General features: G+C 46.3%; 1 protein-coding gene and 1 non-coding gene across 2 annotated transcripts; one reads left to right on the top strand and one right to left on the bottom strand.

The window, feature by feature from the left end:
• The first annotated feature begins 1023 nt into the window (after window positions 1-1023).
• HHIPL2 (HHIP like 2) lies at window positions 1024-28221 on the top strand. Its single transcript, XM_012187078.4, has 9 exons — window positions 1024-1373; window positions 5552-6204; window positions 7053-7196; window positions 9976-10307; window positions 12757-12883; window positions 17870-18015; window positions 23587-23668; window positions 26583-26665; window positions 27314-28221. The coding sequence occupies exons 1-9, from the start codon at window positions 1053-1055 to the stop codon at window positions 27727-27729; spliced, it is 2304 nt and encodes a 767-aa protein (XP_012042468.3). The 5' UTR covers window positions 1024-1052; the 3' UTR covers window positions 27730-28221.
• Window positions 28222-32747: 4526 nt separating this feature from the next.
• Window positions 32748-32820, bottom strand: TRNAT-UGU (transfer RNA threonine (anticodon UGU)). Its single transcript has one exon. It is a non-coding gene; the product is annotated as a tRNA-Thr (tRNA).
• Between the last annotated feature and the right edge of the window lie 28128 nt (window positions 32821-60948).

Below are 60948 nucleotides of genomic sequence, written 5' to 3'. Positions count from 1 at the left end.
TAGAGAACTATATGTTTAAGGTATACAGCATAATTGGACTTCCATACATCATGAAATGATGCCCATGATAAATTCAGTGATGATCCATCATCTCATATAGATACAAAGTTAAAGAAATGGAAAAAAAATTTTTTTCTTGTGATGAGAACTCTAGGATTGACTCTTTGGACAACTTTCATATAAAACATATAGGTGTTAATGATATGTATCATATTGTACATTACATCCCTAATATTTGTCTTATAAGGAGGAAGTTTGTACCTTTTGACTGTCTTTATCCAATTCCTCATCCCCCTGTAACCATAAATCTGATCTCTTTTTCTGTGAGTTTGTTTTTGAAGTATATTGATTTACATACAACACTGTGTTAGTTCCTTTTACATAACATAATGATTCAATATTTCTATACATTCCAAAATGATCACCATGATAGTTATGACTCACCATCTCCTCTTGATTTGTGAAATGTCCTGTCTTCCTACCCTTCAGAATACACACCTTTCTGGGTCTCAGGAATTGCAGGGCCCCGCTGCCTGCCCCACCCCGCCTCCGTCTTCCCAGATCCACACCCGAGTTCCCCATGTTGCTGTTGGCACAAAAGGCACACTGGAACACCGCCTTCCAATGTGCCGTCCAGGACCGTGTACTGTGTGCTGTTCTCCCTGGAGATCCTGACTGCTCAGCTTGGGAACAGGGCTGTAAACAAAGTGGGAATTTCCCATAGGAATTCTTTGCAGTTTTAATAAACTCACTTCATCTGCCGTGGACATCACTGTACCTTTCTGCTGGCACCCGGATAACTACGCTCCCAGCAGGCTGTACCAGTTTCCTGTTTAGGGGACTGGAAGGCACTGGACGCTGCTCACCGCTTTCACAGAAGACAGCGGTCCAGCTCCCAGAAGGGACATGTTTCAGAAACCACCTCAGTGAACCTTCAGAGGAGAGAAGAGAAGGAAGGAAGAAAAACACAGCGGGGGCGGGAGTGAGGGAACCAGCCCAGAGGAGGAAGCCAGCCTGAGCAACAGTAGTAGCCAGAGCGTCCCTAGGGCAAGATGCTCAGAAGGTCCACTCCCAGAGGTGGTTGGAATCGGTGGACCCCCCGGCTCCTCACCTCTCCTCGAATTTTCTGTCTCAGCCTCATAGTCTTGTTGGGCCAGGTGGGGCTGCTGCAGGGACACCCCCAGTGCCTGGATTACCGGCCCCCCTTCCAGCCCCTCCAGCATCTCGAGTTCTGCTCTGACTATGAGTCCTTCGGCTGCTGTGACCAGGGTAAGGACCACCGCATTGCTGCCCGGTACTGGGACATCATGGACTACTTCGACCTAAAGGGCCATGAGCTGTGTGGCGGTTACATTAAAGACATCCTTTGCCAGGTAGGCCTGAGCAGGAGCCCTGAGGGAAGGTGAGGGAGCCAGCTTTGGAGGCTGCCTTCCAGCCCCAGCCGATAGGATGTTGGGATGGCTGGTGAGGGTCTTGGGGGGAGGGCTCTTTGGGCGCCCAGCCCTTGAGAGAGACTCACCTGTGGCCGCCTTCACCTGGGGCTCTGGGCTCTGGACTGGCACACTGAGGTGGAGTTTGGTTTCCCAAAGCTCTCCCTCCGGGGTCCTGAGGGCCCTGGTGTATTATTCACAGAGCTCGGGACAGCTGCGGTCTGGGACCTCCCTGCAGGGCACTGACCGCTGCAAGCTCCCGTGGGTGTTCACGGAGCGTGTGGACGGAGTGGTGGCATCCGTTCGAATGCAGTCCTCAGCTGGGTCATTTTCACCAGGGGCTCTCTGGTGTGATGAGGGGGGTTTTCCCCACCTTTCCAAACCTGGCCTGGGAGAGCGTCAAGCTGCTCAGTGGCAATTACTCAGAAGTTCTGCTTCTCCCGGCTCTCTAGTGGCCAAAACCCACATCCCTGGCAGACACCACCTCTGTAGGGCTCAGCCTGAACCCGTGTCAGATGCTGGCTGCGGACACTGACTTTGTGGGAAAAGGGGTTCAGGAGTGCCAGGGAGAGTCTAGTTGGAGGGCAGATGAAAGAAGCTGTCATGAGGAGGAGCACTCTACTGATGGGTTGGGGGTGAGACAGCAAATCCTGGCAGACTGGAACACCCCCCCCCACCCCACCCCCCAGGCATGTCAGCGCAATTACTTGGCTCTCCCGCTGTGATCCCAGAGCCAGCTGGCCACCCCACCTCCCTGTGAAGTGAATGGAACAGAAGCCAGCCACCTGGGAGGCATCGCCCTGGGCTGTCCTCTCTCACCTCAGGCTCCACCCTTCAGCTGTTTCCTGGAGAATTAACTCTGGGATAACCATCTGGGCAGAAGCCCAGCTCTTATGAGCAACACTGAGACTCCATTTCTGGATGAAGTCCCCAGATAAAAATGTCTCCTCCCTCCCCCTTCCCTATTGCATGAGGTTTCAGAAAGCCAAATTCAGCAGCTCTCCTGTTTCAGGGATTTGAGGAATAAGAATAACCTATACATGTCCATAAAGGAAACGAATATGAAAAAGAATATACGTATGCATAACTGAATCACTTTGCTACAGAGCAGAAATTAACACAACATTGTAAATCAACTATGCTTCAACAAGATTAAAAACAGAATACCCTAGTGGCTCAGTGGTAAAGAATCCACCTGCTAATTAATGCAGGAGACATGGGTCCAGCCCCTGATCTGGGAAGATCCCACATGCCGCAGAGCAGTCCTTGCACCACAACTATTGAGCTTGTGCTCTAGAGCTGGAGGGTGGAAACTCCTGAGCCCACGCTCCCTAGAGCCTGCTCTGCGAGAAGAGATGCCCACAGCCGTGAGAAGGCTGCACACCACAACTAGAGAGTGGCCCTGCTCTCGGCAGCTAGAGAAAAGCCCATGCAGCAAGGAAGACTCAGCACTGCCAGAAATAAAGAAAGAAAGAATTTAAAAATGGAAAACAGAAAGAATGACCTACATGCATCTATTAATATTTATTAAAATTCACAACTTAAATTTCTTCTCCCTCTTCTCCCCAAATATGGAGTATGTTCCCAGCAATGATTCTGCAGGCAGCTACCAGGACCCCCATTTTACGCATGAAGTTTTTTTTTTTTTAATAACATTTATGTATTTAGTTGCAGCATGTGGGATCTAGTTCCATGACCAGGGATCGAACCCAGGCTCCCTACACTGGGAATGAGGAATCTCAGCCACTGGACCACCAGGGAAGTCCCAGAATTAGGAGGTTTGGTAGCTCAGCTGGTAAAGAATCCACCTGCAATGCAGGAGACCCCAGTTTGATCCCTGGGTTTTGAGGAACCCCTGGAGAAGGGAACGGCTACCCACTCCAGTATTCTGGCCTGGAGATACTCCATGGACTGCTGTCCGTGGGCTTGCAGAGCTGGATGTGACTGAGTGACTTTCACTTCCACTCTCCAAGGTCAAAGAGTGCCATGGCAAATCCACAGGCTCAGGCTCCAAGTCTTGTGCCCTTTCGGTCATACCATGCCAAAGTCGAGTCACAACAGCCCTGGCCGATCCACTCACTGGTTCCCTGACCTAGGGCAAGCATAAGCTCCAGAAGGACAGCAGCTTTGGGCATCTCACTCACTGTTAGCAGCCCCAGTGCAGAGGACAGTGCCTGGCACCTAGGAGAGATTGTTCTGGACCTTTGTTTTCTAAGACAGAAATGATAGTTCCTGAGCTGATTGAGTAGAGGCAACTGTGCAGATTCTAAATGATGCCTAAGAGTGTGCCATGCGGGTGGTTACTTGTCCACAGCCTCCTCTGTTCCTGGGTATTTCATCCTTATTTTTGTCTTCCATCTCACTTCTTTCCATTCCCCAGGAGTGGACAGGTCAGTCAGGTGGGACTCAGAGCAGTCCATCTGGCTTCTTGTCAGCAGCTCTGACAAGTCTCCTAAATGGAAACAGCTCTGGGAGAGATGCTGTGAATCCCCGGGCTCTTTCTTCTGCTCTTCCCGATAAGAGCCTGCTGCTCTGCAAATCTGCAATCAGGGTTGAAATAAGAAAAAATGGGGAACTCAACACATCTGAGAAATGCTGCTGATCCCTCTCTTAGGTGATGAGAGAACAGAAGTGAATGAGACAGCCCTGGGCCAGCAGGTGCCCGGGAGGCATCCATGATCAGAAGCAGCTTCCGGAGTGGACCCTGCCCTACTCCACGGCCCCAACCGCCCCCTTTAAATTGGCCTTTCTGGGCTTCCCTGGTGGTCCAGTGGTTAAGAATCTGCCTGCCAATGCAGGGGACATGAGTTCAATCCTCGGTCCGGGAAGATTGCACGTGCAGCAGGGCAACTAAGCCCATGTGCCACAGCCACTGAGCCCACGCACCTTAGAGCCGGTGATGAGAGAGAGAAGCCAGTGCAGTGAGAAGTCCATGAACCACGACTAGAGAGGAGCCCCTACTCACCGCAGCAAGAGCAAAGCCCACGCAGCAACAAAGACCAGCGCGGCCAAAAATTAACAAAACAAAACAAACAAAAACGGGCCTTTCTTCCTTTCTTGATCGCAGTTGCCTCTGCCTTTCATCGAAGAGAAGAAATCACTACATGCCTAATCTCTGGGAATGATACATTGCATGTTCATTTTGATAATTTTATTTTTAAATTATAAAATATTTTGAATAGAACTTCCCTGGCAGTGGTTAGAACTTGGTGCTTCCACTGCAGGGGGTGCAGGTTCCATCCCTGGTTGGGGAACTAGGGTCCCACACACTGCACATCTGTACAATGTGGCAAAAGAAAAAAAAATTAATATATGGAAAAGCACAGAAAAATTAAATAATTAACATAGATTCTGGTGGCTCAGATGGTAAAGAATCTTCCTGCAGCATGTGAAATGCGAGAGACCCGGCTTCGATCCCAGCATCGGGAAGATCCCCTGGAGAAGGGAATGGCAACCCACTCCAGTGTTCTTCCCTGGAGAATTCCATGGACAGAGGAGCCTAGCTGGCTATAGTTCATAGAGTCACAGAGTCAGACACAACTGAGCGACTCACACAGATCCAATACTGAGATTCAGCAAATGTAAAACTTCTGCCACACTGCTTCAGATGTGCATAAAGAAATTAAATCTTATAGCACTTATAATAAAAAAAGGGAAAGATGAGACATTTAGTACTACCTCTTTTTATAAAAAAATTTTTATCATTTAACAAAACTCTATATGTCAAGAGCAAAGTTATAATAGTAAATCTGAGAGAATTTTTTTTCCCCTTTCTACTTTCCAGGAGCATTAACTGGGTAGAAAATGCGGGTCCCAAAGAAAAGCTTTCTTTTCGGTAGTTGGTAACAGAAGCTCCAGAATCCTGGTTCTTCCCCAGAACTGTTTTCCCTCTTTTTGCTCAAAACATAAAGTTGATTAGAACATCCACACAGGTATGACTTTAAAAAATTAAAATAAGTATATTGCATCAAGAGGGAAATATTTCTGTAATAAAACCAAAGTGAAGTCAAGGTTTAAAAACTCTTGAAAAAAAAAAAGTCCAATTCTTGAAAAGAGAAAAATTTGTTCCAGTCCTACCACGGCCAGTCTGCCTGGGGGCTGAGGTCGCTCTTCTTTTCCAGGAGTGCTCCCCCTACGCAGCCCACCTCTACGACGCTGAGAACCCGCGCACGCCCCTCCGGAACCTTCCTGGCCTCTGCTCTGACTACTGTTCTGCATTCCACTCGAACTGCCACTCCGCCATCGCCCTGCTGACCAATGACCGTCGCCTACAGGAATCCCCTGGAAAGGATGGCGCGCGCTTCTGCCACCTCCTCAACCTTCCCGACAAGGACTACTGCTTCCCCAACATCCTGAGGAGCGACCATCTCAACCGCAACCTAGGGGTGGTGGCCGAGGACCGTCGGGGCTGCCTGCAGCTCTGCTTGGCCGAGGTGGCCAACCGGCTGAGGAACCCGGTCTGCATGGTCCACGCTGGGGACGGCACCCACCGCTTCTTCGTGGCCGAACAGGTGGGGGTGGTGTGGGTCTATCTGCCTGATGGGAGTCGCCTGGAACAACCCTTCTTGGACCTCAAGAGCCTCGTGCTGACCACTCCCTGGATTGGGGACGAGAGAGGCTTTTTGGGGTTGGCTTTTCATCCCCGATTCCGCCGCAACCGAAAGTTCTACATTTATTATTCATGCCTGGGCAAGAAGAGGGCAGAGAAGATCCGGATTAGTGAGATGAAGGTTTCTCGGGCTGATCCCAACAAAGCTGATCCCAAATCAGAGAGGTGAGGCATATGCCTGAGAGTGCAACTGTGTGCTGTGTTCCAAATATTGCCAGCTGGTCCTCTGAGATGAAACAGAGGAGCTTTCCTGGGTTTAGATCCACTAGCCTATAATGAGGACAAAAGTCATTGCTGATTAGTGGGGTAACCCAAGTTAGAATCTTGAGTGGATGGTCTTCATGACTATAACCACCCATCTTTACAGTTACCTAGAACCGTGCTTGCTTGATTTTATAGAAGGTAAGCAAAGGGCAGAGGCCATAAGGGTTTGAGAAATGATTTTAGATAATATCCACGTTAAATATAACAGTAGCCTCTGATTATTGTGTGACCATTAGATCTCAGGCCTTTTATCTTGAACATGGATGGGAATTCCCATCCTCTCCGGAAAGCTTGACACAAGGTAATTAAGCCTGGTCACAGCTCCAACTGACCCCAAGCTCGTGCTCTTTTGCTCCACCCTCCACCCTTTTTTCCTACTCCATTCTGCCTTATCTTGCTTTTCCCATACAGACAGGTTTAGAGATTGAAAAGAGCATGAAGAAGCGGAAGACTAACCTCTGCTAGATTGTCCAAAGGATGGGTGGGGCTGGGAGTTCTTGTAGAGAAGAGAGTAAGGCTGAGCACCAGGAAAGGGTGATGGTTACCCTGCTGTGTCTACAGCTCGTGTAGTCAGGATGTGAAAAAATAAAAAGATCCATGACGGAGTCTTACTAGGAAGCGAGGGGTGTCCCAGAGCTGCTGAGCTACCTGTTTTGTGGTCCTTGGCTGGCTTGGACCAGTCATTTCTGGATGTCTTAAGAGGATGCTATATCAGCTTTCATCAAAGTGTGGTTTCTTTTTCATTCCAGGGTCATTTTGGAGATAGAAGAACCAGCCTCAAATCATAATGGTGGACAACTTCTTTTTGGCCTAGATGGGTATATGTACATATTCACTGGGGATGGAGGACAGGCTGGGGATCCCTTCGGCAAATTTGGAAATGCTCAGAACAAGTAAGCTGGATGCGGGCTTGCCCTGGTGTAATGTTTTTGCTGAGATGGAATCTGCAAAGGGTCAAACCCAACTCATTTACTGCAAGATGTAGTCTCCTCTGTTGACACAATGGGAAGAACATTTGGTTTTCCTTTCTTGTTTTATTTTTCTTAATATTTACTTGGAGTAGTTATTTATTTGGCAACCTTGGGTCTCATGTGGGATTGTTTACTGCCACTTCCTAGTTGGCATGTGGGCCTAGTTGCCCCATGAAATGTGGGATCTTAGTTCCCTGACCAGGGATCAAACCTATGCCCCCTGCATTGGAAGGTGGATTCTTAACCATTGGACCCCCAGAGAAATTCTGTCCTATACTTTTCAGGCATAATGTATTTTTATAGTTAATATTATAGATGTTCAGCATGACTCTCAGAGGGCCATATAAAGATGAATTCAAGATTTTTAATATATGTGAGCAGGACATTACTTACTATGCCATGATCTGACCATATAGTTCTATTCAGCTCAACAATATTATTGACTACTGTGTTCCAGGCCCTGTGTCTCACATGAAGGTACATGAGTAGCTAGTTAATGAGGCTAACAGAAGCAACAGCAATGTATATTTGTTGCTTACTGTGTGTTCAATGCTATTCTAAATACCTTATGTTTATTTGAGCACATAATTCTGACAGCCATGGGGCAAAAATTTTAATCTCTCTTCTTGGTTGATGTATTCCCAGCCCCTAGAATAGTGCCTAGCAATGGTGTCATGCCATAAATACATTTGGAATGAATGGATCCTGTGAAGTATAGGTATTATGATAGCCATTTTACAAACAAGATAATAGAGGCAGAGAGGAGTGAAGTAGTCTATCCAAGGTCACACAGAGAGTAAGTGGCAGAACCAGAATTTAAACTCAGACAATGCAGCGAGGCTGTGCCATCTAGAGGAAGGTCACGTGACCCTTCTGCTTTTGTACCCAGCAAGCCTGTGGCTCTCATTATCCCTAATAATAAAAATATCAGGGTTGATAATAAAGAACTTGCATTTGTTGAGTGCTGACTGTACGTCAGAAACTGCATGACATGCTATATATATGCACACTAACCCATTTAACCCTTGCATCACAGCCACACTGCAAGGTGGTGTTACTCTCCCCTGCTTTATGAAGCAGGAAACGGAGGCTCAGAGACCACAGTCATCAAAAGCCTCTGTTCTTTCTACTGCCCACATTGTTACATGAGGAAGAATAGAACCAGTTCCTTTAAAAAATTCAAAGTATTTGTCACGCGAGTGCATGTTCCTCGATTCTTTGTCTCGTCACAACAAAGATTTGGTGACGGACATTAAAGCCCCCTCGGCGTGTCACAGCTCTCGGGTCTTGGATAGACCGTGTTATAGCTCTCAGGTCTCCAGTGGACCGTGTTATAGCTCTTAGACAAATCAGTGTTACAGCTCTGTGTTACAGCTCTATTTTATTTAGAAGATAGCAGGAAAATCCATCTTTCAGGCGTGAGGGCATGTCAATCTAAAGAGATGAGAAGAGCGCCCCAGCGCGCGGGAGAGAGAGCGAGCGAGCTGGCTCTGGCTCCTCTATTTATATGTGTATCGCTCCCTGGGCCTGTCCTGTGTAAATTGGGCCAGCCAGGAGTGGTGTTTGTTTTACCTGAGGTCCCCACTCCGGTCCTCGGACCTTCTTTTGTTTCATTTTCGCGAGCTTTTCCCTTCCTTGTCTTGTAGCCACCGCCGTTTTGGACTCCTCTTCCCTGTTCTACCTGCCTAACACATTCAACCAAACCTGAGAGAAACCACTCCATTGTGAAAATAGAAAAATTGATGCTGCAACTTGCTCAGTGTCACATGGACCAGGGCTGCATCAAACTTTCGCCTAGTAGTTCTCTTTGAGTCAAAAATTGGAAAGTCTTAACTATATATATATATACACACACGTGTGTGTGTGTGTGTGTGTCTATGTGTGTGCATATTATCTCCCCATGTGATTCTTGGTTGTCAGTTGAGATCCACTCTTAGTAGACTATCTTGGGCCATCTCCTCTAGTTCTGAGATGTTTTATTTTATTTAGAATACATAACTTGAGATCCACTCTCTTAAAAAGTTTAAGTGTGCAGGACAGTATTGTTAATTGAGGGGAAAATATAGAGTGGGTCTGTGGTACTTACTACTCTTGCATACAAACAGCCAACAGGTACGCGAGAAGGTGCTCGGTGTCATTAATCATCAGGAAAATGCAAGTCAAAACCTCAGTGAGATATCACCTCAGACCTGTTAGAATGACTATTATAAAAAGCAAAGGATAAGTATTGGCAGGATGCAGAGAAATTTGAACCTCTGTATACTGTTGGTGCAGAGAAGGCGATGGCACCCCACTCCAGTACTCTTGCCTGGAAAATCCCATAGATGGAGGAGCCTCGTAGGCTGCAGTCCATGGTGTTGCGAAGAGTCAGACACGACTGAACGACTTCACTTCCACTTCTCACTTTCATGCATTGGAGAAGGAAATGGCAACCCACTCCAGTGTTCTTACCTGGAGAATCCCAGGGATGAGGAAGCCTGGTGGGCTGCCGTCTCTGGGGTCGCACAGAGTCGGACACGACTGAGGCGACTTAGCAGCAGCAGCAGCCTACTGTTGGTGGGAATGCAAAATATACAGAGCAGCAGCTATGGCAAACATTATGGAGACTCTTCAAAGAATTTTAAGTAGAACTAGCACGTGACCCAGCAGTCTCACATCTTCATATTTCTCCTGTTCCTGTTTCTGGCCTTCTTCCTTTCAGGAGTTCCCTGCTGGGGAAAGTGTTAAGGATCGATGTGAATGGGGCTGGCTCAGGCGGCAAGCGGTACCGAGTGCCCGTGGACAATCCGTTTGTTTCTGAGCCAGGGGCCCATCCCGCCATCTACGCCTACGGGATCAGAAACATGTGGCGCTGTGCCGTGGACCGAGGGGACCCCGTCACGCGCCAGGGCCGAGGTCGGATGTTCTGTGGGGATGTGGGACAGAACCGGTTTGAAGAAGTTGACATCATTGTTAAAGGTGGAAACTACGGCTGGAGGGCAAAGGAGGGGTTTGAATGTTACGACAAAAAGCTCTGTCAAAATGCCTCTTTGGGTAAGTGAGAAGCCCTCTTATGTCTTGGGTGAACTGAATGAATTGCGGGTGGAGGTGGGAGAATAAAACCTGGGAGTGTCTTGCGCTGCAGGTCCTTACAGTGCCTTTGTTTGTGTCCTGTGGAATCTGTGCGCTTCTTAGTGCTTCTGAAAGGTGGTTGTTGAATCACAACCCCAGGATTCTTGGCCCCCGGAGGAGAAGAATTCAATCCGGGGCCACAGACAAGGCTTGATCGCTCAGAGCTTTTGTGTAATAAAGTTTTATTAAAGTATAAAAGAGATAGAGAGAGCTTCTGACACAGGCATCAGAAGGGGGCAGAAAGAGTACCCCCCTGCTAGTCTTCAGCTGGATGTTATATAGTCACCAGCAGTCTGTTAATGAAAGAAAGGAATGTCTTAAAACCCAGAATGGCACCAGGCCCTCACCCGTAAGATAGCATTTTGGGATAATCTTGGCACCAAATGATTCATCTTGGGCCATAAAATGATTAACTTGAATCTTGAAGAAGGGCAGATCACCATACAAATAGTTTCATTTACATAGATTAGAGGAACAATATCTGAGTATAACATTCTGGTTTATCAAGTAGGTTCTGAGCCAAAAGGCGGAACTGACTTGAAGACAGAGTTTGGGTAAATGTATAGTACATTAGTATAGCTTAAGATAAACATTTCCATAAGAAAAAGGCATTGGTTAACTTCAGGTGAAACCAGGTGTCACTATGGCAACACAGAATTTAAGAGAAACCTCCTTTTAAATTTGTATAGATAAGGAAAAAATATCACTAGTTTGTTTCCTCCTTAAGAGAGATAAAAATGTCTGACACTTGTAAGCTATTTCCACCGTTTGGAGACCCCTGGCCTTCCTGCCTCTTACCCTCTCAGTTCTCTAGCCACTGGCACCTGAAACTCGGGGCATTGCTCGCTAACTAATGAATTGAATCCTGAGTGGATTGGGGGCGTGGTGGGATTGACCTAGGAATCTATATTCCAAATAAGTTACTCACGGGATTTTCAGGCATATAATTTTGAACCATCCTCAAAGGAAAATAAGTGGCTGTATGTTTTTTACTTATTTGAAACTGCCACTGAAATGATATCCCATATGCAGTCCCTAAACATCAGTCATCAAGGTGTGCTTTAGAAACTCCATCTGGCTTAAAATTCTAATTTTCTGACTTTATCACCGTTGCTTGGTCTTTCCGTCCTTCTGTTGCTGAACTTGGGTTGGGTTGCCTGTTACTTAGGAATCCAATACTGAGAGACAAGTGTTGAGTGCAAGGAAAGATAGCTTTCCTGAGGAAGCTGGCAGTCCTGGGGAGAAGGCAGACTTGTGTCCCAAAGAACCAATTTCCCCTTGCTAATCAGGGAAAGAATTATAAATGGGAGTTTCAGGGGCATCTAGGTGGAGGGAGAGAGCTATGTAGGACAGGACAGCCATCTCTGACACTTTTCTTGAAATTGGTCAGGCAGGGTGGTCTGATCAGAGTTATCTTGATTGTTTTAAGTGTAGTTAATCTTTAGTTCCAGGGATGCTTTGTTTCCATTTCCTTGAGGCCAGTTCTTTGGAACTGTGGGAGATGGAGCAGTTTATGTTATGGCTATAGTCTGGCCATCATGTAGTTAACTTCTTCCATCTGGTGGGAGTTTCATTATAATACTGCTCAAAGGATATGGCTCAGTATATATCTATAGACTTTGAGGAGCAACTAAAGGTCCTTGATTTAGTTTAATGACTAAATAAATATTATTTTGTTCTGCTTGACTATTTTCCTTGCTTCTGTATTTTTTCATTCCTCTGATTAAATTTATTCTTTGGCTAAAGTTTTTCTATAGACAAAAGGCAGACAGAGAACAGGGGATGGTCTGTTCTGAGAAAGTCTCAAAGCAGTTATCCAGTCCTTCAGTTAAGTCGCTCAGTCGTGTCCGACTCTTTGCGACCCCCTGAACTGTAGCCCACCAGGCTTCTCCGTCCATGGGATTCTCCAGGCAAGAATACTGGAGTGGGTTGCCATTTCCTTCTCCAGGGGATCTTCCCGATTCAGGGATCGAACCCAGGTCTCCCGCATTGCAGGCAGACACTTTAACCTCTGAACTACCAGGGAAGGTTCCCATCTGGTCCTTACAATGTTCCAAATCCTAAACCTGAGTATCTGCCATATTGACCTGGGGGAAAAATTTAAGGGTGTGGATTTCCAGGTCACTGCCCCACAGACGGGGGAACTTTAGGCTTCCTTTATGCTTTCTGAGGCCAATCAAATGGGAGGCTCACAAATATCATGGCTGGTCTGTTGAGAAGATAAACATGATTTACTTGGCTTTCTGTCCTCCCAAAGACCAAGATATGAAACATTCTCCACTCAGTAAGGCAATTGGTTTTAAAAACTGCCTTCTTCCTCCTTGAAGCTCCCAGGTTTAGCTATAACACTCTTTTTCCTATTCCTGGACAGACGATATTCTTCCAATCTATGCTTATGGCCATGCAGTGGGCGAGTCAGTCACTGGAGGCTACGTCTACCGTGGATGTGAATCCCCGAATCTCAATGGTCTCTACATCTTTGGGGACTTCATGAGTGGGTAAGGAAGGATTGATGTCCCCTCTCTCTTTTTCAACAGTTTATTTTATTATTTTTTTTAACGTCCACATCTGTTTATTTATTTATTTTTTTACTTTACAATACTGTATTGGTTTTGCCATACATCAACATGAATCTGCCACGGGTGTACACGTGTTCCCCATCCTGACCCCCCCTCCCATCTCCCTCCCCATACCATCCTTCTGGGTCACCAGCCCCGAGCATCCTGCATCATGCATCGAACCTGGACTGGTGATTCGTTTCACATATGATGTTATACATGTTTCAATGCCATTCTCCCATTTTAATCGGAGTATAAATTGCATATCACAACATTCAATGTCTTAACAGTGTGGCTGTATAGTTTTACAAATTGTATTAAGTGTAAAATTATACTTTACACTTGTATTAAGACTAATTGTATCAAGATAAAGAACATTTCTATCACTGTAGAAGGTTCCTTCTTGCCCATTGCCTCTCAGTACAGCATCCCTTTCTCCCCACCACCCCCACATTAGCCATGTTAACCACTCTCATCGTAGATGCTTTTTTCATTGAGTAATGTCTGTGAAATTTGTCAGTGCTTTTGCATGGATCAGTGGTTTGTCTCTTTTATTGCTTTGTAACATTCAATTGCATGAATATGCCAGAGTTTATTCATTTATTTTCCTGTTGATGGATGTTTTGGCTGTCCCCAGTTTGGGGAGATTGTGAATAAAACTGCTGCAAAGCCTTGTAGTTTTCAGTGTAAAGGTCTTGGACATCTAAGTATTTCATAGTGTTTGATGCTATGCTGAAGTTGCTATATATGTGTATATATATATATATATATATATATAAAGCAAGTATAATATATATTCAGCATATATATAACATATATTAATTCATAACATGTAACTAATTTCTTATTAGTTCTAGTGATTTTTTTTTGTTTATTCTATTGGATTTTCTATGTAGAAGATAATTTCACTATGAATATGGATACCTTTATTTTTTTTTCCTGAATTGGAAGCCTTTTATTATTTTTTTTTATTGATTTGTTGCTTCATTTTAACCTTTAGTACAATGTTGGATAGAAGTGGGGGAAAGCATTAGATTTTTTACCAATAAGATTGATGTTGTCAGCTGTGTTTTGTGTATGCCCTTTATCAGACTGAGGACATTTCCTTCAGTTCCTAGTCTGCTGAGAGTTTGTATTAGGTACAGTGTTGCATTTTGTCATATGTGTCTTTGCATCTAGTGAGAGAATCATGAGGCTTTTTCATTTTTAGTTTGTTAATATGGGGAATTGCACTGATGGATTTTTTTTTTTTAATCACTGAAGCAATCTTGCATTCCTGGGATAAAAACATCACTTGGTCATGTTGTATTTGATTAATATATAGTTTTTGTTGCAATATATTGTTGAATGCAACTTGCTAATGTGTTTGGAATGTTTGCATCTGTGTTAATGAAGAAACAGATGAGCCATAGTTTTCCTTTCTTATAATACCTTTGTCAGATTTTGGCCTCAGGTTAACGTGAGCTTTATAAAATGAGTTAAAGTGTATTTCCTTTTCTTTAATTATCTTGACTAATTTGTGTAAAATGTGTTTCTTCCTTCCAAGTGAAGCCATCTAGATCTGATGTTTAATGGTAGATGACCATTTTAATGGTAGTTGGGTCCTGTTCTTTGATTCATTCTGACAATCTCTGTCTTTTAATTGGTACGTTTAGACCATTGACATTCAAAGATATTATTGCTATAGTTGAAATATCTACCATACTCACTACTCTTCGATTTTTTGATATTGTTCTTTGTTCCTGTTTTTCTTCTACTTTTTTTCTGCCTTTTGCAAATTTAATTAAACATTTTATTTGATTCCATTTTCTCTCCTTTGTTAGCACACTGATCACACTATTTTTTTGAAATCTTTTTTAAAGAGTTGCTTAGAGTTTGCCATATACATTTACGACTAAGCTAAGTTCACGTTCAAACAACATTATAAAACTTCCTCAGTAGTCTGTGTTTTACAATAATAAAATAATCCTACTTCCTCCCTTTTGTCCCTAATTGTTATCATTCATTTCACTTATATATAAACATATATAATAACAGTGATATATAATAATTATTAACATTTTATAATTTAATAATACTATTATTTTACTGTATACATAAGCGTACATAATTAAATACATTGTTGCTATTAGTATATTGAACTAACTTCTGTTAGACCAGTGAAGAATAAAAAAAAGTTTTTATTTTTACCTTCACCTATTCCTTCTTTGATACTCTTCCTTTCTTTGTATAGATTTGAGTTTCTGACCGATATTATTTTTCTTCTCTGAAAAGAACTTCATTTAACGTTTCTTGCACTGGCAGATAGATGCACTGGCAACAAATTCCCTCAATTTTTTTTGTCTGAGAAAGTCTTTATTTGTCCTTCATTTTTGAAATATAATTTCACCAGGTACAGGTTGGTGACTTTTTTCTCTAAACACTTTAAATATTTCACTCTGCATTCTTCTTGCTTGCATGGTTTCTGAAGAGAAGTTTGATGTAACTTTTATCTTTGTTCCTCTATATTGAAAGTGCCGCCCCTCTATCCCCAGCTTCTTTTCAGGTTTTCTTTTTCTTTATGCCTGATTTTCCATAGTTTGAATAAGATACGCCTAGAAGTAATTTTTAAAGAATTTATCCTGCTTTGTATTCTCTGAGCTTCCCAGATTTGTGGTTTGGTATCAAACAGTAATTCGGGGAAATTCTGAATAATTGTTGTTTCCAATGTTTCTTCTGCTCTTCTCTCTCTTTCTTTTCCTTTTGATATTCCTGTTATGCTTATGTTACAACTTTAGTAGTTGTTTCACTTTTCATGGATATTTTGTTCTTTTTTTGGGTCAGTCTTTTTTCTCTTCACTTTCCAGTTTGGAGGTTTCTATTGAGATATTCTCAAACTCAGATTCTTTCTTCAGCCATGTCCAGTCTACTAATAAGCCTGTCAAAGTGTTTTTTTTTTTTTTTAAATTATGGTGTTTTTGATCTCTAGCATTTCTTTCTGATTCTTCCTTAGAGTTTCCTTATCTCTGCTTACATTGTTCTTGCATGCTGTCTGCTTTATCCTTAGAGCCCTTAGCATGTGAATCATAGTTGTTTTAAATTCTGAATCTAATAATTCCAACATCCCATGCCACATCCAAATCTGGTTGTGATGCTTGTTCTGTCTCTTCAAAGTATGTTTTTTTGCCTTGTAATTTTTTTTCCTGATTGCCAGATATGATGCACTGGGTAAGAGAAACTGCTGTAAATTGGTGTTTAGCAAAGTGGTGGTGATGTGTGAGGGAGAGGAAGTGTTCTAGTCTTATGATTAGGTCTGAGTTTTTAGTGAGCCTGTGCCTCTGGACTGTGAACTTCATCAGCATTTCTCAGAAGCCCTCCTGCCTCCATACACATTTAGGTGGGACAGGACGGCTAGAGTTGGATAGAGTTAGGTACTTCCTTTCCCCAGGTCTGTGAGGTTCTGATAAAATCCTGGAAGGTTAGTCTCTGGTAGTTTCCCCTGAGGACAGACATTTGTTAACAGAAACAGAAAGTGCTGATGTATTTCAAAATGATTCCTTTCCCCCTCCTTCTGCTGGAAGCACAAGCAAATTTTTCCTGATATTTATTTTGGGAAACTGGTCAAGCTCCTGGAGGTAAAACTCACCAAAGTGTGGGGACTCTGGATGGCTGGCCACCTCTGTTTAACTCACGCTTTGCCCATATGGAATGTCTAGCAATTTGTCAATTACAGTTTAGGTTTTCCAGCCCCAGGACTGATACCTGTGAAGGTTTGTGCTTGTGGTTTTCTGTAAGTTGTGATTCTCTGTATCTGCCTGCTTGTCTCTCCAGTGTTGGGGGCAGTGGTGTTCCCTATGACCTCGCTTCTCTTATGAATCTAAGAATAGTTGTTGATGTTTCAGTCTTTTGCTTATTTTAGGGTGGTGTACCAACCTCCAAGCTTCTTACATGCTGGACCGGAAACCAGAAGTCCTCTGAAGTGTTCCTTGTGGAGACTTTTAAATACAAATTCATTTTTTAAAATAGATATAGGCTTGTTGTTGTTTAGATGCTAACTCGTGTCTGACTCTTTTTGACCAATGAACTGTAGCCTGCCAGGCTCCTCTGTCCATGGGATTTCCCAGGCAAGGATATTGCAGTGGGTTGCCATTTCCATCTCCAGACACAGGCTACTCAGCTTATTTCTTTCTGAGTGAGTCTTTGTAGTCTGCCTGTCAAGGAATTTGTCAGATCTTTGGGATTTAATTGTTCTTTATGTTTTTCCCATAACCTCTACCCACCATTTCACCCCCACACATAACAGATATGTAGTGATTTTTAATTGAATCATATGCACTAGAATTACCGTGGGTTGAGCATCTCTGTTTCTGTAAAACTTTTCAGCTGATACCCCTGGTTACCCAATTTTCTCTCCCTTTTCTTCTAAAAACCTTCTTTTAGTTCAGATAGATGGATAGTGGAATACAAAGTAACATCTGCTACTCTACAGACATAATAATAATAATAGCTATTTGTTTTGAGTCCTTACTATATGCTAAGCACATTGGTAATATATGAATATTTACATATATTATCTTATTTAACCTTAACAATTCTTGCCTATGGTAAATTCTCTTACTATCCACCATTTTATAGATGAGAAAACTGAGGCTTAGAGAGGATGAGCAACTAGCCAGCTAATAAAAATTAGTCTTTTGTGGTGGTACAACCTTCACAGGACACCAAACTCCTCTTATAATAGCAAATGAACTTCCCCATCTAGGGCAAGATGGTGTCAGGAATATCTCTGAAGCAGCTTTTCTGATTCCTAAGGGAGGTTAGTTATTGATCTCCTATGGGAGACTCAGTCCTAGTATGCCAGGATTCCCAGATTCTAGGAGGAAAAAAAAATATCCTGCCGGGTAGAGATATGGATTCCTAAAATATAAGGTTTTGCTTTTCATCTAGTCGACTTATGGCTTTGCAGGAAGATAGAAAAACCAAGAAATGGAAGAAACAGGACATTTGCCTGGGCAGCACAGAGTCCTGTGCCTTCCCAGGGCTGATCAGCACACACAGCAAGTTCATCATCTCCTTTGCTGAAGATGAAGCAGGTAACAAATGTTAACTGTGTATTGTATTGCTGGTCACTGGATCTTAGGTAATCACAGGCATTGTGAACTGAACATTTTATCTTGAGGTTTGGTCGCTAAGTCATGTTCAGTTGGTTTGCAACCCCATGGACTGTAGCTCACCAGGCTCCTCTGTCCATGAGACCTCCCAGGCAAGAATACAGGAGTGGGCCATCATTTCCTTGTCCAGGGGATGTTCCTGACCCAGAGGTCAAACTTGCGTCTCCTCCTCGGCAGGTGGATTCTTTACCACTGAGCCACCTGGGAAGCCTCAAACATTTATATAATAATTATCATTGCTGTTGTTATTATTACTCTTATTATTTAAATAGAAACTACCACTTCTTCTATTTTCACTATCGGCCACCTTTTATAATGAACTGGATACTGTTCTAGGCACTTCACATTTTAAAATCTTATTTAGTAATCATGACACCCTCATAATGTAATTATTTTGTATATTTCACCAGTGAGGAAACAGGCTGACTATGCCAACTTACCCCTTCTTGGTTGGCTGTACAGCTCACTGTGCAGATAGACCAAGGTCTGCACTGTAGTCTGTCCAGTCCTTTGGCTGTGAAGGAGGTGCATGTGCGCTTCCTCCCTAATTCTGTTCTGATCTGTGATTACACAAACGTAGACAGAGCCAACAGTGAGTATTTATCCTGCCGCTGTTGCCTGGGAGAAAGTACCTCTGATGATCAGCCACTGGTTGGGCTGGGCTCTTCCTGATCCTGCCCAGAGTTTGTTAGGCAACTTCTGTGAATGAACAAGGGAGAATTTCTTTCTTGAGAGACCTGGGAAAAGGGTAGACAGCTACACACTAGAGCCATTAGGCGTATGTTAAGGGCATCAGCAGAGCAAGGCATTTGTGCACATATGAGAGAGAGAGGTGAAGGAAAGAGACAGGGATTTAGCTTTAATAAATATCCACTCTCTCTCTCTCTATATATATATATACTTATAGCTGATTCACAGCTTCCCTGGTGGCTCAGACATTGAAGAATCTACCTGTAATGTGGGAGATCCAAGTTCGACTCCTGGATCAAGAAGCTCTCCTGGAGAAGGAAATGGCAACGTACTCTTGCTTGGAGAATTCCATGGACAGAGGAGCCTGGTGGGCTACAGTCCATGGGGTTGCAAACAGTTGGACCTGACTAGGCGACCAACACTTTCACTTTCAGAGCTGACTCACATTGCTGTACAGCAGAAACTAACACAACATTGTAAAGCAATTATATTCCCATTTTAAAAGATATAAAATAAAATGGATAACCAACAAGGACCTTCTGTTTAGCACAGGGAACCCTGCTCAGTGTGGCAGCCTGGATGGGAGGGAGCTTAGCGGAGAATACATGCATGTATATGCATGGCTGAGTCCCTTGCTGTTCACCTGAAACTATCAATACTACTAATTGGCTCAACACCAATATAAAATAAAAAGCTAAAAACAAAACAAAAGGAAACAAAAAATCCCCATACACAACAAACAGTGAGAAAATAAATATCCTCAAATTGTGAACTCAGAAAATGACGTTTTAATTTGAGCTTTATATAAGTTATGTGTCATTTTGAAAGTTAAAGGTTTATTTTGTTTACATAAGTGGTGACAAGGCCTGTGATCCTTCCAGTATTTGAAATTGCATCTAGCCATGCTCTGAGGCACGGAAGAGAACAAAATGATCTCTTAGGGGTCCCTTCCAGACACAGGACTCTCTACAAGTGTTAGCCAGAGCCTTAATGGTTTCTTCAATGTTTGGTTTCTTTCCACTCTGACCCAAGGGTGGCTGTACAAAAGCTTCACTTGAATGGGACATAAAGAAAGCCAGTCGGCAGCTGCACCCTTCCTCTCAGCTAGCTTATGTTTTTTTATTATTATTAATTAAAAAATTTATTTTTGTCCATGTCATATGGCATATGGGATTTTAGTTCTCTGGCCAGGGATCAAACCTGCACCCCCTACATTGGAAGTGAGGGGTCTTAACCACTGGACTGCCAGAGAAGTCCTCAAATAGCTGGTGAATAGATAGTTTCAGATGAATATTTTATAGAAGCAGATGATATTTTGGAAAATTTAAGGATTCTTAATAGAGAAAAGTTTTTGTAAGTTCCAAATTGGAAGTCCAAACGTACGAAAAAGGGGAGAAACCACAGGCTGGCACGTTCAGTGGAAAGTGGATGATGTAAATGGATGTCAGCCACAGGCCATGGTGGGGCCTCTCCCCTGCTGGTGCCCCAAGGAAGCTGGAGCCCCCAGAGCCTGGAGACCCCTGGGGGCAGCCTGCCCGGGGTCCCTGGGCTGCCACGTTCTGTGGCTTGTTCCTTTTCAGGAGGCCACAGAAAAGCCAGGTTTTGGTGGCTTGGTTTGTTTAGCCTGTAGACTTCTTGCAGGAGAAAACAAGGCAGTTTTTGAGCGCCACTCAGTACATCTGGCAAACAAAAGTGTCCTTGGCTGAATTTGACGGAGTGGACTTGCCAAGGTGTTCCCAAGCCAGACTTTGCCCAAGGGCAGCCCTAAAACCAGGGTGGCTGTTCCTGAGGCAAGTTATTTCCTTCAGAGTCACATTCTTTTGTTTTTGCACAGCGATTCAGATTTTCTGCGTGTGTCATAGTCTTCCCCATTATTGACATATTTAGAACCGAGTGTGATAAGCCCCATTTTAGTTGCACCAGAGCTCTGCCGTCACTGTTGCTACAGTTATTTCCTGACTCTTCCAGCCGACAGCTGGCACAAATCAACGAGTGAGTAGATGGAGTGGATGGTGGGCGTGGGGCTGCATGGCTGAGTTCTGATGGGTTGGGTTTCTGAATGTCAGTCACTGAAGCACATTCCCGAGAGGGCTGGCTGAGGTCATAATGATTGCAGTAAAGTCATATTGCGTATGTTTTGCTTTATAGCCTGCTACAGTTTTTTGGTTTGTTGTTCTTACCCTAAAATATAGTTCTAAAGGGGCTTCCCAAGTGGCTCAGTGGTAAAGAATCGGCCTGCCAATGCAGAAAACATGGGTTCAGTTCCTGGGTGGGAAAGATCCCCCTTGGAGGAGGAAATGGCAACTCATTCCACTGTTCTTGCTAGGAAAATCCCATGGATGTAGGAGCCTGGCAGACTACAGTTCATGGGGTCACAAAAGAGTCAGACACGACTTAACGACTAAACAAAAACGCTTTAAAAATGTCAGTTAGACCCTATAGATGAAATTCACGCCTAGCATTGTCTTCTAAAAATACGATGGGAAGACTATGGCATATTTAGGATATATAATTTACATAAACTATAGTCATGTGTAGGGAATATGCAGCAACACAGGGTTTCCAATTCTTTTAGACCAGAAATTGCATGGTTTAGAGGGACCTGTGCCCAAGGGTGACCTGTGTACATGTTGGTAGACAACTCATTTATCTCATGTCAGCATCACCTCGGATGAGGTGATGTTTTCTAATCAGGGGGCCAACTGGCTCTAGGCAAGGGTTTGTCCTAACTCTTCAGATCCCCACCCTCACTGCCCCTTACAAGGGGAAGATTATAGGGTCAGTCCACAAAACCAGTCTATTAGGCAGCTGTTACATTTTGTGCGGGGCTCTGCAAAGAACATTAGCCTCACACTTGGGCTCAAACAAATATTAGTCACTGTTCACCACAAATTCAAGGAAGAAGATTGTTTAAATAGCCCAGAGCCGTTTAAAGCTCTAGGCTTTTCCAGTGTGTACCTTGGTAAGATGTTTCCTTCCATAAATCGAGAGGGCTTGCATGAAGCACACAAGCAAAAGTATTAAATCCAGGGTGGTAGGACAGAGATTGTGCCAAGCTCAAAAAGCTATCACAGTGAACAGAGGCATAAGGAAGTAAGAGGAACTGCCGATGATTGAACACTTTCTCACTCAATACCTAATAATCAGGGGAGGTATTCTTATCTCTCTTTTACAAAGAATAAATAACACGAGGGTTACCCAGGTGGAGAAGTTGCCCAGGACAACACAGATGGTAACGAGTGTTATCAGAATTCAGACTCAGATTTATCTAGCTGAAGTTGGGCTCATAAACCCTTCACTGTCTCTCATAGGAAACTGTGATACGAGGTGGAATGAGGTACCTGCTATGAGAAGGGAATGGTGTGTTTTGGAGTTCAAATAGGAGAAAATGGGAGGAAACAGGGGCCCTTGTGAAAGAGACGAAGGGAAGAGTGGGTGGAGGTGATTTCTTCGGGGTGTCGAGAAGACCAAGTTTAGGGACTGAGGAGTGAGGGGAAAATCATGGGAAATAAGGAAGCCAGGACTGAAGAAGGTAGAGCTGGAGGACAGAGTGAAGTGGGGGGCAGGCAGCAGGGACTAATGCACTAAAGAAGGGGTGAGTAAAAGTCGCTCAGTGGTGTCCGACTCTTTGCGACCCCATGGACTATGCGGTCCATGGAATTCTGCAGGCCAGAATGCTGGAGTGGGTAGCCTTTCCCTTCTCCAGGGGATCTTCACAACCCAGGGATCGAACCCAGCCCTCCCGCATTGTGGGCGGATTCTTTACCAACTGAGTTATCAGGGAAGCCCTAAAGAAGGGGTAACAAGTAGTCTGTTGGACTGCAAGGAGATCAAACCAATCAATCCTAAAGGAAATCAACCCTGAATATTCACTGGAAGGACTGATGCTGAAGCTCCAATACTTTGGCCACGTGATGCAAAGAGCCGACTCATTGGAAAAGACCCTGATGCTGGGAAGATTGAAGGCAAAAGAAGACAGGGGCAGCAGAGGATGAGATGGTTGGATAGCAACATTGACTCAATGGACACAAGTTTGAGCAAACTCTGGGAGATGGTGAAGGACAGGGAAGCCTGCTGTACTGCAGTCTATGGAGTTGCAGAGTCTGACACGACTTAGTGATTGAGCAACGCTGGCCAAAATGATTGTTTGGATTTTTCTGAAAGATGTTATGGAAAGCCTGAATGAACTTTGACCAACTCAATAATAAGTGGTCTTCAGCCTGTAGCTCGCCTGTCTCTGGGTTTCACAGAGAATCCTTATCAGTACTGAAGAGCTGGGGAGGGAGATGGACTCATTGGGGTGAAGTTTCTGAAAGCAAAGTGGTGATAAATGAGATGAGAAGCCTTTGGTTTATGGAACGTATAGGCTTCCCACGTGGCGCTAGTAGTAAAGACCTTGCCTGCCAATGCAGGAGGTGTAAGAGATGCAGGTTTGATCCCTGGGTCGGGAAGATGCACTGGAGGAGGAAATGGTAACCCACTCGAGTATTCTTGCCTGGAGAATCCCTGGCGGCTACAGTCCATAGGGTCACAAAGAGTTGGACATGATTGAAGCAGCTTAGCATGCCCAGCAGAAACCTGCCTCTGCTGGGTGACACTCCGAGGTGGTCTGGGTGCTGAGATGGACTTTCTCCTTGGGGAGCTCACAGCCCTTGAGGCCTCGCTCCAGGTGGGATTCTGGGGACCGCTTCCTGGGGCTCATGTATTTCAGGGCCACAACCCCCTGGTAATGATTTTCTGTGTGTCTAGCTGTCTGGGCCCAGCCTTGTGTCCTGTCCTGATGGTCTGTTCCTGTTTTCTCAGGGGAGCTCTACTTCTTGGCCACCTCTTACCCCAGTGCCTACGCACCACACGGATCCATTTACAAATTTGTTGACCCATCAAGGTGAGATTTGGGTTCCTTTTCTTCTCAGGTGATTTGAATTAGTCCTTATCTCCATGGTGGATCAGAAAGACAGTCCTCACTCCCCAAGAATTACTATCAATAGAAGTGATCAACGAAGCAGATCTTTGCTTTAGATTCAAAGCAGATTGGACTGACGAAAGTGTAGGACAGTTATGGAATATTTGGGAAATGATATCTTTGTGGTTGAAAATGAAGATCTTGAGCCTTTATAGGATGACTAGGTGTAGACCTGTGGCTCCTGTCTTGTTTGTCTGTTTGTTTTGGCCACACTGTGCTGCATACTGGATCTTAGTTTCCTGACCAGGGATTAAACTTGCACATTGGAAGCATGGAACCTTAACCACTGGATTGCCAAGGAAGTCCCTTGTTTGTTTGTTTTTTTAAAAATATGCTTCTGGAAACTTCTGTCTGGGATCATCTGACAGTGGTGTACAACTCTGACCACCTGAGTAAATATTGCTGCCCTTCCATGGCTTGGTCTTTGGCAAATACAGTTGGGACCCACCCCATAAACGTGGGTCCCATGTCTGTGGATTCAAACAGCTGTGGACCAAAAATATTTTGAAAACTTCTGGAAAGTTACAAAAGGCAAAAGTTGAATTTGCCATGCCTTGGCAACAATTTCTGTAATATCTGTAATTATATTTACAACTATTTGCATAGCATTTGCATTCTTAGGTATCATGAGTAATCTAGAGGTGATTTAAAGTATACAGGAGGATGGGTAGGTTCTATGCAAATACTGTATCATTTTCCATAGAGGACTCGAGCATCACTGGGTTTTGGCATATGCACAGTCTTGGACCAGTCCCAGGAGAGTCCCAGAAGCAGCTGTATCTTCAGCTGTCAGGATTCTCTGTGTCTTCACCTGAATGTTTCCAGAATTCAGGGACAGCGTTTATTTACTTGGTGAACTCTATGTGTAACCCTGCTTCTCTGCCCGCCTCTCTCAGGGACTAACCAGCCTTCAACTCATCTGGCAAAAGCCAAACTACCGCTTCCTATTTGTGAGGTTTTTGAGTGTGTGTCCGTATCTGTCCCTGGGAGAGTGATGCAGGGTATCCATCCTGAGAGCTCTGGGCAGTGCACTGGATTTATTAATATCTCAGGATTCTTACCCAAAGGAAGAAAGTCTCCCCACAAGTCAGCCTGAAGATAGACCTGCCAAGGAGGACTTCCCCTGAGGCTTACATTACCATGTCTGGGGCAGTTATTCAGAGGACATTTGGCAGCTCAGTCCAGCTACTGGTGAGGGCTCAGAAGCCCAGCCTAGCTCAGCTCCTCTTGGCAACAGGGCTCCCATTAGGTGTTCTCAGAAGTTCCCGGAAGGGGCTTTGTCCTAGAGATCCTGCCTGGGGGCTCCTCTGATGGGGGAAGGGTTGGCAGGGTGAATTAGGGACTGAGCTGTCTCCACTTCTGGGTCTTCTCCATGCAGATCTCCTGTGATCTGGGGTTGGGGCAAACCCAGGGTCTTTAAAGTACTTCTGGTGACTGACAGAGACTGTGTGGGGAGTTTTCTGCTCTTTCTATCAACCCTTTCACACAACAGGTGTGTGAATCCTTTCTTCTTTCCTTTGAAAGTTTCCTGACTAGGTTAGGGGATAATTTAGCTCACTTCTGGCAGCAAGAGATCAGTCATAAGGCAACTGTAAAGGCTGTTCCCCCTAGAAGACATTGACATTTATCCAGGCATTTCTGCGTCCCAGGCACCGTGCGGGGTGCTGTGCATGCAGGCTGATATTCATTGCTGACAGAATCCTAGAGAGGCAGGGTGCCACTCTCAATCTGCAGATTAGGGTAACAGAGCCTTACTACCTTCAACTGCTTTCCCAAGGTAGAGCTAGTTAGAGGGGCCAGAGGATGGGAACACATCCTTCTTTCTGGATCAAACTCTTTTCAGCACCGCCCATTCAGTTCAGTTATAATGACGACTTGAATTGTTGAGACTTAAAAAAAAAACCAAACAACTTCTGTAGCAATGGATCCTGATTCTGCTCTGTTTAATTCTTCAGCTCATCTTTGCACTAAAGCTGGGTATGAATGCTGAATGCTGGGTATGAATCTTGGCTTTGCCGCCAACTAGCTGGAAATACTCCTAGTCTGCAAAGCCCTTTTTATTTCAGAAGATGCCCTTGGGGACAGCAGTTTAAGAATCAAAATACTAGGAGGCAGAGGGGCTGGTATTACTCAAGGGGCTGCGCCATGAGTATCTGAAGAGATTTTCCTTAAAGGGAATCGCCACTGCCGTCAGAGCAGAGGCAGGGCGTCATTCTCCTCCTCATCACCATCACTGCCATCACTACCCACAGAGCATTTGTATGTGCTGACCACTGCTCCGGGTGTTTTTCAAAATCTCATTTAAAAAACAATTTAGGACTTCCCTGGTGGTCCAGTAGTTAAGACTCCGTGTTTCTACTGCAGGGGGCATGAGTTTAATCCCCTGACCCCCTGATCAGGGAAGTTACATATGCCACGCAGTGTGGCCAAAACCACCCCCCCCCCCAAACCAAATCAACCTCCCAAAATAACAATAACACAAGTTATCCATTCATCACTTCTGGTGTGCCAAGTACACAGTTCTTAACTAATACTCCCCATCTCCCTGTGAGCTATTTTTATATGTTATAGTTGAGAAAGTTGAAACTCAGCAAGGCTTGCCTGTGGCCCTTAGGACTTGAACCCTGCTCTCTGTTGCCACGCCCCAACCCCCTGCCCACACTGTCCCCCAAGGGCCTGCAGTGTCCCTGTGACGTCCATGTCCTTCCTCCTCTCCACCCGAGCTCATTGAAGATTCCCTGCTTCATCTGTCCCACCTCCGTTCTTGCACCTCTCTACCTATTTCCTGGTTCCATCTTCAGAGTCTTGTGTCCTCACTTTCTCCATCTGTTTTCAGGAGAGCACCTCCAGGCAAATGCAAGTACAAACCAGTGCCGGTGAAAACCAAGAGTAAGCGGGTCCAGTTCAGGCCGCTCGCTAGTGAGTCCATGTTTGTCTCTAGGCTCAGGCCTTGGCTACAGTGCCCCGTGCAAACAGCTGCCATCCCGGGGTGGCAGGTCCTGTTTTCTCACCTAGGGCTTCTCCTCTGGGTGAGGACTAGAGCCTGTGGCTCAGTCCGTGTGTCTTGGTTGCGCAGCAGGGGGCCGCACGTGCTGCCCTCCATGCATTCGATCACTCATGTATTCATTCTTTCATTTAGTACTTGACAGCAGTCCTTGTGCTAAGCCCTGGGGTAGATACACCAGCAACTTGGCCTGTAGGAGTTTAGAACCAAAGGAGAGGGGGGCAGGTAGTACAGGCAAGGGAAGAAATAAAAGAACACTAAGATTCTGGCTAGAAGGATGTCCAGGGGTCTGAGAGGGCCCCGAGAGGGAGGACCTCTTCCTTGGGGTAGGGTGGGGAGTCAGGAAAGACTTTTGGAAGAGAGGTGCTGTCTTAAGGGCACTATTCTACAGGTATGCATTACAAAAGTCATCTATTTAGATCAAGGCCAGGGAATTAAGCATATTAATTTCAAAAGAATTTATATTCAAGAACCCTCAAGTGGGCATAGGATTCCTGGGTGGCACTTTCCTTACAGCTGCTTTCCAGGACTAATATTTCTCCTAAACTAATGCTCATTTCCAGAGTTGGTCTTGGACTTGCTAAAGGAGCAGTCTGAGAAAGCTGCTAGAAAACTGTCCAGCGCAACTTTAGCTTCCAGTCCAAACCGGGCCTCATCTCAGAAAGATTCCTTCAAGAAGCCAGCTTCTCCCACAAGCAGCCGAAAGACATCTCCAGGGCCTGGTGCAAAGAAGAGAGCCAGGGTGTGGTCTCCAGGCCCCCAGGGGAAGCGGAAAGGGATCCCCAAACGCCCCGGTGGCATAGCCAGGCAGGCCGCACAGCAGAGACGAGCTGGTAGAAGCCTCCCTCCACCTCTTTGGTCAAGGTGGCCACTCAAGGGACCAGAACCACCTCACCACGTGGAAGCTGCCGGTGCTGAACGTGACCTTAGACATGCGGGAAGCCGGGGGTGGAGGTGGGAGCCAGCAGAGAGAGCCTGAGTTAGGGTGGCCGGGTTGTCCGCTCCCCGAGTCTTGCCAGCTGAACGGATGCTGCTTGTCTGCTTCTGCGGGGGAACCAATCCCCACCTGGTCGGGGCACCTCGATAATCACGTGCGCTAGTCTGTGAGCCTGCTTCAAATCCCACTGCATGTCTCCATCTTGCTTTGTAAGTGCCTGTAGGCAACAGTGATACGTCAACACTGGCTCAGATGGACATATATCCTTTGAGCTCCTTGATGTTTGCTGGTGTTAAGAAATCTGACGTGCCTCACCAGTTTGCCTTAAGAACCATGTCTCTCCCATGCTTCCTCCCAGCTCTAAGAGGAGGCCTGTAGTGGCAAGTTTCCAAGGGGAACCCCTTCTAAAGTGGTCATCTCCTTTGCCCTCATTGAAGCTCAGGGTCTGAATAAGGGCAGGTCCTATTCTGCACCTCCGGCGACTACTGTTTTGCTCTGGCAAATAGCATAATAAAGGTGATTCCATTGTGCCTACCTGTTGTGTGCTAAGCTTATACACATTTTCTGAAACCTCAAAACTTTGCATCATGTGTGTGGCCATATAACTTATATTGAAGATGAGGAAAGTGCGGCTTGGTGAGGTTAAGCAGTGTGCCCTAGACCATAGCAGTGAGGGGACAGTCAACTGTTCAGCTGGACTTGAACCAACGCCCCGGTCTGCCTCCTGTGAACTTGCCTCCCTCTAGGGCCCCCAGTGAGGATAGGTGGCTTGTGACCAGGTATTTGAGGAAAGAAAGAGGTGAGAGAAGAAATGATCCCTGTCTTCAAGAAGTTCCCCGAGTTCTGCAAAGCCTCCAGAACAGTATAGGCAATTTGACTTAAGCAGAACAAAACCAACAATGCCAGGGTTGTTAAGGACTTTTAGAGGTCATGTGATTCCTGCTTTAGATGAGGTTTAATATATTCCGGACAGATTATTTTAGACTTCCAAAGAAATAGATTCCATTTTTTTCTTTAGTGATCTCCATTCGTAGGGTGACCTAACCTAATATAAATACACCAAACCTCTCTTTGAGTCTCTTTCTCTTTTTTTTTCTTCTTTATTAAAGATGCACAACACTGGTCATCATTTTCCGAAGACCATTTTTAGATCATCTCTTAGCTATCTTAGCTTCCCAGTTGTCTCCGTGGTAAAGAGTCTGCCCGCCAACGCAGGAGACGCAGAAGACATGAGTTCGATTCCTGGACAGGGAAGATCCTCTGAAGGAGGAAATGGCAGTTCACTCTGGTACTCTTGCCTGGGAAATCCCATGGACAGAGGAGTCTGGTGAGTTACAGTCCATGGGGTCAAAAAGAGTTGGACACAGCTGAGTGACTGAGCATGCACGCACGCAGTGCCTTCCTTTACCCCATCTCATGGTTTTGCTCTGCGTTACTTTCGCTCACCTTTGTAGCTCTTATGAACACTCTTGCTGACTGAAAAAAACTGCACGGATGAAAGTTGAGAGTTATATTTCATTTGGCAGGCTTACTGAGGATTATAGCTTGGGATAGCAGCCTGTCAGATAGCTCTGAGTGACTGTTCCCAAGAGGTAAGGGAGGAGCCAGGGTTTATAGGAGTTTTCGTTGAAAACAGATGAACATGTGGCTGAACATCCAAAGATTAATGCTGATTACACACAAAAATGGGCATCTCGTGGTAAAGGTCTCAGCGCTTCTCTATGTATGGGAAGACGCAGAAGAGTCTGGGTTTATTGAAATTGCTCCTTAGATATGCATCTTAACTATCTAGAGCCAGTATCTTGTTTTTCTCCAACCTGAATTCCCCTGAAGGTACATCATCAGGGGTGGCTGCTGTGGCTGATGGCTGGATGGCCACAGCATCGCTTGTTTGCTGAAATGGCCGGTGACATTCTTTGTACACACTCTCTAGGATAAAAAATGAATTTCAGGGTCCAACCAACCCTGACATTTTACACTTTTAGCTTCTCAGATGAAGACACCAGCGAAACGAGGGGGGGCTTACCCTCTGCATCATTTTGTTAAACGATGGCTGAAAATCTTGCTTCAGTTCAGGGAGACTGGATCTAACCTTTGGAACAAATATATGCGCTCACTCTGTCTCACTTTTCCCCCCTGTACAATCTTTCTTCAAAGATGTGTGGCTCTGGCCCTATTTAATGCATATGAATGTGAAAACGCTCAACAGAATTTTAGCAAACTGAATCCAACAATACATAAGAAAGATCATATAATAGGATCAAGCTGGAGTCACTCCAGAGTTGTAAGGATGGTTTAACATATGCAGACCAATCAGTGTGATACACCACGTTAATAAAAGAAAAGACAAAACCCGTGTGATTATCTCAATGCATGCTTAGTCACTCACCTGAGTCTGACTCTTGTGACCCCAGGGACTGTAACCCCCCAGGCTCCTCTGTCCATGGGATTTCTCAGGCAAGAATGCTGGAGTGGGTTGCCATTTCCTACTCCAGGGGATCTTCCTGACCCAGGGATTGAACCTGTGTCCCCTGTATTGGCAGGCAGATTCTTTACCACTGAGCAACCTGGAAAGTCTTGATTATCTCAATAGGTGCAGAAAAAGCATTCGATGGAATTCAACATCCATTCATGATAAACATCTCTCACCAAAGTGGTTATAGAGAGAACATATCTCAACAAAAGCCATTTATGACAAACCCACAACCAACATAATAATGTAAAAACCTGAAAGCCTTCCTGTTAAATTCAGGAACAAGACAAGGATGCCCACTCTAATCACTTCTATTCAAGACAGTATCGGAAGTTTTAGCCACAGCAGTCAGGCTAGAAAAAGAAATGCAAGGTATCCACATTAGACGGGATGAGGTAAAATTGTTATTATTTGCAGATGACATGATCTTCTATACACAGAACCTTAAAGACTCCACACAAAAATCATTAGAAGTAAGAAATGAAAGAGGGAGGGATAAATTAGGAGTATGAGATTAACAAACTACATAAAACAAAAAAAAATAAGAAATAGACAAAAAAACAGCTTTCTGCGCACCTGAAAATAAAGCAACATTTTAAATCAACTATACTTAAAAAAAAGTTATGGTCTGAAAGTGTTTTGAGTCCTGAGGGAAAGGTGTTCAGAGTTCATGTGTCTAAGTACAAGACCACATCCATCAAATTCAAGGCCTTCTGAACTCAACATTTCAACAGGAGGATAGTGAGTCTAGAGATGGGAGCTGAATAGGTGCCCTGAAATGCTTGGGAACCTGGGGGAGAGGCAGGGTATTCCTCTCTGGCCAATTGGCTTTGTTTTCTGGAAGATGACTGGCAATGCCCATGAACTTTCACAAAGGGGTAAGTAAGTAAGTGTCAGTCACTCAGCCGTGTCCGACTCTTTTCGACCCCATGGACTGTAGCCCATCAGACTCCTCTGTCCATGGGATTTCCCAAGTAAGAACACTGGAGTGGGTTGCTATCCTTGTCTCCAAGGGATCTTACAGACCCAGGTATTGAATCTCGGTCTCCTGTATTGCAGGCAGATTCTTTACCGTCTAAGCCACCAGGGAAGTCTGAATAACCAATAAAAGATGAGTGTGTTTTTCTAGAGCTAACATCTTGGGAACCAAGATAGAAATTCTTACAGTTACATCATTCTCAAAATGAACCCAGTTTAAGAAATACATTTTCTTGTTTTTTGTGGAGTTTAAGATTATGTTAGGGAGGTATGTAATTTCAGCTCAACCAATGCCACGGTTACTGCTTGCCAGGCACAGTACTGGCTCTGGGAGACCCAGAGATGAAAGGTTTACCTGGCATGAGCACAGGTTAAGAATTAACTTGAACTCAAGGTCACAGGATTCTGCACCGTCCAACAGAAATGAGAGCTGCAAATGGAAGCCACACTTGTAACTAAAATTTTTCTGTTTCTAATTTTTTTTTCCGCATTTTTCATTAAAAATAGGTAAAAGTAATGCAACTATGTATTTTAGTCAACCCAATATATTACATGGACGTGAATTTGAGCAAGCTCCTGGAGATGGTGAGGGACCGGGAAGCGTTGCACGCGCCTGCTGCAGTCCATGGGGTCGCAAAGAGTCAGACACAACTGAGCGACTGAAAAACAATATATGACAGCTTTATACCAATACGTAATCAATGAAGAATTACTAACGGGATAGTTCTCTTTTTCTGTACTAAATTTTCTAAATCCAATGTGTAATTTATTCTTTCAGCACATCTCAGTCCAGAATATCCACATTTCAGACACTCAGTCAAGGGCCACAGGTGGCTAGTGGCTTCCTTACAAACAATCCTTTATCAAGAAATGGTGGGTGGAGGGAATCATATACTCAGAAAAGGCTCTCGCGACTTTAAAAATCAAGCGGCATTCTGCAATTCAGGGGAAAAAAACCGGAGACACAGGACCGGCTGCAAAACTTGGCTTCCCAAGCAGACCGGGACTGTTTATTTTTGGGAGTCGCTCCCCCTTCCTCTCCAAGGGGTAGGGCCTTGGAACCAGGCTGGGCTCCGAAGCCCGGGCTGCCACGTGTCATCACAGCGCGGGCCTCGGTCCAGGCCACGCTGGCCACACTCTGAGTCCCGGGAATAGGCTCAGAGCGCGCAAGCCGGCCGTGGACAGGCGTCTGGGCGCTTAGCCACAGCTCCTCCCGCCGGCCGCGCGGCGCAACTGCAGGCGCAACTCCGCCTCCGCGCGCGCCCCGCCCGCGGCGGAGTGCCGGGCGCCGGCCGCCCCTTCTGCCCTTTTGTGGCTCAGTGCCAGTTTGATTTTGCAGGTCGTGAGAACGAACCCCTGGAGCCTCGCGCCTCCTTTTCGGGAGCTTGGGCCCCAGGTCCTGGTAGCACCGCGTCGCCGAGGACCTCTTTTCCTTTTCTTGCTTTTTGTTGCATTCCGGTATTTTATCTTCCGGGTCAGTTCTAAAGCACCGTAAAGCATGTCAGGAGCAGTTACTGTTAATCCTGCAAGAAGTAACGTTTTCAGAAATTTTGTATTTGGGGGCATGTTTACAACGGGACGATTTAAAAAGTAAAGAGAAGTGCAGGAGAGGCCCCAGCGAGGATCGAACTCGCGACCCCTGGTTTACAAGACCAGTGCTCTAACCACTGAGCTATGGAGCCTCCTTGCTACCTGGCGCGTTCTAATTCAGGGACATTGGAAACAATGCTGCTTTCTGGCAGTCGGAACATAGCCTGTGTATCCTTTATCGATGGCAATTACGAAAAGAACATCATAGGTAGAAAAAACCCGTTGTCAGAATCGTGTGTTTATGATTATGAATCACTAAATCATACCTATGATAAGTTATAGATACAGATAAGTGCTGGAAGGGAAAAAGCAAAAATATAATAGTGTTCTGATATTACTAGGGGTACTTTTACATCTTAAAAGAGTCTCCAATCTGTTGTTTATATGACAGTTTGTATCATGTTTCACACTTACAGGGAAGTTGTAGGGTTTTTATTAATTAAGTTATTGATTATGGATGAATTAATTGATTCAACACATTATTTATTTTGTACTTACATACTATTAGACATTAGAGTGAATAAGTAAAGCTTGTCCCTGCTCTTTTAAAAAATGATTTGGATAATGAAACGATGCCTTATTTCCTTTTGCTTAATTAACTATTTACTGAAGGCATGAAATTATGCCGGCAGCAGGAGCTAGCACCGCGTGAAGGAGAGGATGAGGATCAGGGGCTCCCAGTGGTCTGCAGGCTTCTCTCCCTTATACCTCCTTAAGGCGTCTGCTCACGTTACCTTTCTCAACAAGACCCTCCCACCCCTTACTTAAAGCCGCGCCGTCCTCCTTATGCTGCCCTTTTGCCCCATGCTCACTTACCTAACCTTTCCTACTAGAGAACGTGCTTACTATTATGTTTATTATTTCTCCAGGTTAGGATGTTGGTTCTTTGAGGCCAAAGGTTTTTGTTTTACTCCCTGCTGTATTCCTAGCACCCAGAATAATGTCTAGCACACAGTGGGTGCTCAATAAATGTTGAGTGAATGACATTTACGATGAGCCAGCAGAAATCAGGAAGCTGCTTTGGGAGACGTCTTCTCGTCATCCTCCCTTGCTTCCAAGGCTTCTCCATCCAAGTTGGAATTTTGTAACATCCTTTATTTTCCTGTGATTCATCCAGCCCAACATTTCACATGATGAACTCTATATATAAGTTAAATAAGCGGGGTGTCAATATACAGCCTTGACTTACTCCTTTCCCAGTTTTGAACCAGTCCCTTGTTCCATGTCTGGTTCTAACTGGTGCTTCTTGACCTGCAGATAGATTTCTCATGTGACAGTTAAGGTGGTCTGATATCCCCATCTCTTGATGTTTTATGGTTGGCCTCAGAACGGTCATGGCACTAGTGAGTGTATAATGAGGCTCAAGGTCCACCGGAAGTTGAATCTTCCACAATCTTGCACCCAGTTGGTTCTAACCAGTTTTTGTCCTGTCCTGTGGCTGTATCATTCTTTTCAAGGTTGTGCCCTGCCTCCTTCCCTCCTGTTCCACCTCCATTCCCTTGATCCTGTACTGTCTCTGGCAACCAGCGTTTTTCACCTGCACCAACCCTCCTCACAGCCCTGGTGAACAGGATGTGCTGGCAGTCACAATGGGATGTGATAGAAAAAAGGGCCCTCTCCTCTCAACTCTAACTTTTGAGCTTTCGGATAAAGGACATAAAGATGAAGGATGAGATGAAAAGAAGGATCAGGAGGGTGGGCATCCTGTAAAGAGTTTAATTTGCTCATAAGTAGTCTGGTGTTAGAGAAACAAGTGTAAAGAGTTTTTTATATTAAATTTTTACATCACTTCTTCCTTCTCCTGACCCCCCTTTATCAAGCCCCTGGTGGCTCAGTTGGTAAAGAATATGCTTGCAACGCAGGAGACCTGGGTTCAAGTCCTGGGTTGGGAAGATCCTCTGGAGAAAAGAACAGCTACCCACTCCAGTATTCTGGCCTGGAGAATTCCATGGACAGAGGAGACTGGCAGGCTACAGTCTGTGGGGTCACAACGTTCACTTTCAGTCTGGTATTAGAAAAACAAGTGTATGGATGTTGTATATTTAATTTTATGTCCCTTCGTCCTTCTCCTGACCCCCTTTATCAAGCCCTTTCACCACCTGTAAGATGGAGTTGATCATTTTGGCTCTATCCTGGAGCACTTTGGGAAATTCAACACTATTGAGAACCTGACCCTGGGCAGAGGTTGTGGAGCGCCAGCTACAAACACGACAGACGTTGTGCTTCATGGGCTGGACATTCCCAGAGAAGAACATCTCAGGGAGATTCCAGCTTGAGGCACTGGGAAGTGGGGGCCCAGTTTGAGTGGAGAGAGAGGAGGAGATGGAAGTGGAAGTCCCTTGGCTGTGTTCTCTGTTCTTTCTGCTGTAAGGCAGCACTCTGCACGGCAGGCAGCTTGCCTTGCTTGCCCATCCGCAAACTCTCCTTTCTCTCCAGCTGTGCGGGGCTGAGTCCCTTGCATCACGGTGTGGGGAGGGGAAGGACCGAGCCCGGGGGTTCAGCACCTGCCCGGGCATCCATCGGCTCTTCGGCACCGTCCTCAGCATCATTTCCCGCACTCGCTGTCCCAGGAGCAGGCCTTATTCCAGCACATCCACAGTCAGACTCAAGGTCAGAGCATGTGCGGTTCAAGGGTCAGGGTGGATTTTCAAGTTCAATTAGCCTGCACTTCATTTTGAAGATGAGGAAGCTTCAGGGGCTGGCAACAGTAGGTCCAAGATGAAAGGTAGGCTCTTGAATGGGGACTCCCAGGATCAGAGTGTGGAGGGAGGGAGGAAGTTGGGGCGTCTTCCCTGGGATCTGGCCCCTCACTACCGAGTTGAGGGTAGGAGGTAAGAATAGGACCCCACACCTGGGATCTGGGCATGGAGGGAGAGAGGAGCAATGCTAAAGAAGGGGAGGGGCAGGAAGCCGAGGACCCTGTTGCTTTATAAACCCCGTACAGATTCACAAGCGGAAGTGACAGCGCTTATGCACCGTGGCCTTGTGTCCCAGGAAGCACGGAGCATACAGGTGTCCAGTTGCAGGAGATTCGAAATGGAGAGGATAGGAAATCCCTACCCTCCAGGTTTCCATGTCGTGCCAGAGAGGAGGGATAGATTCCTGAGCGCATTGCCACGTTCTTGGTGTCCAGTGAAGCTGGCTGCCTAGCTCAGGTGTCTGAATTCTGGCCTACCCCTCTCCCCAAGCTGGTAGGAACTCAGGACACAGGAGGCGCTCAGGGGGGCAGAACCTGGGAGCTAGGGTCAGGGGCCCTGAGTCCTAGATGACTCTGTCCTCTATTTGCCCAGATCCTTGCTGGGAGGATCAGTAACATCCTCCACAATGACCCAGGGCACACAGTCCTTCTCACCATCCTGGGCTCACACCCCTTACAGCTGTCCAGAGTTCAGAAAGAGTTCAGAAAAGAGCCAGGAGTAACACCAGCGAGGCCTTTCCTGATGGCTCCAAGGTAAAGAACCCACCTGCCAATACAGGAGCTGAGGGTTCGATCCTTGGTTTAGGAAGATTTCTTGGAGAAGGAAACAGCAACCCACGCCAGTATTCCTGCCTGGGAAATTCCGTGGACAGAGGAGCCTGGTGGACCACAGTCCATGGGGTCACAAATGAGTCTGACATGACTTAGCGACTACACAACAACAGAACCAATGAGCCACTGAAGCAGTAAATAGGAAAGTATTGTGCACACACCGAAAAGGACAGTTTGTAAGTGGGGAGCAGTCAAACAAACATGGAGTGAGGCTCCGAGGAATATCGTTATGAAGCAGCTTATACAGCGTGGAGGTGCTTCTGTTGACTCTTCACGTTCTTCTCAGGTACCAATTCAGAATTACATACAATATTAGAAGGAATCAGCTTTTTTGGTTGCCTCATATCAATTTGGGGGAACAATTGAAGCTTTGCATATGATTTTCAGCAGCCAAAGGAAGAAGTGATCCAGGTCAAGTTAACCTTGCTTGTCTTGCAAAAGAAGCTAACTAAATTAAGCTTTGCTTGTATAACTAAACTGAACTTGTCTGCTCAGGGGATTTTTGAGTCTGGTCTCTGTTTGTGTTTGATTTTAACAGGCCAGACGTGTCCCACTCGTGGGTGGGCAGAGTCTGACCTCCTGGGGGCAGCTCAAGCCTGAATGCCTCCCTGTTCTGTGAGGGTCTAATGAAATGCCCCTGCTTATTAAAATCATTGTAACAAATTCACCTCCTGGATTTTGGTCCCATCTCACACCAAACAGAGCTCTCTCAGATAGGATTTTAATTGGCTTGCTGGGCTTTTTGATGTGATTGATGGATGAACTCTGATTCGGCTCCAGTTCTGAGTCTGGAGATAGGCGTAAACAAGCAGTGCCGGGGTGTCAGCGGGTTAGGGTGCACAGCCAGTGAGCCTAAACATCAGTTAGTGGCTGGTGTTAAGCTGTTCTGGGAGGGAGGTGCCTGGAAGGGCAAAGACCAAGGAGGATGGGGAAAATGCTCCTCTAACCCCCAGGTGGCACTAGTGGTAAAGAATCCGGCTGCCAATGCAGGAGACGTAAGAGACACAGGTTCCATCCCTGGGCGGGGAAGATCTCCTGGAGAAGGGGATGGCAACCCACTCCAGTATTCACGCCAGGAGAATCCCACAGACAGAGGAACCTGGTGGGCTGTGGTCCATAGGGTTGCAAAGCTGGACATGACTGAAGCAGTTTAGCATGCATACACGCAGTCCCACCGTGGTGATAAATTAACTTGCTGCACTGATTTCCTAACTCGGACAAGGTCTCATTTGGTGGACTCCCCTGACCCTGATGTCTGTTCCTGAGCTGCTGAGCCAACAAAGACTCACTCACACCGGGGAGGTGAGGGCTGACCACTTGCAGATCAAAAGGCAGGGGGAGGGCAGGGCAGTGGGAAGACCAGGGACTTGGGGGATCTGGTTGACTTGGCTTGAATCTGGTGGCACTTGGTCCTGGTCACCTTCTGCTGAGGGTGTCAGGTTGCAACCACAGACCAGCTCAGGCTTCAATGCCTGAGGGACCTGGTGCTCAGCCAAGCTGTGCCCTTTGTTGGCTGCATCAAAGTCACCTAATTTTTTTTTTCTTAAACCAAACCTTTCTTTTCTTTGTTTTAACCAAACTTTAAAAAATTTACTTTATTAATATTTTTTGGCCACACTGTGCAGCATGTGGGATTCTGGTGCCAGGGATTGAACCCACATCCCCTACATTGGAAACACAGTCTTAACTACTAGACTTACCAGGGAAGATCCTGAAGTTATCGAATTTTCGAGGATGTTTCTTCACTTGTGCAGAGGGACTGACTATCCATACTTCCCAGGGTGGTCATGGGGTAGAATGTAATTTTGGTGTAAAGATGCCAGCCTCAGCCCCCTTCAGGTACCACCCACCTGGGCCTGCAAGGTCTGATTGGCTTTCTGGCCTTCCCTCTGACTGTGGCAGAGACAGCTGGGGACCTGCAGTTCCACTTTGCCCTCTATCCCTCAAACATTTCAGCCTCTCTGTCTCCGCCGGCACCTCCCATCAGCTTTTAACATGCTCGAGTCTCTCTCACGGAAAGCATGATAAAACAAAGCAAAACAAATCAAAACAAAAGTCTCCCTCTTCTCCAGGGAGTTGTTTTCACTCTTTCTGTAACAGAGAAGAACCGTTACATTTTAGTACAAATTAATCACTAAGGGGAGTGTTGCCTAGAGCTTACGTTATGATGGCCCATCTCTGGACACCGTGACTCCCAGGTCATGAGCATTATGCTAAAATATATTTAACTCACAGGAAACCTCTTGACCAGGCCCACATGTGAATGGCTGCAGGGAGGAAGAAATGAACACACCTCCTTTGGAGTATGGCCAGAATTAGGACTTTCCCTTCTCCCCTTTTAGGATAAAAGGCGTCTGACCTCTAACTGGGGAAGGCTGATGGTTCTTTGGGACACCAGTCCGCGGCCTTCTTGGGCTGCTGGCTTTCTGAATACAGTCTCCATTCCTTGCCCCAGCGGCTTGTCTCTCCATTTATTGGCCTGTTGTGCAGCAAACAGTGTGAGCTTGGGCTAGGTAGCTGTTCTCTCTGTTCTTCATCTCCCATTCATTCAACTCAGCAACACCCTTCCACCCCACAACTCCTATGAAATGACCCTCCCTGGCCTCTTCATGGATAGAGCCTTGGTGTCTCGGGAGCACTTGACCACACCGACCATATCTTTTTCCTTCATGGCTCACATCCCGAGAGCCTGCTCAGCCTTTTTTTTTTCAGTTCCACCATGTGGGGTCTTTAGTTGCAGCACATGAACTCTTCGTTGTAGCATGTGGGATCTAGTTCCCCAACCAGGGATTGAACCCCGGGCCCCCTGCATTGGAGGGACTGAACCCCGGGCCCCCTGCACTGGAAGCACAGAGTCTTAGCCACTAGACCACAGGGAAGTCCCTCTCAGCCTTCTTTATAGACTTCACAGGCACATAGGGGCCAGCCTGCCTGAGTTTGAATTCTGGCTCTTTTTCTGCCAGTCTGGGAACCAGTGGTGAACCCAACTGGCCATGGGCCCTGCACTTGCATGGGCCAGTGGGAAGCTGCCTTCATTCAGATAGTTGGTGGCATCATGGGGACCAAGGCCGAGGAACAAGAACAGTGAATGCAGACATTTGTAAAATGGGGATAATGATGATGATGACGTTAATAACAACAGTACCTTCTCAGGAGGGTGCTTGCGAAGAAGAGATGAAACAGTGCGTGTAGATACTTTACCCAGAGCCTGGCGTCTCAGGAATGCTTCATCGATGTAAATTACTTTTATTGCTTCTTTTGTACCTAGAAGTACTGCGTGAAGCCCTCCCAATGTGATGGGGTCGCTCACAGAAATGGAGGTGGTGGGAGGCAGAGGAAGGGGAGAAGTCGCATTTCTGTAGCCAGAACTCCTCTCAGGCACCTGCTGAGTGAGATGTTATCACTTGCCTTTGGGCTGAAATGGGAGGCAGTGAGTCATGTTCAGAAAGGGGAGCTTCTCTCACCTCTTGAAAGACCACAGATTAGAATTAACCTTATTAAAGTCAGACAGGGCAAGCGCTCAACGAGGCCAGGAGGGGGATAGTCTTTCAGTGGGTGCAGCTGTCTTCTGTCATGCTCCCTGCTCTTTGCAGCCTTTTGTGGAAGGAGTTGCCACCCCCAGCTGCCATAGGCAGTGGGGTGGAGTTTCCAGACTTTTGGTTGGTACAGTAGAGGCTGGAAACGATTCATTCAGAGACTGGAGGGCAGTTGAGACACTGAGGGGGTCCCAGGAAATTGTTCAAGGCTTTTGGGACAGTCTTTGGAGACAGAGAAACCAGGCACCCCTAAACCAGCTTTGTGTATCATGGAAAGGGTAAAAGAGGACCTCCTCTCTAAGGGAATCAGGTCCTAAAGTAGAAACACAAAACTTGAGGGGCTTAGTCCTATTTGTCTCAGTTCTGACTGCATATCAAGTTCCCGGGGAGCTCAGAAATGTTATGGTCCAGGTCACAGCAATTCTGGTTTAATTGTTTTGGGGTGATTCCTAGGCTCCTCATATGATTTTTTTGCTCCGCATCATGATCCCCATATGACTTTAGTGTGCAGCCAGGGTTGAAAATCTCTAACTCATCCTTTTTATCTTGGAGGTGACTATATAGAGACTTTGGGAGCTTAAATAACTGACCCCAAATAAAGGTTATACAGTGAATTATTGGCCACTGTGTCTGCACTCTGGCCCAGGGCTCTGCCTTGGAGCAAGACCTTGGCTGTAACACTTTGGATTGAACTTACAGAGAAGAGCCACAGTCTTTATGTCTTTGAACCTGGATCTGGATATATTATTTGAATAGTGCTAAGCATACGCTAGGTCTGTGGACAATCAGGGCTATTCAGAAACATCTGTGATCTGTGGTCCCAGAATCTGGAGGTGGTGATGAGCTCAGGGTTTGGAGTCACAAAAGCCCGATTTTAAATGATACCTCTGCTGCTGCTGGCTGTGGCTGCTGGCTGTGTGACCTTGGCCATGTTACTTAACATCTCTGAGCTCTAGTCTCTTTATGTGCAATGTAAGTATTTCCATAGAGAGTCAACACAGACTGGTTCTTGGTTGCAAATATTAAATAAGATAGTATCATCAAGCTCTTCACACGCAATTTGGACCTTTCCAATGGGAACAGCACCAGCAACTGTTGTTAGTATTATTGTATTTATATTTCTGTGTATTTGCCTTCTAGAAGAGTGGCTCTCAACTAGAGGTAATTTTGCACCCCGAGGGAACGTTTGGCAATGTCTAGAGATATTTTGATTGTCATAAATGCGGAGAGGGATGCTACTGGCATCTAGTGGGTAGAAAAACAGGATGTGGGCTATACATCCACAGTGTATAGAACAGACCACTGTCCCCCACCCCCAACAAAGAGTTATCCATCTCAGTGGTGCCAAGGTCAAGAGATTCTGTGTAGACATTGGAAAAAATTGGGAGCGTGGAGGCCAGAGTGGTAATAGGATGACAGATATCAGTTCTTGCACTGGCAAGGAAGTAGAGGGGCAGTGAGTTTTTGGGGCCTGTGAACAGCCCCATCTCTGGGTAGCACCACAGAGGAAAGACTTAACACCTCCTTACATATGAGTTCCTGAGGTAACCTGCAGGTAATAACATCACTGAGATTTGTACTCCTTAGGGGGTGCTGTGAGGATAATCCTGCACCCAGAGCTTACAGATGCTGGTATGAAAGGCTAAATAAAGTCAAGACGATTGCATCAGGTCCCGCGGGAGGGCTGCCATTCTCCACGGTCGTGCTTTGGGCACCTGGGGGTTGCATTAGCTCTCTTCTCTCATGAGCTCATCGTTTATAAATGACAGCCACCCAAGTTGGAAAGTATGACCCCGAGTTGGCAAGTGGAAAACTTACTCAGCTTTCTTGCTGGAGCCTTGTGTCTTAACTTATTTATCTTAAAAATAAGACAAATATAATCCTGCCAAGAAAGCTCTGTTATGTGAGAAGAGAAGAATGTGTGTAGAAATTCTGGTTGAGAGCGCAAAACTTTCTCATTTGTCAAGGTTACCGCTATTTATTTTGGCTGCGGTTGAGAGAGCGGACACTAGGTGGCGCTACATTCTCACTCGAAAGGAAATTGCCCTCCGTGTAAGTTAATGTCAGTCTTGGGAGTACATACACCCCAGTGTGAAAAATAGGGTAGCAGCAAAGATTTAGTTCTTAAAATAAGTCAGCAGCCCAGTGAAGCAAATGGTACCATGGCAGGTACATTTTCTTGCTTGAACTGATGGAAAAGGGCATTTATTGCCTACAGGCATCTGGCTACAAATATCAAACGATAAAAATACACAATTAAATGAAACCTCGCAGCAGGCCTGGCCTCGGAAGAGAATGAGAAGCAGCTGGGCTCAGATACAGGCCTGGGATCTGGCACCGATGTTTCTCTGTCACGACTGTGGCATAAATGTGCAGTTTTCGTGAGAAGACCCTTCTGATTGTCAGGTGGGCTATTTCTGAACTGTGAGGGGCTTGGCCCTGTGGTTAGGCAGTGATACCACTTTCTTGAGCTCAGATTTCCTACCAGTTAGAAGAGGGGTCACTTTTCTTGTCCACGTTAGAAAGTAAGCGGAGTGAAGATCACAGGTGGCGATGGACAGATGGGTCTGGAAAGGAGAAAGTGCTGTTTGCCTGTTGTCATGGTGATGGGCCCAGACTGCCCACTGGCCCCTCAGCCTGGCAGTCACCGTGGGGACTCTCCATCCCAACTGTAAATGGACGTGGACTCACGGGCTCCCGTGCAAGTTCACTGTCCTTTTGCCAGTTGTCTCCAAACCCTGTAGCCACTACTGCAAAGCCTCAGGAGGGTCAGGGCTTTAGAAAGGGAGAAGGGTACAGGCCTGAGACGGTGGCTTCAGACCCAATAGTTCTGCATTCCAGCTCTGCCAACAAATAGGTCTTTGAATTGGGGGGCATGGCCATTCCCCCCAATGTCATTTGGAAATGTCATTTCACTGAAGCCTTGGTGTTCTGCTCTCATCTATAAAATATAGATGGACTGGGCAGGGTGGTTGCAAGAGGGCCAGAACTTCTCCAAAGGAAGGCACATCGATTGGAACCTGAGAAGGTCTGCAAACAGGTGACCAGACAGCCCCACGTAATGTAAGAGGAAACCTTCAATCCAGCTGAGGGGCCTTGGATGCAGAGGGGCCGATACCATGAAAATCCCTTTTCATTTTCACTTGTGTCTGCTCAGACTGAATCCCTATTCATGCTTAATAAACAGTTACAATTTACTCAGTTCAATTCAGTTGCTCAGTCATGTCTGACTCTTTGCAACCCCATGGACTGCAGCACGCCAGGCCTCCCTGTCCATCACCAACTCCTGGAGTTTACTCAAACTCATGTCCATCGAGTCGGTGATACCATCCAACCATCTCATCCTCTGTTGCCCCCTTCTCCTCCTGCCCCCAATCCCTCCCAGCATCAAAGTCTTTTCCAATGAGTTAACTCTTCGCATGAGGTGGCCAAAATTACGCTCTGCTCTTCCATCTCCTGATGTCTGATAATGTACTGACAGCATTCGTGAGCACAATGGCAGGGGCTATGCTGGCTCTGTAGGGACATCCGCTTCCTCAGCTGACGCTCAGGGGCCCTGCGAGGGCAGTACATCTGGGGATGTCAAGGTGGATCACTTCTGAAAGTCCTGGGGCAGGTGGGTGGTAGAGTTGGGAGGCTAACTCAGGTTTCTCTGAGAAAGCGGGTGGGCGGGAGACTCCACTGTCCTGCGCGAGAAGCAGAGGTTCTGCTTTTTCCCTCTGATTAGTCCATCCGAAAGGAAAGCAACCCTGAGTATCCATTGGAAGCACTGGTGCTAAAGCTGAAGCTCCAATGCTTTGGCTACCTGATGCGAAGAGCCAACTCATTGGAAAAGACCTTGATGCTGGGAAAGATTGAAGACAAAAGAGGAGGGCAGCAGAGGATGAGATGGTTAGATGGCATCACCGACTCAATGGACTTGAGTTCGAGCAAACTCTGGGAGACAGTGAAGGACAGGGAAGCCTGTTGCATAGGAGTCCATGGGGTTGCAAAGAGTGGGACACAACTTAGCAACTGAACAACAACGAGGCTGCTCTGCAAAGAATATGCAGTGAGTTCTTGATCAACTACTGGTGATAATTCAAAGGACACACAGACACGCATCTACTCCTCCCCATAGTGTAGGGCTTTATTTTTATCCAGAGTCACACCCATTTATCATCTTATAAACAACTGTGGACTCAACAGGATGTCCCACAGGGTGGCTCTCTTAATGGCCAGTTTAAGACATTTGTCAGTATGGAAGGGGGATGTGTGCCTATTGGTCCAGGCCTGACTGAGTGATCCCCCATCTTCTCTTGTTCGTTTGGGACAGGCCAGTCCCCTTACTGCTGGGTCATTAAACCAGGGCTGTCTGGGTCCATGGCTCTTCAGGGTGGAATATTCACCTTCCTGCCAAACTGACAAAACGGTCTCCAGCTCCCTGGTGAGGTCAGACCAAAGGATGCAAATTTTTCTTGAAATAACTCTGAGTTTGAATTTGCTAGCATCTTACCATCCCTTAAACCTCATTTCAGGCCCCCTTAGAGTCAAAGAGCATCTTGTTAAAAAATAAAAAAAGAGCATCTTATCTTTCACATATTATCAAAAGAGGTGGTCACCCCCTATTCCCCCCCCCCCCCCCCCCACACACCCCACCCCAGGGCCAGGATCTCTGAGCTTTGGAATGTAAGATATATTTGTCAGCTTTGCCTGTCTCCTCCCAGGTCATTTTATGTCATCAGTTTCATGTAGGGTGGCTGGGCAAGGGAACTAACATTTGTGAAGGCACACTGTTCTAGGGACTCAGGAAGTGCCTTATATACATTTATCCCATTAGTACTCATAACCACCCTGTCTAGTAGAGGTAGTTAGCCTTGACTTAAAGAGATCTTCAGAGATGACCTTGTCTCTGATTATGCAGCTTGAAAATATTGTCACTGGATTTTAAGCTCAGATCTGAACTCTTCCTAGTGCATTATTCTGTTGATGTTTATGCCTCAATCAACAACTATTTGTTGAAATATCTTCTCTGCAAAAGGTACTACCCTAGGTAACCTAGAGAGATGCAAGGGGTACCGGGCATGGCTCTTGCTCTTAGGAAATTAGGCTAAAGGGAGGAATGCTTACACAGATGGAACTTAATGAAATAATATGAAGAAGCATCACAAATGTCCAGTAAGAAGAGATGATATGTTCAGTCTGAGGGAGTAACACCTGTGTAGTCAGAAGAGGTTCATGGAGAAAGTGGGAAATGAGTTATTTCTTAAAATATGAGTATGATTTAGGTGGGGCCAGAGATCAGATATTGGAGAAGGAAATGGCAACCCACTCCAGTGTTCTTTCCTGGAGAATCCCAGGGACGGGGGAGCCTGGTGGGCTGCCATCTATGGGGTCGCACAGAGTCGGACACGACTGAAGCGACTTAGCAGCAGCAGCAGCAGCAGCAGTAGCAGCAGCAGCAGCAGAGATCAGATAAAGAATCCGACTGAAGCAGAGCTGCATGGTATGTTCTGAGAGCAGGAGTTGTTTCAAGATGAGGGGTAGTGGTGGGGGAGTCAGGAAGTTGGGGTGGGAGCCTTAATGCCAGGTTCTCTTTGGACTTTGCCCTGAAGACAATTGAAACTATCCAAGTTCTTTGGATGGAGTGGGAATAGGTGATGACTTGCGAAAAGTAGAGCTTGCAGAAATATTAAAGAGAAACAAAGGGCAGAAAAGAACTGGAGAGAAGACAGACCAGGGAGAAAGGAGGAAGGGAGAATAGTTAAGAGGCTAGTCATTGGCCCACCATGTCCCAAGTAATATGCTGAGAAACTTTATAATCTCATCTTCAGTCTATTCCTCTAAGACAAATATTGTTACTCCAGGATAGTAAGGTATCTGTGTGGCATTGTTAAGTACTAGTTGCTCAGTCATGTCCAACTCTTTGTGACCCATGGACTATAGCCTGTTAGGCTCTTCTGTCCATGGAATTCTCTAGGCAAGAATACTAGAGTAGGTGGCCATTCCCATTTCCAGGGGATCTTCCCAATCCAGAGACTGAATCTGGGTCTCCCTCATTGCAGGCATTCTTTACCGTTTGAGCCACCTTACTGTTTAACAAATCTGTTTTCTCTTCTTCCTAGGAATACAGCTAGGCCCAAAATTCCAGATCCTCTTGCAATTAGGTGTATGTATATCACTCCCAGGCCCGGCTCATGCACACTTCTTGGGAAATCGTCTACTCTCTCCCTTCGCTTTTTGGCCAGATGGGTGTTCATGACCCACGTGACTGTTGTATAATAAAGAATGTCTGGTCTTTGTCCCAGGTTCCTTGGAGGGAGTTTTTGTCTTTGTTATTTATGGTGGGCCCTGGGACCTCATCTGGGCTTATGCTAATGAGGTCACATATGATGGGCACCCAGAGAGTTTTACGTTGGTGGTTGACCACGGGAAAGACCAACCATGAAATCAGAGAATGAAAGCTTTGAGCCACGTGATATCAATCGGATCTCCTGAGTTCTATGGGAGAGATGGGGTGGGGGCTGGGAGAAGGCTGGAGAGAGAGTTCAATCACATGACCGATGATTCAATCAACCTTGCCTATGTAATGAAACCCTCCTGGAAATTCTGGATGCTGAGACTCACTGGATGGGTGAGCTTCCTGTTGGTGAGCATACTTATGTGCCAGCAGAGTGACCCATTCCGCTGCCCTGGGGAGAAGAAATGGAAGCTCCACATTTGAGACCTTGTTTTGTGTGTCTCTTCATTTGGCTGCTCTTTATTTGAATCCTTTGTAGTAAAACTGTAATTGCAAATACAGTCATTTTCTAAATTCTGTGAGTCATTTTAGTGAATTACCAAGTCTGAGGGGGTTGTGCGTGCATGCTCAGTCACGTAGTCGTGTTTGCCTTTTTGCAACCCCATGAACTATAGCCCACCAGGCTCTTCTGTCCATGGAATTCTCTGGGTAAGAATACTGGAGTGGGTTGCCATTTCTTCCTCCAGGGGATCTTCCTGACCCAGGGATTGAACCCACATCTCTTGCATTGCAGGTGGGTTTGTTTGTTTGTTTGTTTTTACCACTGAGCTCACTGGGAAGCCCAGGGGTGGGATTTTACTGTTCAAGAAATTGATGTTTCAACTGTCAATCATCCGAGGCAAGAGTGAGGCCCCCCACGGGCTGGGAGAAGGAGCACCTTCCTCTTTTCTCGGGCCTGGACTTCGATTCTGTGAAGGGCCTGGGGTACCTCCAGTGCTGGGGGTGAGCTAACCTTGGCCCCAGTTTCGGCAGTGGGGGAGAAGCTTCAGCAGGGGTTGGCTCGTGCCTGCCAGGTGAGCACCTCCATGCAAAGCCAGGGGAGAAGCCAGGACTGATTTTAGCCATCGGTAGAGCCATGCTTTCTCCCTGAGGAATTCTTGGCTGGAAAGAGATCGTCTGCTAAGAGCCATTGCCCTTGGTCTAGGTTGTTTCTGCTGGATGAGCATGTCTGGTGGCCTTGGGATCTGTGGGTGAGTGTGGAGAGCACTGGTCACAGCGCGTGTGGTGGGGGGAGCTTCTCTTTGCCCTGCCTTCATTCTCTGGGCTCCAGCAGGGACCCTGGGCCTCTGCCTTAGGACAGCAAAAGGGCAGGAGACAGCAAAGACAAGCTGTCTCTGTCACTTTGACACTTTGTCAAGTGTCACAGTCACTGAACTCCAGTGACTGTGGGACCAGGCAGCAAGGAGCTCCTCTTCTCCATAGACCGCATCCATTGATAGGGACAGACTGCTTGTCCTGCTCATCTGGGCTGCGTAAGGGCTCTATGTGATTCTACTTTGAACACTGAAGCAAATGTATTTTCTCAAGAGGAAGGCTTGTAATGATAGAGTTGTGAATGACGGCATGAGAACAAAAATCAAGCGGCGAAAGTGATTGATACTATGGGGTGAACAAATAACAACATTTGGTGATTGATTAAAGACTGAAGAATCAGGAGAGTAGATTAGAGATGCAACCAGGAGTTTAGGGAGGCATCAGCCAGACCGTCCCTGCCGTGTTGGAAGCACACTGTCCACAGGCCCCCATGTCTTCGACCCTCTTACCCATCAGCTGCTTTGCTTCCGCAATGACTTCTTCTCTTCCACAGACTCCCCTTCTCCACTGGATTACGCCAGCACACAAGCAGGCAGTCATCTCCCAAAATTACAAGCCCCACCCTAGATTTTCTTTCAGCTGTTGCTCCATCTCTGCTCCACTGAATATCAAAGCTCCGCGGAAGACTTGCTTCTAGTTCGTTTCACCTCTCGATTCTCTCACCTGTCTTCTTCCCCACATGCCATCCAATCTACCCTGTCTTGTCTCCATGACCTCTGTGCTGTCAGAAACAATGGTCTCTTTTCAGTCCTCACCCCACTGGGACCCCAGCCTTGGTTGACCTTCCAGAAACCTTTCCCTGGCTTTGCCTCTGGACCCTCACTCCTGCTTGTCCTCTTACTTCCCTAGCAGCACCTTCTTTGTCTCCCAGGCTGCCCTTCATAACATCAGTGTGTCCTGTGGTCAGATCTTCTTTTCTCTCTCCAGGCTCATTTATTGAAGGAGTGCAACATGCCCATGGCTTCCCTTGTGGCTCAGATGGTAAAGAATCTACCGGCAATGCAGGAGACCTGGGTTCGATTCCTGGGCTGGGAAAAACCCTTGGAGAAGGGAATGGCAACTCACTCCAGTATTCTTACCTGGAGAAGTTCAAGGACAGAGGAACCTAGTGGGCTACAGTCCACGGGGTCATAAAGAATCAGACATGACTGAACAGCTAACACACACATCTTGACCTGTAGCGTTAAAAACATGCATAAGATAGAGCCTTTCTCTGCAACCATCTCCACCATCACCACCTGGGTCATAGTTTTGATCTATTTCTTGGATTACTGTCTGAGTTCCTTTATTCCTAAGGGCGGTGACTGGTTTTTGCCAACTGCGGCTGGACCTGCCCTCTGCTTGGGGAATAAGTGGTTGGACAGAGACCTTGCACCTCTGACTGGGAATGTGCTTTGGGAAGGTGATGAGTCCAGCCTGAGATCCGTGCAGCTGGCAGGATGCCCAGGTGCAGGTGTCCAGGGCGCTGCTGGAAATTCTAGCCTGGAGCCCAGAGAGGTCTGGGCTGGGGCCATACATCCTCGTGAAGGGGAGGTGGGAGCCAAACACTGACTGAGCCCTGTAGGAGTGTGGGGTAGACACCTTAGGCCAGAACTTCGGGAACAGGGATGGGTTAGGGTTGAGGAGTCTTTGTCTAGATTCTGGCTCGCAGTTCCAAAATTTCCTTGAAATTTCCTAAGAGATGACGGTGAGAAAGATGTTCTTTAAATTAATAAAGTGACTTTTGGTTCTCCCCTAAGGTTGGGGGCTGGTTTGGTTGCCTTTGGAGTGAACATATGATTCAGTTCAGTTCAGTTCAGTCACTCAGTCATGTTTGACTCTTTGTGACCCCATGAATTGCAGCACTCCAGGCCTCCCTGTCCATCACCAACTCCCGGAGTTCACTCAGACTCATGTCCATCGAGTCAGTGATGCCATCCAGCCATCTCATCCTCTGTCGTCCCCTTCTCCTCCTGACCCCAATCCCTCCCAGCATCAGAGTCTTTTCCAATGAGTCAACTCTTTGCATGAGGTGGCCAAAGTACTGGAGTTTCAGCTTTAGCATCATTCCTTCCAAAGAAATCCCAGGGCTGATCTCCTTCAGAATGGACTGGTTGGATCTCCTCGCAGTCTTGGACTGCAATGAACATATGATTAGAGGGCTGGAATTTTCAGTCCCACCCCAGAACTTCAGGGAGAGGAGAGGGTCTAGTGGGCGAATCAGTCAAAGCTGGCCAATGATCTAATCAGTCATTCCTTTGTAATGAAGCTTTCATAATAAACAGAAAGAGAGAGTTAGGAGAGCTTCCTGTCTGATGGAGACGTGGAGATTTGGCGAGAGGCTGGAAAGGGCACTGGTGGTAAAGAACCCAGCTGCCAATGCAGGAGACATAAAGAGACTCAGGTTCGATCCCTGGGTCAGGAAGAGCCCTTGGAGAAGGAAATGGCAACCCACTCCAGGATTCTTGCCTGGAGAATCCCTTGGATAGAGGAGCCTGGCAGGCTATAATTCATAGGGTCACAAATAGTCGGACACAACAGAAGTGACTTAGCATGCACGCATGGAGAGGGGATGGGGGCTCTGTTTCTCATGCTTTGCCATATGCCTCTCTTTCATTGGGCTATTTCTGGGTGCTTGCTCAGTCGTGTCCGTCTCTTTGTGACCCTACTGGCTGTAGCCCACCAGGTTCCTCTGTCCATCTGTCCACGGGATTCTCCAGGCCAGAATACTGGAGTAGGTTGCCATTTCCTCCTCCAGGGTATCTTCCCAACCCAGGGATCGAACTCGCATCTCTTACATTTACTGCATTGGCAGGTGAATTACACTAGCGCAATCTGGGAAGCTGTTTTAAAAATAGCTAGTAAGTAGACTGTTTCTTTGAGTTCTGTGAGCTGCTCTAGCAAATTACTCAAACTTGAGGAGGGCTTGTGGGAACCTCTGATTCACAGCCAGTCAGTCAGAAGAACAAGTAACCCCCTCGACTGTGACTGGCATCTGAAGTCGAAGGAGAGGATGTAGGAGCCTCCCATCTGTAGCTGGTGGGTCAGAAGCACCAGGTAGCGACCAGGGCTTCTGATTGGCATCTGGAGCAGGGTGGGGTGGGGTCAGCCTGGTGCCACCTGGTCCTTGGCTTGGGGGATCTGACGCTGTCACTGGGTAAATGGTATCTAAACTGAATCAGATTGTAGGACACCAGCTGGTATCTGAGAACTGCTTGGTGTTGTTGTATTCCAGTGCTCATTGGAATTGAGGGGCTTGGAAGCTTTTACAGGCAAAGAAGTCAGGATACTTCTTATACTTCTATCTGATGTCATCAGCCTGCTCACACAAGGCCCCACTTCCATTTTAATCTCATTATTCTATTCACTTTCTCCCTCTCGCACACTTCCCATATCTACGCCACACTCCACCTTCCTGGGGTTGGAGATGGCATCGAGAGGCTGCCGGCGGCACCAGGGACCTCAGCAGGTGGAATGTAGACCCCCCCGGGGAACACTAGCTGTTTCTGGGCGGCTCACTACAGACTCAGGCATGCATGCATGCTCAGTTTTTGTGACCCCGTGGACTGTAGCCCACATTCATGTATTTATTTCTTTCAAATCTTACCACCAACATCATTCTATCTCTGCCTATGAAAATCCTATGCATCCTTTTAAGCGTCATCTTACGTGCTCTCTTCCTTGAGAGCTTTCCCTAAACCTAACTGTATAGACGTTAACCACCCTAGATGTACTCAAGCCTGACTATCTCCTCACCCTCAGTCTTACCCACCCATGTTACATCTAGGCCAGACCGACCTTAGTGACAGCTCATCTTGTTTCTAGGGTCACAAAGCCCAAACCGTCACTGCTGCCACCACAAACCAAAAGGCACTTACAGGTAACAAATATGTCTGTGTGCTGGACAGACTGGACCCACTGAGGGTTAGGCCTCCCCAGCAACCCCCTGAAGGCTGGATGTGCTTAGTAGCTTAGTTGTGTCTGTCTCTTCACGATCCTACAGACTGTGACCCATCTGGCTCCTCTGTCCATGGGATTTCCCAGGCAAGAATACTGGACTGGGTTGCCATTTCCTTCTCCAGGGATCTTCTCCACCAAGGGATCGAACCCGGTCTCCTGGGTCTCCTGTATTGGCAGGCCGGTTCTTTAGCATTGCACCACGTGGGAGGCAGACTCAGGCAGTACGTGGTAACTGCAAATAACTGCAGGAGCCTGCCTCGGTTCAAATTCGCCTCTTTCAGAAGAGTTCTGCTCCTTACCCGAGTTCTGCAAATTTTTTTTTTTTAAATTGAAGTATAGACGATTTTCACTGTTGTGTTACTTTCAGATATACACTTAAACGCACGAGGGAGGAAGTCCTCCCAGCCTGAGAGCACAGCAGGAGAGCAGGAAGACCGAGCGCTTGCAGCCTGTGTGGGCTCTGGAGCCAGGCTGCCTTGCCTGGATTTGAATTCTGCCTCTTGAACTTCTGAAAAGGCATTTGACCTTTACAGACCTCATTTCTCCCCTCTGTAAAATGAGTGACAAGAATCGTATACCTAGTCAACTGGTTGTTGTGTGGATTAAATATGTAGCATATATAAATTATGCAAAATAATGGCTGGCGAATAGGACGCACTTGGTGAATGAGGGAAATTACTGTTGCAAGATCACAATTGGAGCACTATTGTTTCCCATTTTCAACGATACTGGAAGATTCTGGAAGGGCAACCAGCAGTGACCGAGGCAGGTGCCCTCCACTTCAAACATGGCGAGGTTGACTGTCCATCTCCTTGGGCCTCTCTGGCCTTGCCTGGGATATAGATACTGTGAGAGCATCCTTGGGTATGTTTCTGGACGTGTCTGAGCCTTGATTTTATCATCTGTTAAATGGGATGACTATCTATTTAGCAGAGCTAGTGTGCGGATAGGAGCCCCACCCAGGGCTTCCTAGCATAACCGCTCAACAGATGGTTCTTCATTCTGCGGAAATGACAGTGCATGTTTTGTTGCAGCAGGCGCTGCTCTAGGCATTGGGGTGTTACTGAGAGGAACACAGCTGGAGGGAGCTGGGAGTGGGTGGTGAGCGGGATGTTGAGATTGCAGCTTCGTAAATGTAACACTTGTTTTCAAAGCTCTCGCCTCCAGTCCGATATCATTGTGCTCAGAGTTTCATTTAGCGGCAGGATTAAGTGTGCCCTGTGATTCAGGGGACAGTGGTGAAGGTGAGCCGTCTGACATTCTCATCTGCATGAAGGGATAAACTGTCCTTGCGTCTAATCCACAACCTCAGCTGTGAAGCTTGTAGGCAGGTCACTAGGCAGAGCTGGATTGGACCACAGCATCTACAGGAGCTCTTTAAGCCTGACAAATAGTTTTGGAAAGATGGAGCTTACTTGTTAATTCCCTTCCTCTGCAGGATGAAATTTACTGACCAGCAGAATTGGTGTGTTTTACAACATGCCAGGATTCATAACTGATGAGTAGAAGTGACAATGATAATAGAAGATGCCTTTAAGCCTAAACTGGAGCCTCAGGGAGGCCGTGCCCTCCTCCCATGGCAGTTTGCCCTCCGGCTGAACTCTCTGGCTGTCTGTTTCTAACTCTGCCAGCTGAGTGTGTGAGTCTTTAGCCTGCTTCCTTTACAAGGGTGGGAAAACTTAATAAAGTGGTTGAAAATTTCTCTGCTGCTACAGTTTGGCCCAGAAATCCCTATTTAGAGTACATGCATATATGAGATATCCAATCAGATGAAAACCTAAAAATGCTTAAGTGTTCACCCCTCTACTTTTATTTTTGGCCCCTGATTCTTCCAGAGAAGCGCGTGCTGGGGAGCGTCAGCAGAGATAATTAGCAGTGAAGCTGAGGCAGCGGGTACTGCTGGTCCACATCTAGAAAAAGTTAGGACTGGGTTAAGCACTCATTTGATGCAGGAGTTTTGGGGAAGAAAACTGAGTTTGGCTTCTCTACTTTGACGATGTTTTCCCTAAAGGGAAACAATGCTATTTACATAATCCAGAAGAGGTCATTTAAACAGTGTGGCATTTAGTGGATATGCTCTCTGTAATTTAAAGCATCATTTTGTAAACGATAAGCCACAGAGCACTGCCCCTGAGTGGTGTCCGTGAAGAGGGTTATGGTCACAGTAACCTGGAAAGCCTGAAGACTGTAGCACCTCCTGGAGCTCATATTGGTAGGTTAAAGGCTCTGAAAAGTCCTGCAGAGAAAAAATGGATTTCAAGTTGTCTAAGCAAGCATGTTCCAAATTTATTTGACTATGAAGCCCTTTTTGCATGTATGCATGCTAAATTGACTCTTTGCAACCCTATGGACTATAGGCCACCAGGCTCTTCTGTCCATGGGATTCTCCAGGCAAGAATACCCTCCTTCAGGGGATCTTCCCAACCCAGGGATTGAACCCACATTTCTTAAGTCTCCTGCATTGGCAGGCAGGTTCTTTACCACTAGTGCTACCTGGGAAGACCTTCTGCACATATAACACCCGCCTTTTGGGAACCTGTATTCAGGTGAAGGGAGTAGCATTTACTGAGTTTCTTCCATTGCAGGAAACCTGCTAGATGATTTTGGACATTATCTTGTTTATTTCTTACTTTAGCCTTTTGAAGTGTTTATTTTCAATCCGATTTTGCAGACGAAGAAACTGAGGTTTGGCAAGATTGAGGAGCTTGCTCCAGGTAACAGAAGAGCTGAGATTAGGACCTAGGTCTGTGTTACTCCAAATCACATTCTTTTTTTTATTGATACTTCACCAATTCATAATGCCTTTCCTATTTTTAACCAAGGAAGCAGAAAAGGGGTGGATAGGAAACACGAATGGACTTAGTTTTAAGGTCAATCAGGTTTGATATTTTTTCCTCCTCATGGAGGCAGTCAAGGCCTTCCACCTTGTAGGCACCTCTGTCTATTAAGAGAAATGTTTGAAGGTGGCCAGGTCCCATACATTTAGGAATTATTGTGGTGAAGAGGCGGCTACCCTTGAGCTTGGAGTAGAGTGATGTTTAGATGGGTTAACAGAGGCCCACAGGCTGTATTAGGATCCTCTCATTTTAAGTGATTCTTCCATCAAGTTTTCCATCTGCTGAAGTTCTGGTGGGTTATGGAATTTATCATCAAGTTCTGGTAAAGAATAGTTGGCCACCAGTGGCCAGATGGGTAAACATGTTTCTGATGATGCCTCTTGCTCCCCTGACCCTCAGATGCCCTTAGTGGCAGGCACTTCTCCCTAAGGGCCCTCAAGGGGAACAGGCTTCTCTTGGGCAGAGGGAGCCGGCACAAGCCTGGTGTCCTCAGGACATCGCTGCTGCTATGTCAGGATCTGAGGCCCTTCTGCAGTGTGGGTGTTACCATAAGTGGGGTTTGGCTGCTCACTGCTCAAAAGCCAGTAAAGAGGCCAGGTTGGTAGAAAGGAAAGTTTGCTTTATCCTGGATGCTGGCAACTGGGGGTAGGGAAGGGCAGATGTCTGTCCAAAGGCCAGTTCCCCCCATAACAATCAGGGGGCAAGAGCTTTTATAGGCGCTTGCCTATAAAGAGGGGGCTACATGCAGAAAGAGCGCAGTCAGCTCTGACTTAATTGGTCATTGGTGGTCCGACCAGCGTCATCTTGGTTGTCTCAGGTACAGCTAATCTTCACTTCCAGGGCCAGTTTGTTCCCATTTCTTTGAGGCCAGTTCTCAGAATTGAGGCACTTTATGGCACGGCCACAGTTTGGTCATCATATGGTTAATTTCATCTGATAGGGGCTCAGTGTCTATAACATGGTTCACAGGATATAGCTCAGAATATTATCTATTGCCCTTGAGGAGGAGCTAAAGGTCCCTGATTATGCTTAGTTGAAGGAGGAAACAGACAGAGCTGGACTCCGTCTTAGGCTAGGCTGCAAGCATTAGGCTACATGCATGGTCACCCTCCCAGTGGACTCTGAACTTTGTGCCCGGTGTCTATAGAAGCGGCATACCAATGGGAAACCAGACCCTCTGGATAAAAGAGCCTCAGGATTTGTACTTGGACTCTCTGTTGCCTTAAAGAGTATGCTAATTATCTCTGTAACAGAACAAAGTCGTAAATTCCATTATGTTTATCGGGATATGACCACAGTGCTATTGATAAATGTCCACTGTTTATCTAGTCTTGTGACACATGAATCATGGGTTAACTTTGATCGTATCTCTCTTTTACCTTGTCCAGACTAGTTTCAAGGAATTTGGAAAGGTGGGTTTGCGCATGTACACTTAGAGTATGTAAGGTTTTCGCAAAAACTGGTTGGGGTCCTTGGCTAAGAGGAGACTCTGCCTTGGGCCCGCCGGTGTAATAAACTGCACTCCACTATCTGCATTGTCCTTGAGTGCGTTTGTTTCCCGGAATGCATGGCTACAACATAGTGACTATAATATTTGGTTTCCTTTGTTTCTGCATTTTCTATTTAAAAAAAAAAATTGTTTATTTTTGGCTGCACTGGATCTTCGTTGCTGTGCACAGATTTTCCCTAGTTTCAGCAAGCAGGGGCTCCTCTTGTTGCAGAGCGCAGGCTCCAGGCAGCAGGCTTCAGTAGTTGCGGTTGTGGGCTCAAGAGTGCGGGCTCAGAATTGTAGGGCATGGGTCTAGTTGCTCTGGCAGATGAAATCTTCCTGGACCAGGGATGGAACCTGTGTTCCCCGTGTTGGCAGTTGACTCCCAATGAGCCACCAGGGAAGTTCTGCTCCTGCATTTTCTCACTTCTCTGATTAAACTTCTGTTTTGGCTAAAGTTTTTCTGCAGACAAAAGGCAGGCTGAGGACATGGAGGGGAGGGGTGGCAAGGACCATGTGGTCCTGCTCCATTTCACAGGGAGGTTTTCCCTCTTCTGACTCTCTCCTAGCGTGTTGTTGACCCTCCTGGTGTGATGAAGTGGTTTTTTCCACCATACCTGGCTTCAAAGCACAGTTTTAAAAGGTTTCCCTTAGGTGGCCTATCTTTGATGGTTCTCTACAGTGAGATGTGTGATGGAAAATCATCAGGTGTGGCGAGCATCCTTTACAACTTCCCTTCTTGCTCCGCAAAGCAGGGCAGGAGTGCAGCTCTGGCTGAATAGTGCTGGTCTCTGGAGAGATTTGCAGAATTAGACAGAGATACCAAGGTCTTGGAACAACAGACTGGTTCCAAATAGGAAAAGGAGTACGTCATGGCTGTATATTGTCACCCTGCTTATTTAACTTAGATGCAGAGTACATCATGAGAAACGCTGGGCTGGAGGAAGCACAAGCTGGAATCAAGATTGCCGGGAGAAATATCAATAACCTCAGATATACAGATGACACTACCCTTATGGCAGGAAGTCAAGAGGAACTAAAAAGCCTCTTGATGAAAGTGAAAGAGGAGAGTGAAAAAGTTGGCTTAAAGCTCAACATTCAGAAAACGAAGATCATGGCATCTGGTCCCATCACTTCATGGGAAATAGATGGGGAAACAGTGGAAACAGTGGTTGACTATTTTTTGGGCTCCAGAATCACTGCAGATGGTGACTGCAGCCATGAAATTAAAAGACACTTACTCCTTGGAAGGAAAGTTCCTTGGAAGGAAAGTTATGACCAACCTAGATAGCATATTGAAAAGACATTACTTTGCCAACAAAGGTCCGTCTAGTCAAGGCTATGCTTTTTCCTGTGGTCACATATGGATGTGAGAGTTGGACTGTGAAGAAAGCTGAGCGCCGAAGAATTGATGCTTTTGAACTGTGGTGTTGGAGAAGACTCTTGAGAGTCCCTTGGACTGCAAGGAGATCCAACCAGTCCATCCTAAAGGAGACCAGTCCTGGGTATTCATTGAAAGAACTGATGCTGAGGCTGAAACTCCAATACTTTGGCCACTTGATGCGAAGAGCTGACTCATTGGAAAAGACCCTGATGCTGGGAGGGATTGGGGGCAGGAGGAGAAGAGGACGACAGAGGATGAGATGGCTGGTGGCATCACTGACTCGATGGACATGAGTTTGAGTGAACTCCAGGAGTTGGTGATGGACAGGGAGGCTTGGTGTGCTGCGATTCATGGGATCACAAAGAGTCGGACACGACTGAGTGACCCAACTGACTGACCAAGGTCTCATCAGTATTCAGCTGAAATATGTATTGTGCTGGCTGGGGTCATAGCAATGAAAAAAATAAAGATGAACAAAGTACTTCTGGGAGGACACAGGTAAACATGTAATTGCAAAATAGTGTAGTCAAGGCTTTAGGAGAGGGGTGTACGAAGTGGGAGGCAGGGAGGAGTCAGCACAGCCTGGCAGTGTGGTGGAATCCCTGCTAAAATCGGAAGTGGGAATTTCCTTTGGACCAAAGGGCAAGGAGAGAGAGAAGGACATTCCAGGCAGAGGCAACAAAGTGTGAAAGACAAGAAGGAGGTCTCTGAAGCCAGTGAGTGTTGCTCAGATCAGGTTTCCAAAGCCAGTGAGGATGGAAAACATAAGCTCCTGGATGCAGGCTTAGGTCAGGGAGTGGAAAAGAAGAAAGGAATGCCACAGTTCAGGGATGTAGAGTAGGAAAGAGGGTGTTCAAATACCTTTAATATAGCAGATGTTATGTCAAAGCACTGTTACGGAGAAGTAAATTGTCTTTGGGAGAAAATCATGAGCTTGGTTTTGTGGGAGAGAGGCCATGGGATTTAATATCTCATCATTCATCTCTTTTCCCAGAATAACACTGGGGGAGGGGTTGATGAGGCCTCTGTCCAGCCTTTTGCAAAGCCAGGTGCTACGTCTAAAGCTGAACCTTGATATGATTGTTCACCAGCTGTGATGCAGGGACAAGCCAGTTCTGACTCCATGTTGTAACTGTTTCTTTGACTTGCTTTTTGTTGCTTTTGTTATAATCATACATAATGGCCTACCTCAGAGAATGGGGGCCCTTCTGCCTAACTGTTAGAGTGTCTTTGTTCAGCACCTTGTTCACTTGTGGGTGGCAGGAAGGATGAAATTAACACATCCCCTGCCTGAGGCTTGCCATTCTAGGTGATATTTACTAAAATTGATGGTCTTTTTACTTTGTTTCTTCGCCTCCCCCCCAGTTTCTGTTTTATAAAAGAACCTGGTGTCCAGACCCCGACAAGATGGTTATTTTGAGACATTAGTCTGCCAGTCTGCCATCTTCTTGGTCAGCCATGTTCCTTTTTCTCAACACCTGGTTTCTTGGATTCATTGGCCTGTCATACAATGAGCAGAATGAACTTGGACTTGGTAATGTCTGGACCAGGCAGTTAGAGGTGATGGCAAGATCCTTACTTCTTCCTGAATCTTCAGGGCAGACAAGTGAGCCCTCTTCCTAGCTGTAATACTTGCATGGCTAGTCTCAATGGCTTCCCTGCTGATGCCTGAATGCCAGCTCTGTCCCAGCTTTGGCTGCGGGTTGCTACAGAGAATATCCCTCTTGTGTGGGGAAAGGCATTCTGTGAAGCTGTCAGGACCTGAATATATATATACACATACAGGAACGGGGTTGCAATACATCCAGGACTGCCATAAAAAAGAAAATTAATGAGATCTCCATCTCTGCCAAGCTGTCACACCACGTGGATTCATAGCTGGACAGAGTGACTTGTTGACCTCCAAACTACTCACAGAACCACATCTGTCTTGCCTTCTATAATCCTTCAGTCTCCCATCATCACCGGCTCTGCTGATAAACACTGGCCTGAGCCCATGTGTTGCTCCAACGGCTCTGCCGAGGCCTGTGCATCCTGGAGCAGGATGCATGAAGGCTTTCTTTGCTTTTTCCTGTTTCTCTTCATCATCCTCAATGGCCTTCATCAGGATTTTTGTGGAATGATAACAGTAGGAAAACATAGAAGAGAACCCAGAAACAATGATGATAAACACCAGCTCTGTGGCCTCATGGGTTCTTTCTTGTGATCTGCTTTGAGGTTCTTCGTCAAAGTCTCCAGAGGACCAGCTGGGTCAGGACTTGTTTCCAATAGATGGGACTGGGATACAGCTGGGTGAACAGAAGCAAAGAGCGTACGGGCCTATAAGCAAAAGGCAGGAGGGGGAAGGCTGGGTGGGTACCAATGGGCCTTGGAGAGAGGAGAGGGGCATGGAGGAGGGGACGCATATGTCCCAGGTTAGACTGAGACCAGGCTATGTGGCTAAGAGGGTGAGAAGGAGTGGGCTTCCAGAAAGCCCCATGTAGGGGCTCTTTCTAGGGGCTCTTTCTAGAGCCCTTTTAAGGCTCTTTTCCAAACCCTTAGAAAGGCTATGATGGAGGATAATGCTCATGAACTTGTAGGAAGAAGACTTGCTGGGGTCTTGACCCCAAACTGCAGGGTCTTACCAGCCAATCTTTTTCTTTTTCTCCTCCTTCCCTCCCTCTCTTTTTCTGGGCTGTCCTACCCTTTCAGGTCCTCCTGCACAGCTGCAGGTTTGAGGAGAAAACCTGCATTTTTTTTCCTACCCTCAAGCCTGAGGTTTCAAGAGTTCAGAGGCTGCAGTAACGATGGAGATGCTGCTGGCTTCCGATGATGGGCTGGTGGGTATGTGCTTCTCCTTTCAGGGTATGAGAGATGGTGAGACCACAGGAGAGGTCTCTTGTTTGCTGCCTTTTCTCTTACAAGTTATCTGTCTCTACTTGGGGGAATTGGGTGGGTAGGGGAGCTGAGGGGGTGATCACGGCCATCAGTGGGGAGTGTGGATGCTGTGGACAGAAGCCAGATGCTTCATGTGGGTGAAGCCAGCTAGCAACACTGAGTTAAACTCTGGTCCCCATCCCTGTGAGGAGGGTGAGAAATTCCTATATAGAAGCAGAATTCCAGGTTACCAAGGCTCTGTGTGGTTGATGATTTGTCTTCGCATGGCAGAATGGTAGCGGTGATGGCCACCTGGCTGTCTGAAAGACAGGAAGGGGCCCAGGTGCTTCCAGCGACTTGCTCCCTATTATGCTTTGGCAAAGGAAAGTGGTTCCACAGCCTGGAATTAGAATAATTCAATTCTTTCTTGGCACCACTGAATCATGAGGGCAGGGTGTTTATCAGGTGGAGTCATCAATCACACAAATCCTTTCTCTTCCTCTTTGTACTGTCTGCTTTTTCAAACGCACTCTCCGCAAACAAACAGGGAAACTGAAAGACAAAGCAAAAAAGAATACAATCTGGAGGTAAATCATAAGCACTTGGAATAGAAATTGTCTTTTTCATAGGGTCCCCCTTTTGGCTGCTACCCACCCCCTCAAGGGATGAAGGGAATGATGTTGAAAGCTGGATTTTTGTCTCTCTCTCTCTCTTTTTATTTAAGTAATGTGGTATTTTTTTTTTTTTTTTTGGCTATGTGAGATCTTTGCAGCTTGCCGGTTTCTCTACTCAAGGCTTGAGAGCTACAGAGTATGTGGGTTCAGTTGTGGCAAGTGGGCTCAGTTGTCCCTTGGCATGTGGGATATTAGCTCCCAACCAGGGATTGAACCCGAGTTCCCTGCATTGGAAGGTGGATTCTTGACCACTGGACAATGAGGGAAGTCTCAAGAGCTGAGATTTTCATTGTGGGAAGGCAGAATATGCTTTGAGATGGCTTCATGAGGTTGAGGATAGGATAGCATCATCTTAGGAATGATGGAGACCAACCTTTGCCTC

Source organism: Ovis aries, chromosome 12 (assembly GCF_016772045.2).
Source record: "Ovis aries strain OAR_USU_Benz2616 breed Rambouillet chromosome 12, ARS-UI_Ramb_v3.0, whole genome shotgun sequence".
NCBI classification, from domain to species: domain Eukaryota; kingdom Metazoa; phylum Chordata; class Mammalia; order Artiodactyla; family Bovidae; genus Ovis; species Ovis aries.
This window is presented reverse-complemented; position numbering and strand designations above follow the sequence as displayed.

Bases quoted from the DNA above. Each gene is read 5' to 3' on its own strand.
- HHIPL2 (XM_012187078.4), top strand. From the start codon at position 1,053: ATGCTCAGAAGGTCCACTCCCAGAGGTGGTTGGAATCGGTGGACCCCC. The intron at 1,374-5,551 runs GTAGGCCTGAGC...CTTCTTTTCCAG, and splicing joins TTAAAGACATCCTTTGCCAG to GAGTGCTCCCCCTACGCAGC. The intron at 7,197-9,975 runs GTAAGCTGGATG...TCTTCCTTTCAG, and splicing joins TTTGGAAATGCTCAGAACAA to GAGTTCCCTGCTGGGGAAAG.